The sequence below is a fragment of the Bidens hawaiensis genome, unplaced genomic scaffold (genome assembly GCF_021521415.1).
Source record: "Bidens hawaiensis isolate Kalapana, Puna unplaced genomic scaffold, B.hawaiensis_p1.1 tig00025626_1, whole genome shotgun sequence".
Classification (NCBI taxonomy): domain Eukaryota; kingdom Viridiplantae; phylum Streptophyta; class Magnoliopsida; order Asterales; family Asteraceae; genus Bidens; species Bidens hawaiensis.
Genome location: NW_027494104.1, coordinates 120,423 through 192,511, shown reverse-complemented (window position 1 = coordinate 192,511; position 72,089 = coordinate 120,423). Strand labels below are relative to the sequence as shown.

Genomic DNA, 72,089 nt, shown 5'->3' with positions numbered 1-72,089 from the left:
CCCCGAGTTGACTTCGACCCGTAGTGTCTGATTAGTCAATGTGCACACACCTATCTTTGGAGTCTTTTTCCCGTTCACTCTCATGCTTGAAATATTCTTTCTTACCTCTTTCTTGATATTTGACACAACATAAGCTTCAGAAGGCTTAACAATATTCACGTTTTTTTTTTATAAAGACATTAATACAACTTCAAATTATAGACAACTGCAAGTCCCGAATCTGGATCACTGCAGGTACTTGACACTATCTTCTCGGGAATCAGAACACTCACGGGCTCGTGTATGACTGGGTAATCACTTTTCTGCCTATCATTCGGAAAGATGTGTATGAAGACATGCACAACTCAGAATGATTCTCCACATTAAATCGAGAAGATTTAGTTTGTATCACTTCTACTTTTACGTACCATAGAAAGCTACTATAACATACAATGACTGTTCTTGAGTCTTTTAGGCCTAATAACTTCACCAGTTAAGCACACAAAAACAGTTTTCTATCACTTTCCAAGGTTGGATCAATTTTCTTTTAAACATTATATTGAAACTTCTTACGAAGTTTTAGACTTGAAAAATTATATCATCTCCCAAAAAAATTTTAAATTCTATCGCCCCGATCAAGTAAAAGTCTTCAGGTAAACGGCTATCCCGAAGATCCAATGGATCAGCTGGACCGACCACATACGAGTATGTGTCCTTCTAACTAAGTATGAACGACTATTTTTCAGCGAAAGAATAAAAAAGCCCATCATAAACCGCCCCGGTCACTTTCAGTCATCTGGTTAATGGTTATCCTCATAATCTACAAGTAGAAGTAAGAACCAAACATATCCGAAGATATGTCCTTCAAACTTAAGCAACCGACATAATTTTAAGCGATAGTGATGTTTTTTTTTTTTTAATAAACCAGGTTACTCGGGATGGATCATCCCATTAAGCTCAACAAGATTTTGAAAACGGGATCGGTCAAACGCTTTAGTAAAAAGATCGGCGAAATTATCCAACGAATCAACCTTTTCTAGCACAACTAATTTCATCTCAGCACAATCCCGTATAAAATGATGACAAATGTCAATATGTTAAGTTTTGCTGTGTTTGACGGGATTGTTAGTTACTGAGATTGCAGCAGTGTTATCAATGCAAATAGGAGTTTGAGTGAAATTCAGACCATAATCGCGCAATTGCTGTTGTATCCATAGAACCTGGGAGCAGCAGTTTGATGCTGCCATGTACTCTGCTTCGTAGGTTGAAATGGCTACTGAGGTCTGCTTCTTGCACTGCCACGACACCAATATTCCTCCCAGAAACTGACACCCACCGGTTGTTGACTTCCTGTTCTGATTGCAACCTCCATAGTCAGAATCAGTGTAAGCTACCAAATCCAGTTCTCCCCCTTTCGTGTACCACAATCCCAACTTAGGCTTGCCTTTGAGATACCGCAAGATTCTCTTCACTCTCTTCATGTGAGATTCCTTCGGGCTTGCCTGAAAACGAGCACAAAGACAAACTGAAAACATAATGTCAGGTCTAGATGCAGTTAGATACATTAAAGAACCTATGATTTCTCGATATTGGGTGGGATCAACGTCTTCATCACTGTCAAAATCAGCACCCAGTTTGTGGTTGACGCAAACTGGAGTGTCAAATGTGGTGCTATCGTCCATCTTGAAGTGTTTGAGCACATCATGGACATATTTCGTTTGATGAATAAACATCCCATCTTTCTTCTGATCTACCTGCAATCCCAAAAAGAAAGTTAATTCGCCAATGGCGCTCATTTCAAACCTCTTTTTCATGACTGTTTCAAATTCCTGACACATGGTGACTTTTGATGCAGCAAAAATGATATCGTCCACGTAGACTTGAACGAGTAGAAAATCTCCCCATTTTCTCTTGAAAAACAGTGTGCTATCGATCTTTCCTCTTTCGAACCCATTCTCAAGCAAGTAATCGGACAAGGTTGTGTACCAGGCACGAGGGGCCTGATGTAGCCCATATAAAGCTTTACTTAGTTTGTACACATGATCAGGAAAAACTGGATCAGGGAAACCCGGAGGTTGTTCAACATACACCACCTCATCGACTTTACCATTAAGAAAGGCACTTTTCACATCAAACTGGAACACTTTCATCTCTTTGTGTGCAGCAAATGCCAAAATAGTCGAATTGCCTCCAATCTTGCCACAGGAGCAAACACTTCGTTGTAATCGATTCCTTCTTGCTGATTAAACCCTTTTACTATCAGTCTTGCCTTGTTCTGTATGATTATCCCTTTCTCATCTCTCTTACATTTAAAAACCCACTTTGTACCGATAGCATTTACGTTCTGTGGTTTTTCAACTAATTTCAATACTTCCATCTTCTCAAACTGTGCTAATTCTTCTTGCATGGCTTCAACCCACGAGCTATCCTTTAGAGCTATTTGATAATTCTTTGGTTCAATCTGGCTGATAAAGCAGGTGTACAAGCATTCATTTATGATACCCGTGTCTTTAATTCTTGCGTAAACACATGTGTGTTCATCCAAACTTCTTCTTGTTTGAACACCGTCAGACAGATTACCTATCACGTTCTCCAAAGGGTGATTTTTGTGAATTCCAGTAGTCTGAACCGGACCGACTTCCAGATTGTTTTCTAAATTTGAAGAGAGTTCATCAATGTGTGATTGATGTTGAGTGTGAAATGGATTGTAGAATTCTTCTTCAGTAGAGGCAGCAGGAGTATCAACGGCACTTGACGGGGTTGGTTGACTTTCATCGTATTGCGGACATTGCACAATATTTTCCTCCTCGTCATACAGAATCTGTGAAGCAATTTTCTCATCAACTTCTGCAAAATCCAAGTAAGGCACATTAAAAGATTTGAATAGTTTATCATAGTCGAAAGCTTCAGCAGGTTCCATGCTAGGCCTTGGTGATTTGTAACTCGTAATGTCAGTGTTACAGACCACCTCAACCTTGCTGTTCGATAAATTAAAGACTCTTCTGTTGGGAGTCCCAACAACATATCCGACTAAAATACCTTCGTCGGCTTTCTCACCAAATTTCGAGTTTGTCTTTAATATCGAACATGGGGACCCGAAAGGTTCGAGACCATTCAAGTTTGGCTTTCTACCATGCATAAGTTCATAACAAGTTTTATTTAATCTTTTAACAGTTAAAACACGATTAAGGATATAACAAGCTGTGGCAACAGCCTCAGCCCAGAACACCACCGGAAGTTTAGCATCTGCCAGCATGGTTCTGGCTCCTTTGATTAGCGTTCTATTCTTCCTCTCAGCTACTCCATTTTGTTGCGGAGTATACGGGGCGCTGTACTGATGTTCTATCCCTTTCTGTAAGCAGAACATCTCCATCTGATAGTTCTTGAACTCTGTACCATTATCACTCCTGATGTACTTAACCTTTCTCCCAACAATATTTTCAACCTTGGTAATCAAGTTAATTACCAACTGAACTGTCTCATCTTTTGCCTTCAGAAAGTATACCCAAGAGTATCGAGAGTAATCATCGGTTACAACCAAGCAGTATGACGTTCCACCTAGACTCTTTACATTCACAGGACCAAAGAGATCCATGTGTAGTAGGTCTAGGGTACTGACAATTGAGTTAACCTTCTTGTAGTGATGAGGCTTTTTGTGTTGCTTTCCTATCTTGCACGACAAGCATTGATCTTCAAAGTTAAAATTCTTCAAGGGAACTCCAAGTACCAGCCCATTCTTGACAATGTAATTCATTTTGCGAAGATGTATATGTCCCATTCTTCGATGCCATAACTCTGACTCAAACTCAGTTGCCTTTGACAGAAGACATGACTCTTCTGTTGTCATCTCAGTTGATCTCATATCCATTACATACGTGTTCTTTTCTCTTGGAGCTTTCATCACTACCCAGGCCTCTGGTATCTTGAAACCAGGATAAAGAACGATTGCCTCATTTTTGTAAAATGCACCGTGTATTCTTTGTCACAAATCTGAGATACACTCAACAAGTTATGCTTCAATTCTTCCACAAAATTCACATTCTCTAACTTCATTCTTCCATTCGTCACAGTTCCAATACCACTGATTCTACCCCCACTTTCTCCAATGAAACTAACCCTTCCTCCTTGAACAGATTTCCAGTCACGTAACAATTTCTTGTTACCAGCCATGTGCCGGGAACAGCCACTGTCAACTACCCACATATTGTTTACAGCCCTGTTTGACTGCTCCTGCACAATTAAAGAAACAGATTAAAATCTGGGGACCCAAGACCTACTGGTCTTGGGTCGATTAAATCTGTTATCCGGCATCCAGTACTTTGGTTGCCCAAAGTCAGTTTGAGGATGATTTCTGTAAGTTCTGAAAGGAAACCTTCTAGAGGACTGGCTATGAGGTCATCCACATCTTAGTGAATTAACTGAATTATAATTATTGGATTGGTAGTTTACTGGGAAATAATGAGACTGATTTCTTTGAAATCTTGGATTAGTCCAATGACTGAATTGGGGCCTCATACCTCTAAATTTTCTCTGTTTTAGAGGACAATCAGCAACAAGGTGTCCTACTTTATTGCATCTGAAACAACTTCTGTTTTGAACTTTCGTCTTAACAGTTGTTGCAGATGTCGAGGTTGCGTTACTACCCGTTTGTCTAACATATGGTGGGACGAACGGATTTAGGGAAGAATTCTTTTCATTGCGCTTATATTCCTCCCCACGTTTTAGTAACACTACCTCTTCTTTTATCTCACCCAATTCGGATGACTTGTGCGAATTTGATGACACAGAGCTAGGGACAGAAATCTCAACAATAGAACTTGACTTACTCATTTCGCTCTTATTAACTTCAGTTTCTTTAGTCGAAATTTTGATTGGAACTGTCTGACTAATCTCAACATTAGCAGATTCCTGATTACTAGGATCATAAGTATAGTTATTGTTATACGGTGGTGGAACTTCAGAAAATCCAATTCCTCCTTTATTAACCGGGGAACGTTGAACACTTATGATGTGATTTTGGTTAATTATCGTTCGTTGTCTGATGTTGCTTGTGTGAGTTCTTAAAATGGTTGGAATGGTTGATTTAGCTTTTGCACAAGATCGTGATTTAAATGTATAAAAGTGATCATTACTAAGACTGAACACACACAAAATAGGCAAGTGTACCTAACGTATATGTAGAATATTATTGGTAAGAACCAAGTATCGATCCGTGGACACAAATGTTCTAATGATGAATCTTCGTTTTAAGTCAATTGGAGAGTTTTAATCATTTTTAGGTTGATTTTTAACTTTTAATAAAATAGAAATACTTATATATATAATATATAGATGACAAGAAGAGAAATTCTAATTGAGTGTTTCAAATATATGAAGGTTATCATCTAAGATCAAGAATCAACTCCATTTATTCTTGATGATTATAAAGTAAACATATGATAAACTTGTCGTAATAATATATGATAGAACATACCCTCATTATAAAGCAATGACTAACGATTATTGGTTCAATGACATAAGAGCTAAGCCTACATGTGATGAACACAACCAAAAAAGTGATGCAAAGTTTGATAGTCAAAATTATAAACTGTTTAAACAATCAATTCATAATGTAAAACAAGATTAAAAACAATCAATCAAGTTAATACTCATTCAAAACATAGAATCTGATCAAAGTTAGTTTACAAAAAACCCTAGCCTAAAATGAATACAATGGTTTAGCCTGACATCGGCATCACGAAGGATTCACTTATCTGATGAGAGGATGAAAGCATGCGATGAACGGACGAACCGGAGGCTTCGGGATGGTGGAAAATCGTCCTAGGGCTTGTACTTGGTTGAAGGAATGAATGATAGGTCGAATGGGGGCTGAAAACTCAATATAATAGAGTTAGGTTTTAATTTCCCGTCTGGAGGACTTTAGCGCGGCGCTAAAGTCCATGGGGTGAGACTTTAGCGCGTCTCTAAAGTCTGTTTTCCTGATGTGAGTCTTTAGAGTATCTCTAAACTCCCTTAGCGTCGCGCTAAGGGTGTCTGACAAAATTTTCTTCATTTTCTTCATTTATTTTGCATCGGAAAGCTTGCCAATCATATGAGTCTTCTACATCTTTGTTACAAGCCCGTAATTCATCCCGATAAGCGCCCTTAATGTCAAGTATCCTGAAACTCATAAACACGCTTGAAGTATCAAAGTTCATATAATATTTAAACTAAAAGTAAACAAATAAAATAATAATATACACGACTTTTGCCCGACCATCACATCCCCACACTTATCTTTTGCTTGCCCTTAAGCAAACTCTCATGCAACACATACATCTCAATCGATGATTCATAAATTACCACGATTAACACAAGTGAGGTATAAGGTCATAACCAATTTCCAAGAACTGACACTGTCAAGGTTGATAACCCACCAAATAATTTAATGTTACAATTTAAAACTATGGAACCGCCCAAACAAGTGTATTTTGTTTCCGGTTAAGGCACACATGGTCATACCCCTCATAATATAATATCTCTCCTCTCGGTTTAATATCTGGACCAACAAAAAATGTGCTAGTATCTCTCTGCCCTCAATACCAAGTATGAACACAATGTAATAAGCTTGGGAGCAAGTCATATCTCCACCCATTACCCACCGGTTGCATAGAGAAAAGAACTAAGGGTTTTGTTGTGGCTTAGGTTAGGGTGTGGAAGTGGATTTATTTAGTGACTTATGGTGGATGAAATCCAATTTATTGACACCAACAAACAAACGAACAAACAAACTCACTAACTATTATTTACAACCAATAACGACTTTAAACATGAACTCTTTTGAGTTTTTCTTTGATTTTTCTTTTTTTTTTCTCTTTTTTTTCATTTTTTTCTTTTTCTTTTTTTAAACAAAAACTAACATCAATATACACAAAAAAATGACCCGAGACATACGTACATAGTGTACTATGCTCGACAAACAACTTAAATACAACTCTTAACATACCAAGTTTCATCCACATGGTTAAACAAAAGGCCAAGGCAAACACGTCTTGTAATGTGGGTTTAAACAAACGAAATGGAAAAGGCACAAACTTGGCTCCTAAGGGATAATGTAGGGTTTAGAGTATTATTTTATTTTTAATATGTAAGGCCAATATAAAGTGGGTATTCTACAGTTCTATTTCTCAATACATGTGGTGGTATTAAGATCTCGAAATGCATGAGACAACCAAGTTCTAGATATCAAGGACATACTGGTTACTTTCTATAATGGCACTCAAATGACATGTGTATATACTATATATTATATGTGTATTATATATATAAGGCAAATCTTACACACGTACCTGAGGAATTAGGCTGCCGACATGAAACATGTGTACCTGTCCCCATGACTCGTTATCCAGACGAACCTGTCTCCTCAACTCACTCAACAATATTTGCAAACTCTCACACGTGTAGAAGCATGCTTCTCACAATATTAGAATATGCCTTTTAAACTGTTTGCAAAACTGTTGATTATAATTACCAAGCCGAGTTAAATAAATTTCATAATAAAATTTGTTAAACGAGTAAAAATGTTAAAAGACCTATCTCACTTTCGTAGGAATCAAGATTGCATTTAGCATATGCAACAAGCCCTTTAAACCCCCCGGTAGCCTGGGTGGACGAGTAAGGTCTCGTGAGGGTTTATAGTGAACTACACCCACAAAGTTCAAATACGACAAAAATATACACGTACCTGAATCAACCGTAGCAAAGTATGAACGCACCTTGGGTAGCTGCAACTGATGTCAAGATGATTCTTTACCAAAACGTTGCAAACTCCGACTTTTCCATGTGTGGCATCCCCACACTTGACTTTTGCTACAATGGCACACTTGAAATATAACAGTTAAACAAACTACAAAAAACTAAAATAAAATACAAATTGAAAAAAAATCCGGGTTGCCTCCCGGTTAGCGCTAAGTTTTTGTTAAGGTCTTCAGCCAGACCGTTACCTGGTATGACGTTTACGGTGGTCTAAGCGGACACTTCCCTACCGAATTCCCTGTAAAAGCTCGGTAGTTGATGCACCTCGGCTCTGCTTCTTCCTTTATGTTCAAGATGTCTGATAAACAATTACGGGTCGGTGTGAATGAAAATTTACCTTCAAAATTTTCAACATATGCTCGTTAACGAACACGCCTAGCCCACACACTGTTTCTAATCTTTGAAACATCAAATATTGATCGGGGCCGAACCAAGCATTTTCCCACCGAGTTTCCCGTGTAAGCTCGTTAAGTGACATGTCGGACCCACACCTTATTTCTCATGGTTAATACTCGTGTATACCTAATACAAGGCCATTTCATCAAATTTTACTCAAGGTCTTCTAGACTCGCCTTTCTTTTTCTTGAACTTTCACTATTTCCCCCAACTTCATTTATCAATGTGACTAGTATGGGAGAACAATTAGGATTCACATAGTTTACTTCAATAACCGATCTTTCAAAGGTTGTTATGTCTTCTACCGGGTCTAAACTTTCAACTTCATGATCTAAAAAATTTGAAATCTCTCCCTCTATATTATCATCTTTAATCACAACCATTGTTCTTTTTGACTCTTTAATGATTAAAAGAGTTGGTGTGGTATTAATTTCTACAACCTCTTCCTCCACTTCATGCTCTGAAATCCCCTGAAGCTCATCTATCACTTCATCATCCACAACGGCACCACTAACCAACTTTTCTTGTTCTCGTTCAATTTGAGCCACCTCTTCTAATAGTTGACTCACCAGTTTATCTTGAGTAGCATTAAACGTTTCTTGGAGTTCTAACCTCTTATTTAAAGCATGATTGTGAGATTTTTGATCTCTCTTCATCTCCTTCAGAAAATCCATAACGTCTTTCCAAGACACATCTTTGTTACCTGAGGAATCTTCTTGATCTTGCTGACAAATTCTTTGATGTGTACCACCATGATTATAATGTTGAGGGACTTCCTCGTTTATTGGTTGAGGATGTTCATGGTAGTAGTGGTCATCCTCCTCTTGATAACTTACAAAAGTTGGCGTATCGGACCCTTCACTATCATACTTCGAATCATCCTCAAACTGGTAACAATTAATTCTCTTTTGAGATTGAGAACTGCTTTGATACGAGTTTTCATGGTTACCAGTTGTTGACCCAAAATAACCCTTATAATCAGATTGAGGCGATGAATAATTTTGGTACCGCATGTTGCGACTCTGTTGGTTGAAGCTCCTTTGGTTATATGACTCGTAGAAGCCTTGAGAGTTTGGTGAAGGTGGGCCATGATATGAATGTGTACGGTACGGGTCATCGTCCTCCACGGCCTTATATCCTTTATGTGGGTCATAGACCCAACTCCACGTCATCTTGAGTTACCTACACACAAAAGACACACAAATACCAAGCGTAAAATCAATGAAGAAACAATTAAAAACAAAAATTAAAAACTAAGCTAAACTAGCACTTTGCGCGTTGATTCGCCGGCAACGGCGCCATTTTGATGTAGATGTCGTGCTCTAATCAAAAACAAGTATTTATGAAGCTTAAATACCTATAACTAGTACGGGTTAGTAAGGTCGTCTCCACAGGGAATCAGTGGAAAGTGCAAGTAAAGTTCATTACTATTAATTATTATTCTAAGCGGACAATCGTATCAAGCAGTTTATAAAGATGATTATAAGAAAACACGGTTACTTGGAAAAGTTTGTAAACAATAATGAGAAAACGATTCACTTCAGGTTTAGGTAATGTGATGACCGACTAATCACAGATTCAAAAGATTAATTGCGCAGTAATTACTAAACCTAACAGTTGGGTTGTGAGGACAAACGATACCCTAACCGAATTGTTGACACAACTGAACTCCGGTTTACCCAATTAACAGTTTAAAATATGAAAATCAGCTATAAGCAATGACTAACGATTATTGGTTCAATGACATAAGAGCTAAGCCTACATGTGATGAACACATCCAGAAAAGTGATGCAAAGTTTGATAATCAAAATCATAAACTGTTTAAACAATCAATTCATAATGTAAGACAAGATTAAAACCAATCAATCAAGTTCATACTCATTCAAAACATATAATCTTATCAAAGTTAGTTTACACAAAACCCTAGCCTAAAGTGAATACAGTGGTTTAGCCTGACATCGGCATCACGAAGGATTCGCTTATCTGATGAGAGGATGAAAGCATGCGATGAACGGACGAACCGGAGGCTTCGGGATGGTGGAAAATCATCCTAGGGCTTGTACTTGGTTGAAGGAATGAATGATAGGTCGAATGGGGGCTGAAAACTCAATATAATAGAGTTAGGTTTTAATTTCCCGTCTGAAGGACTTTAGCGCGGCGCTAAAGTCCATGGGGTGAGACTTTAGCGCGTCTCTAAAGTCTGCTTTCCTGATGTGAGTCTTTAGAGTATCTCTAAACTCCCTTAGCGCCGCGCTAAGGGTGTCTGACAGAATTTTCTTCATTTATTTTGCATCGGAAAGCTTGCCAATCATTATGAGTCTTCTACATCTTCGTTCCAAGCCCGTAATTCATCCTGATAAGCGTCCTTAACGTCAAGTATCCTTAAACACATAAACACGATTGAAGTACCAAAGTTCATATAATATTTAAAATAAAAGTAAACAAATAATATAATAATATACACGAATTTTGCCCGACCATCACTAACATGATAACCTAAGCAATCGTGTTAACAATGTTATTTCAGAATTATCAAAACTAGAGAAATAGATCATAGCTTATATCTCGTCATTTCTAAGTACAATGTAAGAATCCATGTTTCGATAAATTATCAAAGTATTCTTTCTTTCAAGAACATGAATCAATCATGAATGATTGTTAATCACCAAGTTTAAATTGTTAAATTAAGATAGTGAAACATTTCTCATCAAAGGATAATTGCAAAATAACCATGTACTTTATTAAACTAAATGACATGTTAAACATAATCATCAAGTAGAACAAAGCTTCTTCATAGATTTAAATGGTAAATGGAGTTTTAGCTTATAATGAGCATGGTTATGAACATTAAAATGTATGATGATAACAAACACATGATTAAACTAGAACAATCTAACCAAATGTGGAAGAATCTTCCTTCTTAATGATGATGGTGGATGATGATGGCGGTGGATGATAATGATGGATGATGATGATAACTTCCAAGCCTTCAAACTCTCCACAAGATCTTCAATATGAGTGTAATGTGGGTGTTTTTTAACAAAAACTCGTTTAGAGATTTTCTTCAAGCACACCTCATCAATGCAATAAGAGCTTCTATTTAAAGGCACTCTGGAGTGAGAGGCACCCCATGCTTCAAGAGGCACGCCCCCGTGTCCAAGTGCCCAGTTGATTTAAATGCTGTCAGATCGTACATGATGACTCACCACGGCCCCGTGCTTTTTTGTGACATGTGATCATTCTTTTTGTCTCTTTTGAAAGGTGACCATGGCCCCGTGGTTTTCAAAGCACGGTCGTGCTTCTTGTCTAGTATTTGTCTTTTCCTGCAGATTTTTGTCTTTTCCTGTGTTCCGAAGCATGGGGGCGTGGTTATGGAATCACGGGGGCGTGGTTGGGGTTTTTCTTGGGTTTTCTTTCGTTTTTCTTCGTCTTTTTTCTTGTTTCTTCGTTTAAGGCTTGGGTTTGCCTGAAATTGCATTTTAATGTGATAAGTAGCTTTGTTAGCTATATTATCTTATAGAAGTTGCAGTTTTTAGAGATTATTTTATGCTAAAAATATGTATAAGTTTATATACATCAAACATCCCCACACTTGAACTTTGCTTGTCCTCAAGAAAGCTATTTATAAATATTATCTAGAAATAGCAAGTCAGGACCATAGCTTAAATATTACCAAAAGAGTTTCAAGAGAATGGGAACAAAATAACCATCCTGAAATCATAGGAGTATATGTGGTGACATATAAAAAGGTGATTTGTTTTTATGAGCTTCTGTTTATGCAAAACGTCATGTTCTCACAATGTTCATTCACACTCGGTTTTATATCTGATCATACCTGTGATGTATGTATGTGAACACTCTTAGCCAAAATGTAACCTGTGATAAATAAGCTTGTAACAAATTCATATTTCCACCTTTGTGAAGGGTTGGATAGTTTGTAAGGCAATATGGGTTGGTTTTGTTTTAGTTGGGATTTGGTATTTGGTGGTGGTTCAAGGGTTTAGGTTGCTGAAGATGGGGATGGTAAATACAACTTCTGTTGACTGTCGGGAATCTTAAGATGTCTTCGATGGTTAGCTTCTTTTCTCCTGGTTGTGTGTTATTTTTCTTTTGGAGTTTTAGAACAAATCTAGTGACTCTGTTAAGGTCAGATCGTCAATACCAGTTTTGTCGAGGATGTGGATCATTTCTTCCTCAATCCTGCTCTGAATATAACTCACAACTCTAATGGATCGTTCGGCTTTGAGCCTAATGGCACCCACCCTCATTAGTTCGGTATATTCATGTTGAGACTGAGTTTGACTTTTTCTACATCTTCCTTCGTGAGACCAGTTTTCGCATCCTAAGCATCGTTCATATCTTTTTTCTCTTCTTTTCATTGCGCTTTTGGAACTCCACAATATGGCGGCCTTTGCTCGTCTTGGCACCACTTTTTCCTCACGTCATTGCTAAAGAGAAAGATTATCTCCCTAAGTTCTTGAGGCAACCTAGGTTTTGCAAAATGTATGCAGCAAAGGAAATTGAAATCGAAAGAATGCATTTCCAGTTCTTTAGGGTCTGCCGGTAAAAGACCAGTGTTGTGTTTTACCGGTGAGAGGGATAAAGTGGTAAGGTTTTTGAGTTTTGTATTTTGGAGAATGGTTTGATGGGATAGTGACAATATTACCTTCTTCCTTATACAACGCTTCGCGCGGTCTTGAAATGAATAATTGCGACAAGTTCTAAATCACACGAAATATATGACCCACTCAAAGCTTCCGAAAAAATATTTATAAGGCATGAGGTTTATCTCACAGTAACGGAGAAATTTGGGTATAAACGCCATATTTTGAATAAATTTATTCTCAATATTACAAAACTTCTTTTTACTTTTTCACTTTTTGGTTATAATAGATTTGTAATTGGTTATTTGCAACAAAATTTCTTGGATTTTCTTTTGGTTTTGTTATAAAAATAGTCATTATTTGCTACAAAAATTTTTGTTATTAGAGAATCTTATAATTAGTTGAGCAAGCAATTGGTCAAGTAATTCATCTCCCCACACTTGAATCTCACATTGTCCTCAATATGAAAAGATTCATAAAAAGATTAAGATTTGAATGAAGTATGTGGGTAAAATGGAAAGGAACTTCCCTAAGGGTTAACGAAATTTCGACAGAGCGTCCCCTATTTTTCGTCCGTTTTCCTGTTTTGTACATGGATAATAAAAAACTGTAAACAACAAACAACCAAGCATAATACTACTGAAAATTGGGTGTGGAATCATTCACATCCTACCCACATGGGCTAATTAAGTACCTAATAAAGTGTCTTGGCACCCATGGCCATAATAAGTATCCAAACAAACAAACAACCAAACGACCGAATGTAAATTGTTTAAAACAAAAACGATAATAATGTCATAAAAGTACTACCACCCTGACCCATGCCATACCAGACCTACCAGTGCCGCTGCTCATCAGTTACCCATGTCCAGGTCGAACGGTCTCCACTACCTATCCATTCGCTCACCCAAATTATCAATCTCTCGCCCCGTCTCTGCGTATTCTGCTGTTCGCTGTGTGTCGGAAGCAACAATTTGTCATGTTAACCTGTCAAAAGAGGCAGTAGTATGAGCCTAAAAATGGTTAATGAGCCCGTACAGGTCCTCAGAAGAGTACTGGCTATGGTATGACGAGCTGGGGCCGGCTCCTGATGATGATGAGCTGCCCTGCTGAGAGTAAGTGAGACGGCGGATCTGTCGGGGCGGAGATCCTGCTGTCCTCTCTGGTACAGGTACATCCTGGATCATCATATCATTCGAGTCCTAAGGATCCCAAATCTAGTTCAGGTTATCTTGAAACCTTCATATGTCCGGGTTTCTATTGATCTGTTGAACCATTTGCATACTGATACAGTAACCGAGGTCAAGAGCAATTGGGTCAGGGCTTCGGGTTCTTTCTGTGTCTGCATGGTAAGCCTTGTAAAGCTTATAAATCCACGGACCACCAAAGATCGGGGTATTTCGGCTCTTTGCATTTGCATTGGTTCTGAACAGGTGACATAATAGATAAGTGATGTTGCAAGGCGTATCATTCTTTATGCAATAAAGGGCCTATAAATCCCTCAAGTTCACAACCCCCTCACTCTGACCGCGTGCAGTAACCGTGTGGCTTAGCAGTCGGTGAATGTATCTCATCAGTGGGTCGCGTAGGGCGGTGCTCTTTGCGTTGTTGGCACAATAGGCTTCATCCCCGTAACTCAGTTGTTGCCATGCCTGTAGTCTGGTATCACCTACTTCTGCTTCATCATCAGTATCTTCATCTCCAAATGCGGTCATGGATTCGTAACAGATGGGTCTGTCGGTCTCATCATTTGTGTAAATACCCAGATCGATCCCGAGCTGGGTGACCGATGTCGTGTACCATTCTCCCCACATCTAAACTCAACGGCATTCTCATCCCACATAGACAGATTCCTTGTCTTGAAAGAGAACGAGGCTAAGAACTCGTTGGTCAGTTCGGTTACTGCTTTACCTTTTTGATTCAAAACGCGTGTCCATGGCTCTTTGACAAACTGTTTGTATCTTCTCCATTGGTTTACTTTCATAAGCTTTTCCTTGCAAGCAAAGAAATTTGGTTCTGGACGACAATTGTTAAGGTAAACCATTCTTTTTTGGGCCCGTTCATCTCTTTCGGTGTCTTCATGGAAGATCAAGTAAGCGTGTCCGTCCTCTTCGTACTCAGCCATCTGCAATTTATACTTAGATTAGTTTAATTTTAAAAACTATTGCTGAAAATCTAGAAGAGAAGATAAAACCACGGTGCTTGCTCCTTGAAGCACGACCCATGCTTAGAAAAAGAACGACCCCATGATACGGGTTTTGACAGTTTGACCAGTTTTGATTTTGACTTTTATTGACCTGTAATCGACCACGGGTCGTGTTTTTCAAAGCACATCATGTGTTTTTAACCCTAATTCTACAATATTCAAGACTCGACCTTGTGATTCCAACCGGTTCAAAACATCACCCAAGTTTTATTTGTCATATGGATTATCCAAGATCCAAACCCGAATGGTTTTTCTTAACAAAATTTAAGTGCAAATCTCTCTATCAAATCAAATCCTAGATTTAAACAAACAACCAGTCTAATTTCCGGGTTTAGACCCGATTTCATCAATTAGTGAGATTTGGGGTTTATTTTAGACATAGAATGATGAATTTGAACAATAGATTTGTTAAATTAACATACCTTTGGTTGGAAATCGAATATTTGAGGCATAGATTTGAGGAATTGGTAAAGGGGCGCCGGTTTTTTGCTTTGGACGAAGTGGTTTTATGGTTAAGTGGTTGGAAAATATTGTTTTATTAAAAAAAATATGTAACTGCATTGTAGTGTGGGTCACGGCCCATGCTTTTGGAAGCATGGTGCTGTGCTGCAGGTAGCAGTCAGATTTTTCTTTGTTTGTTGTTTATTTAACATGTTGGTTTCATTTTAATTGTTCTTTTTTTTTTTTTAAGATTATTGTTAAAATTAAACGCAAATTCCTAGGAATTCATTAACTTCTTAAACATTACAAGGAAAGTGAAAACAACATGAACCAAGAAGCACGAAACTAGCTTAAACGAGAACAAATCCTAACAAGACAGATAAAGTCCGAACTACTAATGACCAACATTCCCGAACAAGTCTTGAATGTGAGGTGGGGCTCTTTTGGCTTCCAAGGGTTCGGAAAGCTTTTTGTCGAGATTTGCGATCTCCCGGTTAAGATAGTTGAGTTTGAAATCCACGTCTTTGTTGTGGCTATCAACAATGTGGAAATTCTCGAACCGAAGTAGCTCAACTTTGTTGGTCAGCTCGATTAAACGAGCTTCAGTTTTGGATGTTACTCTCGACTTGATCTCTTACGATGCATTGGAGCTTGATGATTTCTTCCTCAAGTTGTGAGGAAGAATCACCATTCTTGCTCTTTCTCACTGGCCTCCATTCTGCCCTTTTGTTTTCCCCTTTCAGTAAATTTTGTTTGGTATGAATGGAATAGTGAGTTTTGCATGCATTATATAGAGACTGTAACGTCGAGCATGGCCCCGTGTTGCTAGGAGAATAAATGTTTCTGATTCAGAGAATTGTACGGAGTCATCGCGTATCATGCTGAAGATTCTAGAGTGATCACGGCCTCGTGCTTCAAGAAGCACGACCCCGACCCCATGATTTTTGTCACTGAATTGTTTGTTTTAATTTTCAGCAAAACGCGAGAATATGAATTCTTGGAATTGATGTTTAAGATGTTAATTGAACATTGGAACTTCCTAAGATCACTTTTTCATTAATTTAAAGGTCCTAAACACAAATTTGGGATAAGCCCAGTTTTCCTGACAACACAAATTTTACTCGGGTTAAGTCCATGGGTCCTAAAACATTGTGCTTATTACACTTGTTTACACATAAAAACATAAAAACTAGTGTCTCTACGTCCCACCGAAAGATTCTCCTCCATCGAATGGTCCAGGTGGAGGAAAGTACGTGAAACCAAGTACTTGAAACTGGAGTTGTTCGTTGATATCTCGAAGCTCCATTTTCATGTTCTCCACCGATTCGGTGAGTTGGACAAGACGCATTTATGCAAGGAGGTTCATCTCGGTAAGTTCCTTAACGAGCTCTTGAAGTTTCATGAGAAGCTCAGTTTTGGAAACGTTTCGGGTTTCGTTCCTCGGTTGACGAGGAAGGGGGAGTGCTTCGCTAATCTCAGTAGGCATGTTGTAATTTTAGGGAAGAGTGTTTGTGTTTGGGTTAGTGCAAGAAATGCATTGGCAAGAGGTGCCTTTTATAGCCAACCAGTTGTCAGGCACGACCCCGTGCTTGGAGAAGCACGGCCCCGTGTTTTTGGTCTGACAATTCTGTTACAAACCAGTCTGACTGAGATTCTTGTAGCGAAGATTCCGGCCCACAGTTTGTAGCACAAGACCATGCTTCTAGGAGCACGCCCCCGAGTTTTTTTTAGACACAAATTTTTTTTAAGTAAAACATATATACAGGGCCTAGTTTATCGAGGGTCTTGGCCAGACCCTTCTTTTTGCATGTTCATTGAGTTGGTTGGAGGATTATTACCTCCGAAACATATTCAAATGGCCCATCGATGTATGGTTTTAATCGATGTCCATTAACTTTGAACTTTTGGCCATCAGAATTTGAAATTTCGACTGTCCCAAAGTCAAAAACTGATTCAACTATGTATGGACCCTTCCAACGAGATTTCAATTTTCCTGGGAAAAGACGTAAACGTGTGTTATATAACGGTACTCGATCGCCAACATGAAACTTTTTGTTTCCTTATAAATGGGCGTCGTGTAGACATTTAGTATTCTCTTTGTAAGACCGGGAGTTTTCATAGGCCAATGCTCTTAGTTCTTCGAGCTCGTGAATTTGATCTTCTCGGTTTTTACCAGCGGATGTTAGATCAAAATTTACTGCTCTAAAAGCCCCGGAAGATTTGTGCTTTAGTTTTACGGGTAGATGACATGCTTTCCCATAAACAAGTTTGAAAGGTGTTGTTCCTATGGGGGTTTTGTAGGCTGTCATAAGGGCCCACAAAGCGTCATTTAGCTTTTCTGCCCAATATTTGGATTTATTCATATAGTTCTTTCTAGAATCCTTTTAATTCCTCAATTCGAGACCTCTACTTGCCCACTAGTCTGAGGGTGATATGGTGTTGCCAGTCGGTGGTGAACTCCATACCGTGCTAAGACTTTGTTCATCAGTGCGTTAGAAAAGTGAGTACCTCTGTCGCTAATTAGGGCTTTCGGAGTACTGAAACGTGAAAATAACCTTTTCAAAAATCGAACAACTACTCGAGCATCGTTAGTGGGAAGAGTTTGGGCTTCAACCCTTTTAGACACGTAGTCGACTACTACAAGGATGTACTTATTTTCGAATGAGTTAGGTAATGGGCCCATGAAATCTATTCCCCATATGTCAAAAACTTCACATATCTGGAAGCCTTTTTGAGCCATCTCATTTTTGGCTGAGATGTTTCCGCTCTTTGACAAGCATCGCATGCTTGGATCAAAAGCATGAGTGTCTTTATATATGGTGGGCCAGAAGAATCATGCATCAAACATTTTCCTGACCGTAGTGGCGGTACTGTGGTGTCCTCCAGTTGGTCCTTCATGACAGTGTTTAAGAATATCTAAGGCTTCTTTTTTCGATACACATCTACGCACGAATTGATCGGCACCTATCCTAAACAAATATGGATCTTCCCAAAAGTAGAATTTAAGGCCAGAGAAGAATTTCTTCCGATGTTGATGAGTTAGCCCTTTTCTTAAGATTCTACAGGCTAAATAGTTCATGAAGTCGGCAAACCAAGGACTTTCAACTTCCTCTTGCATGGCTGCTTGGATTTGCATGAGAACTTCATGTGGAAAATTATTGTTGATAATTTTCTTCATGATGTTCCTTTGAAGCTGGGCATCTAAGCATGAGAGATGGTATGCGGCTACATTCTCTGCTTATTTCTTGTTCTTAACTTCTATGTCGAATTCTTGGAGTAATAGAATCCATCTGATAAGTCTGGGTTTTGCATCTTGTTTGTGAAAAGGGTATCTTATGGCGGCATGTTCGGTGTAAACTATGGTTTTGGAAAGAACCGGGTAGGATCTAAATTTTTCAAAGGCAAAAACTACTGCTAATAACTCTTTTTCTGTTGTGGTGTAATTTTCTTGTGCATCATTAAGAGTTTTACTATCATAGTAAATTGGGTGAGAATGTTTTTCTTTGCGTTGTCCGAGTACGGCTCCAACTGCAAAGTCACTCGCATCGCACATGATTTCGAATGGTAGGGTCCAATCGGGTGTAGTCATGATTGGTGCGTTGACAAGTTTGTCTTTTAATTTGTTGAATGATTCAGCACATTCCTCAGAGAATACAAATGGTGCGTCCTTCTCCAGAAGTTTGGTCATAGGTCTAGCAATTTTGGAGAAGGTTTTTTTGAAATGGCGGTAGAATCCTGCGTGACCTAGAAAACTTCTAATGGCTTTGATTGAAGTTGGTGGTGGAAGTTTGGATATGGTTTTGATTTTTGCCCTATCAACTTCTAGTCCTGCTTGGGATATCTTATGACTGAGAACAATGCCTTCTTTGACCATAAAGTGGCACTTTTCCCAGTTGAGTACTAAGTTTACTTCCTCACACCTAGTCAACATTTTGTCTAGGTTTTTCAGAAAATGATCGAAGGAGTCTTCAAAGACTTAGAAGTCATCCATGAAGACTTCCATAGATTGTTCGATCATTTCATGAAAGATGGCTACCATGCAACGTTGGAAGGTGGCCGGAGCATTACATAGTCCAAAATGGCATTCTTCGATAGGCGAAGGTTCCATACAGACATGTAAAGGTGGTCTTCTCCTGATCTTCAGGAGCAATGGGAATTTGAAAGTATTCAGAAAATCCATCAAGAAAACAGTAGAACATTTTCCCAGATACACGTTCAAGCATTTGGTCGATAAAAGGAAGTGGAAAATGATATTTTCTTGTGGCGTCATTAAGCTTCCGGTAGTCAATGCAAACTCGCCAGCCTGTGATGGTCCTCATTGGTATTAGCTCGTCCTTCTCGTTCATTACAACCGTCATTCCTCCCTTATTGGGGTACTACTTAAACTGGACTAACCCAAGGTGAATATGAGATTGGGTAGAATAATCCGACATCAAGGAGTTTGATTACTTCCTTCTTCACCACATCTTGCATGTTGGGATTAAAACATCTTTGATGTTGGAACACGGGTTTGTATTCTTCTTCAATGAGGATTTTGTGAGTACAAAAGGAAGGACTGATGCCCTTGATATCCATGATCTTCCATGCGATGGGCTTCTTATGGTTTTTGAGAACCTTAAGAAGTTCGTCTTTCTCTTCTTTAGAAAGGTGAGATGAAATAATTACTGGGAGTTGAGAGTCTTTTCTAAAAAGGCGTATTTGAGATGGTGTGACGGGTGGTCCATTGGACAACCCTTAAGTGATTTAAGACCGTTAATAATCATGCATTTAATCGGTTTATCTTTTGGAATTAGATAACTACTGCTTTGCGGTTATTCGTAGGTTAAGAGGAGGTTCCGGAGCTATTATGGTGTATAACGAAGAAACCAAAGGAACCGATGAGTTAAGAAGATCAATGCAAGTGGAAAAATGGAGTTTTGTGGCTGAAGTCCACCATGGCCCACGGTCTAGACCGTGAGCCACGGTCCAAATGAACAAAAGGAACATAGGCCACCTTACCGTGGGCTCTGAGGTCACCGTGGAGGATACCGTGAACCACGGTGTAGACCGTGGGCCACGGTCCAACATAACATATTTCACACTGTGACCCACGGTGTAGACCGTGGGCTACGGTCCGGAAGTTGTAACTGCCGGTTTTCAACATATTATAATCGGTTTTTGTGGGTCTTTTCACCTATCTTCCATTCTAGACACCCTAAGGACGATTTTTGGAGTACAAGAACAATACTTTGGTGATTGTAATCATTCGTTTAGGTTTATGATTCGTACGATTATCTTAATTGATGTGATGATTAATCAAATGATGTGTGGCTAGTGCTCTTTGTGTTCTCTCTCGAATTGTAAGCGTTTCAATTGATTACTTGTTATTTGTTTATGTTATTTGTGGGATAGTCTTTTGATTATATGATTAAATTGCTATGGTGATTAGGAAAATTTCTCCAAGACCGTACATCGGGGACAATGTATCCCAAGTGTGGGGATGAGGAAAATTTCGTTTGTTTCGAAAATTTTTCGTTTAACATAAAAAAGTAAAATAAATTAAAAACATAAAAAAATCAGAAAAAAATAATAAAAAAAATGTGTGTTTAAATAAACCGAAAAGTGGTAAGATGGCGGGGTAAGGTTTTGGTCCCTTTTCATGGTCACAATTCCCTAAGCAACATGTTGCCTAGTTGTTGTTAAAAAGGAGGTTGTTTAGTATTCTAATAAAGGTTAGCATGCTTTCGGTGCAATAACTTGCATAACATGTCGTTTACACTTGCAAGTCGAGAAAATAAGGATTGTAAAGAAAGTTGAGATTTCTCCGATAGAACTTGTGAAATTAGTGCATTTCGAGATCTTAGCTTGACATGAATGCAAAAGTGATAAAGGCACTTAGGTTAAGCCTCGTCTGGATGAGTGCGAGTGTGGGTTTTGGGTGTTGGGCCTCATACATTACATATATGAGCGTGGATAATGAGAGGTGCGGGGGGTTGGTTCCCTTAGAAAACATTTTTAAGCCTATTATTATTTCACTTAATCAACCCCGGTGTCATATTGCGAAACGATCCGACTTAATAGGTTTTTATGTAATTGTTTTAGTATTTGTTAATAAGATGTATTAAGCATTATGTTTATCATGATTACAAAAAAAATGTATTAGAGTTGCAATGTTTAGTATGCAATGTTCAAGTATTATATAATAAAAAAATGATGTTAGTGATGTATATAGTTGTTTATTTCATTGTTTACTTAGTTTGTTTGTAATAAGTCAGATCGGATCGTTTGAGCTACTTTCAATATTCCCTTCCATACCCTTACACTTAGCCCCGTTTTAAGCTCTCTTGATTTGCATTTGTGTCAAAGCATTTATGTAGGTGGAGATTTGATGATTGCACAAGCGTATATGAGGAGAATTGGTTATATGTGTAAGTGTGTGTTATGTATGGGTAAAAATCGAAAGCATGTTAGGTTTGGATAGAACTCTATGGTTTAAATAGAACATCAAGTATACTAGTGAAACCGATATAAATGAAGGAATAGGGTATGACTTGGGACCTTAACTGAACCGGAATTGTTGGTAAGATTGGTGGCTACAAGTTGAAAGGAATAAAAAGTTTGTGTTGAGATGTTGCTTGGGGGCAAGCAACGGTTAAGTGTGGGAATGTGATGGGTGGTCCATTGGACAACCCTTAAGTGATTTAAGACCGTTAATAATCATGCATTTAATCGGTTTATCTCGTGGAATTAGATAACTACTTCTTTGCGGTTATTCGCAGGTCAAGAGGAGGTTTCGGAGCTATTATGGTGTATAACGAAGAAACCAAAGGAACCGACAAGTTAAGAAGATCAAAACAAGTGGAAAATGGAGTTTTGTGGCTGAAGTCCATCGTGGCCCACGGTCACGATCCAAATGAACAAAAGGAACAGAGGCCACCGTACTGTGGCCTCTGAGGTCACTGTGGAGGACACCGTGACCCATGGTGTAGACCGTGGGCCACGGTCCAACATAACATATATCACACCGTGACCCATGGTGTAGACCGTGGGCCACGGTCCAACATAACATATATCACACCGTGATCCACAGTGTAGACCGTGGGCCACGGTCCAACAGTTGTAACTACCAGTTTTCAACATATTATAATCAGTTTTGTGGGTCTTTTCACCTATCTTCCATTCTAGACACCCTAAGGACGATTTTTGGAGTACAAGAACAATACTTTGGTGATTGTAATCATTCGTTTGGGTTTACGATTCGTACGATTATCTTAATTGATGTGATGATTAATCAAACGATGTGTTGCTAGTACTCTTTGTGTTCTCTCCCGAATTGTAAGGGTTTCAATTGATTACTTGTTGTTAGTTTATGTTATTTGTGGGATAGTCTTTTGATTCTATGATTAGATTGCTATGGTGATTATGGGTTTGATTAGTAATTGTTAGTATAGTGTAAATTTGTGTTCTTGATTATCAGTTCTTGGTGCCATAGGCAATCGAGATTTATTAAAAGAGAATTAGGATTATCTATATAAAACTGATTATTGAGTGATAACCTTGCGTTTTTGTAATCCAAGTACTTAGTCCTCTTTTATCACAATCAAACGCATTTTCACGAACTATATTTTTGTAGTTCATCCCACAAGTAAACGTTAACTTTATCAATATTGAAAACCTGAAATCGGGAGAGAGTATTGTTTCTCATATTATTTTTAACTCGTTAATTTGTTTTAGTTCTTTTTGTTATTCAAATCAAACAACCAAATCAATGAATTTCGTTTTCTGCACTTAGATTAAGATAGATAAATTTCATAGCTACTTAGTAACACATGTTCCACAAACTCCCTGTGTTCGATACCCGCTTACCGCTATCTAATTAGTTATAATCGGTTTATTTTTGAGTGAGTCTTCGACCTCACGTCATGGTGTGGTAGTTCTTTTAATTCTAAGGCTGGTGGTTCTTCGATTAATGGTTTTGATTTTTCATTATACGCGGTGATCTCACATACTAATTCTGATGTTTCCTGATCGTTGTTGTCAGCATTGAGATTTTTGTTTTCTTAAAGGGGTTTTGGTGATGGTGTCAATTAACATTTGTGTCTCCAGTGTGTTAGTGATGGAGGATTCTCGCACATAGCAACTCATGATAGAATTGATGATATCGACACAGTATAATGTGTCATCGTGATGTTGCGGATGTTGCATAGATTACCCTATGTCAAAAGTGATTGCCTCGTCATTGACCCTGAGAGTGAGCTTGTCGGTGCAAACATCAATAATAGCATTTGCAGTGGCTAAGAAGGGTCTTCCTAAAATTAGAGGTACACTTTTGTCTTCCTATATGTCTAAAATTACAAAATCTAATGGGAAAACAAATTTGTCAATCTTGACAAGCATGTTTTCAACAATGCCCCGAGGATATTTAACGGATCGGTCATCTAACTGAATGCTCATGCGGGTGGGCTTTGGGTCTCCTATTCCTAGTTTTGCAAAAACCGCATAAGGCATTAAATTAATACTAGCTCCTAGGTCAGCTAGGGCATTGCTAACAGACAAATTTCCTATGAGACAAGGGATAGTAAAGCTCCCTGGATCGGTCGTCTTTGGTGGTAGCTTGTTTTGGAGGACAGTTAAACATTCTTCACTTAGGGTGACGTGCGAGAGCTCCTCCAGCTTCCTTTTGTTGGTTATCACTTCTTTGAGAAACTTTGCGTATTTCGACATTTGAGCAATGGCTTCGACGAAAGGGATGTTTATGTGGAGTTGCTTGAAGAGTTCTAAAAACTTCCCAAATTGAGCTTCCAATCTCTCATGTTTTAGCCGTCCATGGTATGGAATAGGTGGAACATAAGTTCAGACTGGTTCCTTAGGTTGTACGGTGCCGGTTGGGATCGGTCTTTCCTGCGTTTTGTCAGGAATTTCCTTCTCCATAACCGGTTTTGACATTGGTGAGGCAACAGTGGTCTTGACACTTCTTAGTGTAACAACGTTAGCTGTCGCATTCGGATTTGTGATTGTATTGCTTGGAAGAGTGCCAGGTGGTCTTTCAGACAATTGTCGGGCAATTTGTCCTATCTGAGTTTCTAAATTCTGCAATGATGTCTGTTGACTTTTAAGGTCGGCTTCATGCTTCAATAATACTCCGCTGATATCAACATATTTTGTGTCAGCCTTCTTTTCTACTTCGTTTGTTTTGGTCATGATTTGGATCAACATTTATTCAATTTTTGAGTAGCTCGGATTTTGATGGCTACTAGAACTTTGATCTTGAAATTGAGGTTTGGTTTGGAAAGATTGATTCATCAGCCTATTTTCGAATCCGGGTTTACCTCTGTCCTTCCAACTGAAATTCGGGTGGTTTCTCCATCCTAGATTGTAGTTGTTACTGAAAGCATTGTTTTGACGGGCGATGAAGTCAACTTCTTCCATGGCCATAGCGATTTGCTTGCAGTCACTTGTCTTGTGTGTTCCTCCGCATGTGTCACAGGTGATCTTGGTTTTTGATAGTTCAGCTTGAAGTTGTTCGAGTTTTTTAGAGAGTGCTTCATGCTGTGCGGTGACAAGAGTGTTAGAATCGACGTGATGCAATCCTGTATGTGTTGGTGTATATATTGCTGGTTTATAAGTGAAACTCTTCTTTGCTGCCTTTTCCATGATTTCAAATGCTTCGTTAGGTGCTTTGGACCCCAGGTCTCCACCGGCGATTTGGTCGATGACCTGTTTGTTTTGATTGGATTGTACGTCAAAGAAAGTTTGTACTCGTAACCATAAGCTCAGTCCATGATGTGGGAATCTTCTCAGAATACTTTTGTATCTTTCCCATGCTGCGTGTAACGACTCATCATCATCGGTCCGGAATCCGGTAATGCTGGCTCGGTATTTGGCAGTTTTATCAAGTGGAAAGTATATGAGGAGAAACTGTCCAACCATCTGGTCCCAAGTGGTGATGGAACCAGAAGAAAGGGACTCTATCCATTCTAGGGCTTGACCCCTTAGTGAGAAAGGAAAAATTTGAGTTTAATCTGATCTTCTGAATAGTTTTGAATTTTAAAGGTTCCGCAGATTCGTAAGAATCGAGATGTATGAGAAAGAGATCTTCGTCGAGTAGACCATGAAATTGAACTGGATTTTCCACCATATGAATGGCGCTTGATTTGATTTCAAAATTTTCGGTGATTTCGGGTGGAGCCACTCCATTGTCGTAGCCTTCGAGAGTTGGCTTGGCATACCGACTCATGTTTGGTTCATTGTTTTGTGCTTCCATTAAGTCTTTGGTTTGATTTTCTCCTAATGTGGTGTCGTCTACTGACTCGTCTTTTATTGTTTCGGCAATTTCTGCAGTCCGTTTACGTGCTCGTCGACGAAAAATTCATTCCGGTTCAGAAATTGGAGAAATAAGCTCAGGTCCGAATGTAGAGGACATTCATGGGATTAAATCAAATTTAAGATATTTAAAACTAAAAGTTAGTTGAAGTTAAACTACGAGTTAGGCTAAGCTATTCTAAAACTAAACTAAGGTATAAGTTAATTAATCTAAAATAAAGGTTAGGCTAGCCTTGAAAATATATAGTTTAATAGTTAGTAAAAATAAAATAAAATTTAAAAAATTGTACAATTATAAACAAAGATTAAATTATAACTTGGATCGTTCTTAGAAACGTACTGTGTCCCAGCAACGGCGCCAAAAACTTGATGTTGTCTGTGTGAGTGCTTAAAATGGTTGGAATGGTTGATTTAGCTTTTGCACAATACCGTGTTTTAAATTTATAAAAGTGATTTCTACTAAGACTGAACACACACAAAATAGGCAAGTGTACCTATCGTATATGTAGAATAGTATTGGTAAGAACCAAGTATCGATCCGTTGACACAAATGTTCTAATAATGAATCTTCGTTTTAAGTCAATCGGAGAGTGTTAATCATTTTGAGGTTGAATTTTAACTTTTTATAATAGAAGTACTTATATATATATAATATATAGGTGACAAGAAAAGAAATTTTAATTGAGTGTTTCAAATATATGAAGGTTACCATCTAAGATCAAGAATCCACTCCATTTATCCTTGATGATTATAAAGTAAACATGTGATAAAATTGCCGTAATAATATATGATAGAACAACCCCTCATTTCTAAGTGAGCATATCCTTTGACATAAAAGAAAGTAGCATGCGCATTTTAAAGTCGACCTTTTCCTAATGTCATGCTACCACGAGAATGTCAATTTGAGTTGGCAAGTAGTTTAGTAAAGTAGAAAGATTAGGATTAACTTCGATTTCTCAAATACCAATTCTAACAACTTTGGGTGGTTATAGTTTAGTCATACAACTTCCCCTTGGTTGATTTAAGTAAGTTATAATTACACATTCCGTTAACATATGTTTTCTTTGACTAGCATGATAACCTAAGCAATCGTGTTAACAATGTTATTTCAGAATTATCAAAACTAGAGAAATAGATCATAGCTTATATATCGTCATTTCTATGTACAATATAAGGATCCATGTTTCGATAAATTATCAAAGTATTCTTTCTTTCAAGAACATGAATCGATCATGAATGATTGTTAATCACCAACTTTGAATTGTTGAATTAAGATAGTGAAACATTTCTCATCAAAGGATAATTGCAAAATAACCATGTACTTTACTAAACTAAATCACATGTTAAAAATAATCATCAAGTAGAACAAAGTTTCTTCATAGATTTTAGATCGTGAATGGAGTTTTAGCTCATAATGAGAATGGTTATGACATTAAAATGGATGATGATAACAAACACATGATTAAACTAGAACAATCTAACCAAATGTGGAAGAATCTTCCTTCTTAATGATGATGGTGGATGATGATGATGATAACTTCCAAGCCTTCAAACTCTTCGCAAGATCTTCAATATGAGTGTAATGTGGGTGTTTTTATAAGAGAAACTCATTTAGAGATTTTCTTCAAGCACACCTCATCAATGCAACAAGAGTCTCTATTTATAGGCAGTCTGGAGTGAGAGGCACGCCCCCCGTGTCCAGGTGTCCAGTTGCATTAAATGATGTCAGATCGTACATGATGACTCACCACGGCCTCGTGCTTTTTTGTGACATGTAATAGTATTTTTTGTCTTTTCTGAAAGGTGACCATGGCCTGGTGGTTGTCAAAGCACGGCCCCGTGCTTCTTGTCTAGTATTTGATTTTTCTTGCAGATTTTTGTCTTTTCTTGTGTTCAGAAGCATGGGGGCGTGGTTATGGAAGCATGGGGGCGTGGCTGGGTTTTTTCTTTCGTTTTTCTTCGTTTTTTCTCTTGTTCTTCGTTTAAGGCTTGAGTTTACCTGTAATTGCATGTTAATGTGATAAGTAGCTTTCTGAGCTATATTATCTAATAGAAGTTGCAGTTTTTAGAGATTATTTGATGCTAAAAAGATGTATAATTTTATATACATCATTGTCTATATGTGGTAAAATGGGCGGGTAAGATAACGAGTCAAAGTTAGTTCACAATCTTTCAGTCGATGATGCAAAAAGATTGGAAAAAGAAGTAATACTGTACAAGCTGTTAAATTTTAACAAATTGACCATAGATTGTTTGTTAATCATATTGTTTTTCTCAGGTTGAAGGGTTGACAAAAAGTACACAAAGTATGAAGATTTATGTGAAGCTCTGGAAAAGTAAATCACTTCAAGCTCAAGTTGAAAACAAGTAGTTTGATTTACACCTAGAACATACAATATATCATCCTGGAGATTTTCATGTAATCAAAAGTGTGATTTTAGGGAAGTATTTATCTTTAATTTTTGTTACATTATTTGGTGATTTGTAGGCTTTGAGAGCATTATCTCAGTTCTTATTTGGCGTTCATTTTATGACTTATAGTGTGCACCGCATCAGCGCGCGGGTATAAAAACTCGTTCTTCTATAAGTTTGTGAGTAGGGTTGGGCAACGGTCCAGAACCGCGAGAACCGAACCATTATTGAAAATGGCTGAAAAACAGAGCCGGAACAAGAACCTATTATAGTAAACCGGTCCGGTTCCAAAACCACTAAAGTCTGTTCTTGCTAATTGGTTCCGTGCTAGAACCGTTTCGATCGTTTATTTATCAAATGGGTTGTGCAAATTTGCAAATCGGTAAACAAATTTATATAATTGTATGTCGTCTTTCACGAAAAAATTTTAATTTAGATTACAACATTAATATATCCAGGTTAAAAGTTAATTGTTGAAGTTAAATTAATCATTAGTGGTGAAAGATTAAATGAGGATCATATAATTATATATTACATTACCTTGAAAGGTTGAATCAAAACTTGTCTTGGCTGCTAAGTATTGAACGTAAAGAAGGAAGATTTTGAATTAAAGAATGATAGAATGTATGTTGGCTAATAAGTTACTCTATACAAAATGGGGATTTGTAATCTTGTTTAAAAAGTTTTTAATACTCTGGTTCCATTTTAGAACCATCGGTTGCACCAAACCGAACTGGGAACCGTTTAATGCAAATATTAAGAACCGAGGGCCGTAAGGTAACACACGTTAGAGGTTCTGAGGCACGCGTTCGGTTTCGGTTCTGGCGATTCCGAACCATTTCTTGTTCACCACTATTTGTGAGTGTATAACATTGATACAAAACAATAAAAGAAGTGGTTATTTTTATGATAGAGATATGGATGGGGAATCGGATGTGTAAGGTTATTTAAAAAATAAACAAAGTTCAGTGAAAAATATGTTTTAATTAAATTATATAGATGAAGATAGAGACCCGGATAAGAATTCTCTTATAATAATTTAAAACTTTTTATTATAAAAGGGGCAATTCAATAAAATAGTAACCAAGATTCAAAAGTGTTCCAATTCGGTTTCTCAACTTTAAAAGTGTTTTAATTAAGTCACTCAAGTTTTATATTTTATTAAATTAAATGTTTTAACATGTTTTTTTAATCTTATTCTTTTTTTGTTTCACATAGGAATTTTTTTATGCTGCGTTGAGTGGTGACTTGAATTTTATTTTTTATTAATAAATTTTAATATATTTAACATTTTTTTAAATTTTTTAAATTTAGCAACATATATTGCAAATTCCAACCCCCACATCTTATCATTCATTTCTTGTTTAACGCAAAAAAAAAAGAGCAAAGGGATAACAACCACAATAATATCAACATATATAAACTAAAATATATAATAATTAGGGTGGATGATACAAATCCTTTGCATATGGTATGCGTTATGTATCACTCGTCACATCATTTTTTCCTTTACCTTTTAACCCCATCACTTAACCTATATTATACTTCATTCTCCACTATTCTATTTTATTTAAAAACAAAAAGAAATAAAAAAAACACGATTGGAGAGTTTGGAGAGTGAGTCGCGTGAGGATGGTCATTGGGACCCATCACTAGCGGTCTGGGAGTGGGGAATGCGGTGTTCCCGTGACACCACTCAACACCACTAACTAATGAATAATTATGGATAGTGAGCCTAATTGTTATCTTTCTTTTTCTCTTCTCTTGTCTTCACCAATAATTGTTATTGTCTTTCTCTTATTCATATATTTACTTTCTATAAATCTTATTATAGAATCTTTATCGAGTGCACATGATCCACATAGTTGACACCGACTTGAACATCGAGACTGTTTATCGAAAATTTGTGACTAGTCATCGTACGCTTCAATCTTCCCTTTTTCTTTTAAACAACGAAAACCCGAACACCTGAGATCACCCTTATCCAAATAACAGGACACCTGCCCCACCAAAAAGAAAACCAACAGCTAAGAAACATTGTGACATTTAAAACTTTGTTTTGTTAAAGGGAGTAAAATGGAACATTGTAACATTTTCAAGAGGGAGGAATATATATTTAAAGTTTAAACTATTCTTCTTCATAGCCATCCATCCGTCCAAAGACGTAACACCAAAACCACCGCAAATCTACAAATTAAAGTCAAACGCTGCAATTCACCGTCGCCGTCGTCGATGGATTACCCGTCGTTCAACCACCACAGGTACGCCCATCCTCCTCACAATGACCGCCCTAATTTCTACCACCATCTTATCCCATCAGTCAATCACCCACCACCACCACCGCAACCGATTCCACCACCACCACCACCGTCTTACAATTACACCCCTGACTTTACCTATCTTGACGCCCCAAAACTCTCCTTTTTCAACCCTTCTCCATCTAGGGTTTTCAGTCGATTCGATTACCGGGCCGGGTCTAGATCCGATCTGGGTTGGCACCCGCATCGCAATTCGATCGGTTTGTATTCGCCCAATCCCCAATCCGAAAGTTATTATAAACCCAGGTTTATAGAAGATATTAATGGTATTGCTTCTCATGAGCAACAAGTTTTTAGTGCGAGAAAGTCGAATATTTACGTTGAGAAGTACGAGCCTCGCTACGTGCCCATGTCGGAAAACCAGAGAGTTTGGGAGGAGGATCCTAAATGGGTGATGAAGGGGAAGAAGAATGAGTTAGGGCACAATGACGAGACGTCGTATGCGTATGGAAGAGAACGAGAGCGAGAGCGAGATTATGAGCATGAGGCTAGTAAGTTTAATAGGATTAGGGAAGGTAGAGATGAGTATAAGCCGGTACAAAAGAAGAGTGTTTTACTTAGGATAGGGAAACCAAACAATAGTAATAGTAATAGGAATAGAAACCATGAACAACATTCTTCTAAAGCATACGTAGTTGAATCAAACAATAGCAATCATAGGGGTAAAGATAAAGATAGAGATAAAGATAGAGATCAGACAGAGAATAGCGCTGTAGATCTTGACGTGTCTTTTAAATCTAATGCTTTGATAGCCAAGCCTGTTGTGACGCCTTCGAGTCCAGTGTCTGATAATAACAGCACACCATCTAGGAATAGAAAGATTAAAAGGGTTACTGAGTTTGACTCACCGTTATCAAAATTCAGCGAGCGCTCAGCAAGATCTCGAAGCTCTTCACGCGGGTTTGACAACCCTTCTAGTTCTGAAAAGGTTCCAAAGCAGGTTGTGGATAAAGTCACTGTTTCTAAAGGTGATAACAGTTCTTTGTTGGGCCCAGTTCTAGATCAGGGTGATGGCAAAGCGGGATCTAAAGGACCTTTGTCGTTTAGGCTTAAGAAGAAAAGGAAGTTAATGAATCCTGGTTCTAGTTCATTTGATTTTCAGCTGGCGGTGAAAGAGAACAATGTCAAGGTTGAGAGTTCAAAGAATATCTCAAATGCTCGTCTTTCTAGTGTCATTTCATTCCCTACTCTAGAAGAAATAGCTACTGGTAAAGTGGATAAATTACCCAAGAAAGATGTGTTAGAACTTCAGGATCAGAATCTTGATTGTGTAAACAGTTTTGGTGATGATTGTACTGAAAACAAAAGCTTAACTGCAGAAAACGTGTCTATGATAAACGATGGTGTTGTGAGTGATCTTAACCCGCAGCCCTGTGGAAATCAAGTTTCAGTGAATCATGTGAATGATATTCAGAATATATCTGCAGATGTTAAGCTGTCACCGGATGTCACAGATATTTCTGTTACATCTGCAGATGATCAAACTGAGATTCAGAAATTGTCCACAGAATTTGTCAGTTTTGAAGTAGTCAATGTTTCTAACAGTTTGTGCAATGAATCTGTCAATGTGCAAGAAACCAGTACTATTGCTGACAAGAACTCCAATGTTTCCAGCAGTCTGTGCGATGAATCTGTCAAAATGCAAGAAACGAGTACTATTGTTGACACAAACCCTTTAGAATCTTGTTCAGATGAGATTATTATCATAGCTCCTGAGAAGAGTGAGGATCAAGGTTTTCTTAATGACGTGTCAAGAAAGGAAGATGAAAGCCGAGTGTTGGAGGGTACTAGCAATCAAACATCTCTCAGTGGGTTAAGTGAATCCTCTAAAGATGACTTCAAAGAATCTACACATACTGTTATCATTGCTGAAGATAATGCAACCCAAAGTAGTCCACGTAAGGAACATTTTTTTGATAAAGATACAGTTACTGAGATGGTAAATCTGATTTCTTCATCAGTTTGCACACCGAGTCCTGACCATAAAGAACCTGGTACAGTTTCAAAGGATGATTTACCACCCTCATTTGCTAATGATACAGTTACATTTGTTGTTACTGACTCAACTGCTAAATCAGGGGAACCTATTTCTGATACGCTAACCAGTATTTGTTCTCCCAAAAAGGTTTCCATTTCAGACTCACAAATGTTGGATACCATATCAACAGATAAAACATTATCTAATTTGAGTATACCTGAGAATGATAATATATTTGTAAAGTCTGTATCAGAAGATATTGCACAGTTGAATGCTCCCAAAACTGGTATGAAAATGAGTCATTATGAAGTAACCAATACAGTTCCTTCTGCAGCTCAGGGTAGCAGTGTTAAGACTTTAGGCTCCAATACAAATCTGCCATTGAAGAAACCGATTTCTGGGCCTGCAGTTTCTAGGGTTTTGGCAGCGCGCTCGTTGCCAGTCTTCACAAATGCAAGAATCAATAAAACTGCAAACAACATCACAAAGCCCCGCACATGGCATAGATCTCCTAGTAATCCTGCTTCTGTACCTGTTTCTCTTCCACCTAAGCAAATTGCAAGGGGTCAGAACTCGTATGTTAGAAGTGGTAACAGTCTTGTAAGAAAAGGTGCTCCCGTGACTGCTATTGCTTCAAGATCCTCTGTATATCAGTTGAATCCTTCAGGCCCGATTGAAGCAAGAAACAGTGCAGGATCTGGAAATAAAGTGAATAATACTTACTCGAGAGTAGCGGGGTCCAGTGCTCCTGTTGTGAGGCCCAAAACACCACCGCTATCAGGCAGCACCAAATTACCAGATTGTCCAACAGACTCGAGAGATTTATCATCTTCGCCACTGGAACCTCTGCCTACATCCTCTGTTGAACAAAGGGTATCTGAAGATCAAATTCGTACATTCAGTAATTCTGAAAGCCAGAAGATAGCAGATGAAGTAGTTACAGGAAAGAAAATACAATATGTGAAGAGGAAATCAAACCAGCTGGTTGCTGCTTCGTGTAGTGATCAACCCATTCAGGACTTAGATAAAACACAACCATCATTGTCGTCAGATAGCTATTACAAGAGGATAAAAAACCAGCTTATTAGAACATCAGTGGGAGATGACTCAGCAAACACAAATGTGGACAAAGCTTCAAAGATCAGTATTAAGCGACAGTCTGGTAAAGGTTTGTTTTTCAGAACTGAAATACTTGAATTCTATATATCCTATTATTTTTTCGATTTCTTTATACGTCAAAGGTTTATCTACACTAGAAGTTACTTGAATCAATGGCTTAAAGAAAATAAATGTATTTGCTTGATTCATATCTTGATGCAAGGTATATTTAAGAAGTATAAACATTTGAGATTCCCTTCAGTTTGGACGCTCAACTCTCAGTCATTGAGGCCCCAATTATTCCCATGGAAAAGATCAAGAAACTGGGCATATTTGATGAATGCATCTAGTAATAGCTCATCATCATCCATCAGGTATATTTGCACTTTTATCACATGTGATCATGTTTAATCTGAGTTGGAATTTTTGCGTGCCTGATTACTCAATGATATGGTTTTTTAGTCGCAAGTTGCTGCTTTCAAGAAAGAGAGAGACCATCTACACAAGGTCAAAGCACGGCTTTTCTCTTCGTATGTCCAAGTTATTAAGTGTTGGTGGTGCCAGTTTAAAATGGTCAAAATCCATTGAGAGGAACTCAAAAAGAACCAATGAGGTTTGTGTGGATGAATTGCTAAACGCACTTTACTAATTATAATAAATTACTAGTTATGGTTGTTACTGGGTAATTAATTGTGAACATAATGCATCTATTTTAGGAAGCTACACTTGAAGTTGCAGCAGCTGAGAAGAAAAAGAGAGAACAGCATGGCACTGCTTCTGCCACTGCCGAAATAAAGAGCAGGAATAATATGTCAAGTAAGTTTATGAATAATGTATATGTTATATTTATTATTGTAAGTTACACAGTCTGAGATTGCATTTATTTGCAGGAGACCGGATATTTCGTATTGGGTCGGTCAGATACAAAATGGACCCTTCAAGGAGGACACTTCAAAGGATTTCAGGTGGTCAAGTCCTGGTTATTTTCTTGTTGAATATCATGATCATTCTCTAACTACATATTTTCTACAAAGTACTATTTTTGGCAAAGTTAAAATAAACAATCCGAGACAGTTTTGTACTAGTATACTACTATAATTTGCAAAATGGCTACCATAGCACTTATGGTAAACGTTATTTTGGAAGAAAAGTACTTTATTAACCAATTTACGGGTAGTTTTTATACGAAACAGTACTTAACAATGAATACTATTCGATAGTTAACTAATGATTACTAAGCATCTAATAGTGTTTATGACAAATTACTCTTTTGAGTTATGACCCTTGTTGCTATGGTTAGAAATTGTTACAATTTTATTATATTAATGAAGATCTTGCGGTCTTTCCGTTACTGTGTGAATGGCAATTCTACGGCGGTTTGAGCAGCAAGTGGTGTTTAATCTGTGGTATCCTATGATTCAGTGGTGATGACATATATATGTCAAGTGGACACTGTATTCCTGAAAGGGAAGAGCTAAACCTTTGAGAGAACAACTTTTAAACATTATTTTATTATATTAATGAAGATCTTGTCTATTACCTGCTTTCTGTAGATGACATATTGTGTGTGTCAACACATAGGCAGTGCTGTATAAAAACACACTAAAGGATTACAAGCCTTAATCAATTAGCAAGAATGGATATTGCTCAATTAGTATGAGATTATAGCTTTGATTAGAAGTTTGTTTCTGTTCTTGGTTCTTGAGTTGTAGTGCAAGTTTTTAAGTTTTAAGCCATGCTTGACTGTTTACATGCATATACACACATACATGTTCATATTTGGTGCTACGTGCGTGGACATTATCTATTTAGAATTGAATGTCTTTTCAGGATGGTGAACAAATCATATATTCTGTAGGCAACGATATGTCACTTTATGAAGATGTGTATTATATGCTTTATTTAGAAAGTATAATTTCTGATTTTGGATTCGTATTTCTATTGTCTTTAGATGTCTATTTATAAACTGCCATTATTTTTCAGACATTCCTTATTTTTGATCTCGTTAGATGTTGTGATATATTGATATGATATGAATCCTAGGAACAAGGCAACATTAAATTATTGGACCTATTACTACTTAAGAGGACTGTAACAATACTAGATTATAATAGCAGTAAAAAGTTAATACCCCAGTAGAAGTCGTTAAAAAGTGGTCTCATGAACTTATGATATACAGATATTGTGTACAAAGACATGTTTTAATACGTAAGATGATAAGTATTGGCGCAATTTTCATATATATTGTTTAGAAAGATTTGTATATATACATAAGTTGCTGTACTTGCACCATCTAATGGATTATTTCTGATTGTTATGATCTGTAAATTCTCGTTATATTATGTTAGTTGGCGATGAATGTTGGTTGGCAATGAACTTTATTCCTGTTTAATCTTTAACTGCATAAATGTGTAACAGAGTATGGCAAAAGCCTATGATGAAATTGATGGTAAACCAAAAATTTTTGTTGCTCAACTTTTCCAAAACCCTAGAAAACCACTAATAGACTTGTGATTCGCAGACGAGGAGCCTTCAATTTCTGTGCAGTCAAAAGAAGAGGTCAAAAAGACTTATATCCCAAAGAGATTAAAGATCGGTCATGATGAGTATGTAGTACATTACATGTTGCATCTTCTCTAAGCCGATAATTATATCAATTATGTTACAACTTGCAAAGTTGCATCTGTAATTAACATAAAACATTCAAAGATATGTTTTTATTTGGCAGATATGTACGGATTGCAAACGGTAATCAGCTGGTTAGAAATCCAAAGAGGCGAACACGCGTGTTTGCTATTGAAAAAGTGAGATGGAGCTTGCACACAGCCCGAACACGGTTGGCTAAAAAGAAAAAGTTTTGTCAATTCTTTACGAGATTTGGCAAATGCAACAAAGATAATGGAAAGTGTCCATACATTCATGATTCATCTAAAATAGCAGTATGCACCAAGTTTTTAAACGGTTTATGCTCCGATCCAAATTGCAAGTTAACTCATAAGGTCTGTTTTTTTTTTGGTCTGTTTTTGACTCTTTATCTTTCTTTTTTATTTACACTTTAACTTTTGATATTATTTCATTTTCAGGTCATTCCCGAAAGGATGCAAGATTGCTCTTATTTTTTGCAGGGTGAGTTTTATACTTTTATACTTTCATATCTTGTTCTGTGACTTCTGTCACGCTCTTTATTTATCGACATGAAAATTCTAAACTTTTATTGTTGTAGGATTGTGCTCAAACAAACATTGTCCGTATAGACATGTAAATGTGAACTCAACTGCTTCTGTTTGTGAAGGTTTTCTCAAAGGTTATTGTGCAGATGGAAATGAGGTAGTTGATGGAGCTGATGTCATTGATATCTCTCATTTTACCTTTTCTTTTTCTTTAAAATTATTTTAGTTAGTTTAATTTATTTCATCTTTATTTATTTCGCTATTTATCTCTCAGTGTAGGATAAGTAGTAAATATAAAGCTGATTAATAGATATAAGATAATTGAACTGAAACTAGTGAATATTAGGAACATTATTAACTATAATATCTTGAGATGATGTATGTATCACAGGCACACAAGCCACTAAGATATAATTGTGTAAATTGGATCAAATCTCTAACTTGCAGTGTCAAAAGAAGCATTCGTATGCGTGTCCAGTATTTGAAGCAACGGGGTCGTGTCCACAAGGTACAAAGTGCAAGCTACACCATCCTAAAAGCCAGTTGAAAAGGAAACACCAAAGTTCAGCGGAACAACAAACGAAGAATTCAAGGGGTCGGTACTTTGGTTCTGTTAGGGGAGAGGAGGTGGTGCGTGTGTCCGAGAAGTCTTATTCAAAGAATGATGACGTGGACGAGGAGGGTATGCTGTGTCAAGAAGGGAAGTTTGCTGAATATATCAGTCTGGATTGTGGTAGTGAAGAAGGTGGTGATGAGGTGATAGGTGACACAAGAACAAGGTTGATGATAAGTGAGCCTTTGGGGTTAGGTGTAGGTGAGATTGATGAGCTAACAAAACCTATTGGGATAATGAATAGGGTTGCCAAGTGAGGAAGAAGGGTGTTTCTTGATTTTTTCATTTGTTTATTAACATAGAAGAAGAATTCAGGGAGAAGTAGAAAAGGGAAGAGGGGATTTTGGTCATGTAGAATAGATACTAGAGTTTGTTTGTTTGTTTGTATTGCTGTTGAAAAGAACAAATGTTTTTAATGAAAATTTGAAGGATTTGGTTAGCTTTTTGTTGGATTTTTATGCTGTGGTTTGTTGCAACTGAAATGGAGTTTTATAGGCTTAAAATAATAATAGCATGATATGCAAAATATTTGGTCTCCAGCGCTAGGTACCTAAGTAATGAAAAATGCAACATACAAACATCCTATAATTCATAAACTTTACATCAGCTGAACTATCTTGCAATCATGTTTTCCTGATAAATTACTATATTTTAAATTAAAAAATAATAATATTTTTTTAACGATTTTGAGAACAAAAGATGTGTTTTAGTGATTCAGAGCTTTTACCATGGACAAAAAAATCAGTTTCATTTTCATTAAAGATAAGTTAGAGTATTTTTATAGGAATTGAATTTTGAATGGGACACGAAATGGATCCATTAAAAAAATTCATAATGTGTATATGGTTGATAAACATGTGGAACTCTCCTCATATCCCCTATCTTTAAAGATTAACAAACAAGTTTAGTCGGGTGAGGTTTTGGTCTGAACGAGTCAATTAATAAAAAAGTTACTTTGTTGGGGTTGAAACAAGTTTCGGGGAAGGAGGGGTTTTGACCGGAACCCATAACCTGGTCCGACCCAAAAAGATTCACAAATGTTAGGGACCAAGGACCATTGTAGTTACAGAGGTACACAAACTGGTTTAAAACTTAAAACCGGGTTGGTCAACAAAAGTCAAAACCGGTTTATGACCGGTTTCGGTTGGGGTTTTGACCAGTTTTTACCCGATTTCGGCTCGGTTAAGCGTTTTTTACAAACCAATTCCAACCCAGTTTCTAATCATAGTTAGAAAACCTTAGTAAAGTATTAGAATAAAATTTGTAATTGATTAAGCTAATTAAGTTTAACAAAGTGTAAACCTTAGAGTTTTGTAAGCCTGTAGTTGAGTAGTTGACTTAAGTCTTTTAATCAACACTTGAGTTTGACAAACCAACCCTCTGTTTGAAAATTTTAAAACCCGCCTTTGTTTGTTTATCTTTCTTCTCCCCCAAATTCTCTACTCTAGGGCATACATAATTGACATACACTTGTTCAAATCAATCCAACACTCGTTCAATTGAAAACCTACTTGTTCAATTTTCACTTTTAGGGTTTCTTGTTGGTGCTGTCAATTGAATCATGGGTGATGATGATGATGATTATAAGGAAGTCATAACCGCTAATGGGTCCGTGTTGAATTGCACCGATATTCATATGGGTGGTCGGTTGTTGCTCCATGTTGAGGCAACTGCAACTACTTCTCAAGAAGACGGCTTACGAACCTATAAGAGGACTAAACGCACAAGAAAGATGACTAATACTAATTCAGATCATAATAATAAGGTATTAAATTCTATTGCTTTCATTCTCCTTTTCAATTTTCATTCATTTGTAGCTGTGTACAACTTTGTTAACCTAATTTAACATATTATTATATGTGATTGTGTTATCTCTTTTATGCTTGCTGTGTATAATATTCAACTGTTTTCTGAATCATTCAACTCTTTTTTTTTTCTGCAGATAAAGGCTGCTGTAGTTATTGCATTCGACCAATATAAGTTGAGTTTTGATGATGCAATTTCCAACGGGTCAGGTGATTTTTCTAGTAGGAAATGTAACAGTATTGCCTTAGAGAAGACATCTCAGTTACTTAATGGGCATGAAGGTTGCATCAAAAAGGCCCCCGTGACTCATCCAGAAAGTGCACCTACCCCTTTGATTAAGGTAAATTACTTTCTTAAATGTTTGCATCGTCCGTCTTACTCGATGAAATCTTGCTTTTTTCTAAATGTAAGTTGTTTTTCTTATCAGGAATCTCATAATATTGTTGAAAGAAGTGATAATCAAACAAATAATGCTTCTCAAGAACCTTCTCATGTTCCGTCTAGTGGAGTGTTAAAACGACCTGAAGGTTCTAAAAACTCCGAGTTGTGTGAACGTGCGTTATTCGATACTCTAAACTCAGACAAGTACAATGAGTTGCGTCGTCTACTTCTCAAGAATTTTGGTGTTGTAAACGTTAACAGAGTTTCAAATGTTGAATCTATAAGCTCAAAGTTGAAAAATGGAGCTTATGAAACTTCGCCATTGCTTTACCTTAAAGACATTCAACAGGTATTCCTTTTGTTCAGAGTTTGACTTTTCTTGTTAAGATATTAGATTTACTGGTTAGATGTAGCATAGTGGATGATATATCCATGGGGATTATTTTATAAACTTTTGCATGCATATAGAGGGGTTTCCACTTCATCTGACTATTTAGTGTGATAACAGCACAAAAATGTCCTATATGTGATGCCTAAACGGTTGTGTAATTAAAGAGTTTTTGCAGATTATATATGCATAAAATGAAGTGTCAAATGGTCTTATTGTCTCTTTTTAAATTAATGAGCTAAATGTTTGTTCTAACATTTTTGTGAAAAGTATAATACTAACCACTCCTATCCCATCCCCTAAGATAAATAGAACTAGTCGGATGAGCTACGTAATAAGTTTCATATTTGACATGCATTTATATAATGGCAATAAGGTTATCGGCTGCTGATAGAATCCAGAAAACAAAAGATTTATTTTATTGAAATAATAACATAGTTTGCACGATTTGGGAGGGGCTAATGTCCGTTTAACCAATTTGAGATGGCAAGTCTCCAAAGACAAGATAAACTTGATAATCAAAATACACAAGACAAAGATAAAGATACAACCATAGGCCTATTTATTCTAAATAATTGTTAGAAATTTCCCCATAATTTTAGCCCTTGATCTTGACTCCCCAAATCAAGCCTTTGACTAAAACTTCTTGACTTTGACCCTCCATTGAATACTTATCAATACTTCCAGCCGGAAGAAATGACGTGCCCTCAAGTCGAGAAGATGCAAAAGTTGATCCGTGTAGCCTTTCCACAGTGGTCACCATTCTAGGCGTACAACAGCGATAGGAGCGGTCTCAACATAGCGCCATGGTTGACGCCACTCGAGTCTCCTTGTGACACTCAAGGTTTAAAAAGGCGGAAACGAGCCTCGAGGCGTTTTCTGTTAGACTCTCGAGGCGTAAGCCTCGAAACATAATTAAAAAAAAATAAAAAAAAATATATAATCTATAAAATTCACACTTTTAATACTAAAAAATTAAAAATGTATATATAATCTAAATAAATAATGTTGGTTTTATAAGTTTTATGTAAAATTATTAGTTATTTATCGAATATAAAGATAAACGGGCTAAATGTTAAGGTACACACACTAATTTTACACTTTTTATGTAAAAGTATACAACTTTTAGAGACTAAATGTAAACTTGTGTTAGATAGAAGGTTAAATTTCAAAATACCGATACTTTATTAAACCTAAAAGGCTAAAACGCTTCTTCACGCAGCTTCTACTTATTCCTGCAGCCATCCTTCTTAATTTTCGGTAGGTTTCCGGCATGCTTCTGGCGCCGGAATTAGCCGTCGGAAGTCGAGAAGTGCCTTGTAGCTCTATTAATACCATATTCAACAAAAAAAAGTCCAAGAAATAAAAAAAATTGGCATACTTTACAACTTCTAGTGAGGCTTAAGCCTCACCGCCTCGCCTCGACGCCTCACCGCCTCGGACCGCCTCACAAAGGTCAAGGCTTAGGTTTCAGTATACCCTTATTGTTGTTGCTGAATGGGACAGATTCAGATCTGAATGAACCAAATAGCCCCTAAGCCTCTAACGCGTTTTTCTACCGAGACTGCCGAGGCGTAAGCCTCGAGGCGCGCCTCGGAACGCTTTTTTAAACCATGGTGACACTTTTGCAATGCAACAATGTTCTAGTACTACCGACTCTTTGCGCATGGGAAGTCTCAGTTAATCTTAGAGTGATTGTTGCGAGCTCTATTCCATGTTTGACAACTTTGAGGTGTGAATGTGGAGCGAATAGCAACGGTGGGGCAAGGGGTGTGCGCATTGGAATTTTTGTTTGATGTTTGACAGAACCTTCCAAAGGGGAAACACGATATGCAATGTTGTGTAGATGCAGAGGTGCAATGTTGTCCTGTTTTGGTGTTATTGTTGGTGTCAGGTTAGCTGCAGACGGTGGGGGAGGTTTGGTACTATTGGTTCCATTTGAACTCCTTCCCGAACCAGGTTTTACTTTTTTACTTCACCGGATGGGTGTTCCAAAATCCAAACCTCATAGTCATGAGTTCTGCAACATTCGACATTATGGCGTCGAGCTTGGCGTTAATGACAGCTAACTGAGTGACTATTTGTTTGTTCTGGGTTGACTGAACCATGTTTCTCGGCAATGATGATAGAACCCAGAAAACGAAATATTTATTTTATTGAAATAAAAACATAGTTGGCCCGATTCGAGAGGGGCTACTCTCTGATTTAACCAATTTGAGATGGTATGTCTCCAAATACAAGATAAACTTGATAATCAAAATACACAAGACAAAGATAAAGATATGACCATAGTCCTATTTATTCTAAATAATTGTTAGAAACTTTCCCATACAATTTTAGACCTTGACCTTGACTCCCCAAATCAAGCCTTTGACTATAACTTCTTGACTTTGACCCTCCATTGAATACTTATCAGATGAGCATTTGGTACCGAGTACCGGAATACCGGTACCCATACCATACCATGCCATACCATACCGGTACGATACTGAATTGGTATTGTATTGGTAGATTCGATACGGTATTCGGTACCCACTTTTCTTAAAATTCGGTATACGCACACACACTCCGAATTTCAAGAAAAGTGGGTACCCAGTACCGTACCGAATCTATCGGTACAAATACATACTGGCACGGTACCTGTACCGGTACTCGGTACCAAATGCAGTTTACTTTGTTAATGCAATAAGTAGATAGATGAATCTTACTTAACAACATAGCATTTCTCAAAAGAGGTAGGGGTTTTATCATAAATGGTCTCAGAGATTTCTTTCCTAGCCTTTGGTGTTGGTCTTTTTTCCTTTAAGCAGTGAACTTCCTAAAACATTAATCGGGTCTGGTGGGTTTGGGTTACAGGTCAAAATTTCTTGGCTAGATATAGGTTCAGCGAAAACTGATTTCGGGTAAAAACGGGTCATTTTAAAGAGGAATCAATTTGTTCGGGTCTAAAACAGGTCATTTTAAAAAGGTATCAATTTGGTTTGGGTCAAAACGGCTTGTTATAAAAAGGCAATGATTTGGTTCGTGTCACTGGCTGTTTGAAAAAAAAGCATCAATTTGGTTCAGGTCAATACTGATCCTGCCCAAAATGGAGTCATGTTGAAATGAGTGGTCTTAGAAAAAGGTACCCAAGTAGGTTTCCCACTATATTATTTTATGATGGCTCGTGGTGGTGGTGGTGGGGACAATTACGAGGCGATGTTGGAGGGGCGACTATGGTGGTGGAAATAGCGGCTGCGACATTGGTAAGTGGCCACGATGTCAATGGCGGCAACGGCAGTTGCAACGTCGTCAGCAGTGGGGAGTTGGCGTTGCCGATGTTCGTGAAGACAAATAACGGCATGTGTGGTGCTAACCTATTAGGACTCCTTTAACAATTTTTATAACTGCTACCCATTTTGACATTTGACCCATTGACTAATTTAAGTAGACTCAAATTGACCCGTTGACTGATTTGCGATGACTAAAAATGATCCCATATACAGTTTAGTTTTGCCCAAAGCAATCCATTCTTTGAAGAATGAATGACTCATGATTGCCACCTATAGTGGATTGTATTTCATTGACCATGTTCATAGATTTAAACACTTTGTTATCTTTGTTGATAATATTTCCATGAACTATTTGGGTCTATGCACAGCAATCTAGTGTTAACTTTTTTAAGCTTATTGAATATATCATATCAAAGTTCTAAATACATACATATCTATCGGCTATAAGAGTATCTTTTTATTATTCTCCTTCGTCATGTTTCATGATATATGCTTGTCACATTTATAATATCTGTGCGAAAACCGTCAATATTCGTTATTTGAACGTGAATAAGGTCTAGCATGTTTACTGATATCTTCAACTTGACCAATCTTGATAGGTATTTACAAAGCTTCAACAAGTTGGCAATGAAATGGTTACACTTGCAAAGAGTCTTTCTGATAAATCCAGGGCCCACTTTGAGCAGGTACAACATACCAACAAACATACAAATCTAAACACCAACTTATTCACAATTGCTATCTTAACGTGCATGAACTTGTGCAACAGTTTGTCTGGTGCAAAGGATGTGGAGGAAAAGCCGATGTCAAAAACAGTTTAGTCTGTGATTCATGTGAAGATATATACCATCTTTCATGTACCGAGCTTGTAGGCGCATCAATCCCTCCTAAATGCTGGTATTGTGCCACCTGCGTTTCAAACGAAATCGGTTCTCATGATAATTGCACGGTCTGTGTGAAGCTAAAATCCACTGCTTCTGTACACCAACCAGAAGATCTGCATAATGTACACCAATCCCAAGATCTACTTAATGTTGTAACCGAGGAGAGCCAAAGACGTCAATGCATTTGTAATATTTGCAAAAACGAGGTGAAGGTAGACGAAAAGTATAGAACATGTGGGCATTTAGAATGTCCTCACAAATTCTACCATGACAAATGTCTGACCAGCAAACAGTTGGGTGTTTATGGTTCGTGTTGGTACTGCCCGTCTTGTTTATGTAGATGTTGTCTTGTGGATAAAGATGATGATCAGATTGTGCTTTGTGATGGCTGTGATCAGGCGTATCATATTTACTGTACGTCCCCGCAACTTGATTCTATTCCGGAAGGAAATTGGTTTTGTGTAAAGTGTGACAGGGATTTAAAGAGAATAAGAAGTATGAAAATGGCGTATGAGAGTATGCATAAGAAGGTGAAAGTAGAAGATGAAACAGAGAAGGGTGAACTTGAAGGACTGGATATGCTTGTAAGTGCGGTTAAAACATTGAGTCATGAGAATACTGGTTGTAATATGAGATAAAACGTCAGGTTGAGATGAAGTATTTTGGTAGATTGTACACTACAACGTTAATGTTTTTGAATTGAGATTGTATTTAGGTTTGTACACCTTTCTTTTGACTGTTTTTTTTTTGGTGAAGTGAAGGCATAGACATTCATGAATACTTGTTATGCTACTCATAATAAAATGATAACTTGTTGGATATTTTGGGCATATGTTTGTGAAACTCTTCCTGTGATTTGTGAAAATGCATCCTCCATCGACCCCACCACACAACAGTTGAAACAAACGATGTCATCGACAACTTCACCGTCGTTGACTGACAACTTCACCGTCGTTACCACCATAGCTTCTGCCTTCTTCGATAAAGCTAGTGTCTCCACTGCTGCCATTGACACCGCCCAAGTGGTTGCAACCATTTCCACCACCACCTTGCAGCTACCACATACATGGCTCGCCTCCTTGGCTAGGGTCTAGTGGAACCCATTTGGATAGTTTTTTTTTTTCTCCTCTAAAAACGACTAATTTCAACCCGAACGAATTCCGTTTAAACTCGCTTTCACCGAACCAAATTTACACTTTTCTATAACAGCCAATTCTCATTCTGAATCAAACTCGTCTCGTTTCAAACCCCGATTGACCCAAACATTTTTTTGACAAGATACCCATCCAACCCCGCTGTTTAGGCAGAGGCTTAGGTGTCAGATTTATATAATAGTTACAACAATAAGTTACACACATGCCATAGTTTTAAAATTATAAAGTACATGTTTTATAAGTTACAGTACAATTGATGAAGGGAATATGTTAATGTACTAGAACAATGCAGCTCGCCCTACCAGCAGATAAGCTCATCAGGTCATATGGCCAAATGTTAAAAATACAGAAAACATCTCTGGATGAGACCTTTACAGTAGCAAGTCATAAGTTCAACACTCAACATGTGTTGACATCACACACGATCTAAAGCAAAGATCATCTGATCACATGGGTAAGCGAACCCTTTCCTTAAAAAGTGAACACTGGTTTCTTACAACAAGTATGTAAAGACCAGACCTGCAATAGAGAAAATATAGAAAAGGTATACCTAATTAAGCTAGAGCTACCGCCAACAGTTTTTGCTAGAAACCCACCCTATATAAGGATGCATTAGACATATATCCTAGGTAATTCATTCGAGCTTGGAAAGTTAGGCTGAAACTGTTGATTTTTGGGGCATTAAAATGTTATGAATTAGGCAATTAAGGCTTTAGGCCTAATTATTAGAAGTTTATGAAGGAAACTTTAGATTTAAGGGGTGTCTACTTGGGGTAATATATTAAAACCCTAAACAGGTTTGGAAGATGAACGAAGTTGTAATCGCTTGATAGCTTCTTCTTTCCACTGTGTTCCGAGTTTCATTTAACTAAGGAAAGAAAAGAAAAACGAGAGATGGAAAAAATATGTTGTGTTCCCAAGTTTCATTTAAGAAAGGAAAAAGAAGAAAAAGTTAAATGTTGTTGAGGTGCCTAACGAGGTGCTTTGATATGAACACATTTCTGTTCATTCATTTACGGCTGTGAACATTTGTTTAAGTTCATTCATCATCTACGATCATTTGTTTATGTTTACTCATTTATGTCCTTTCGTTTGTTACGTAATTGTTTTAAATTAACTTGTGGTACTAATTCTCCCATCATTTTTATATTTGTTTAATTTTTCATATTTGTACGTGTGTTCATTTATTCGAAACTCGCATCTAACTCATTTATAACTCGTCTACCGATGTTTAGACTTTAATATTATGGGTCAAGTTATTTTACAAAGGGTAACAAAAATGAGAAGTGTGAAAAGCCATAATAATTGACATGTGTCAAGTGGGGACCAAAAGAAAAAGGGTATAGAGGTAATTGTACACATTTTTTCTCTCTCCACATGCAAAGCACATGTTAATACCCCCAACATTTTAGAATGTTTATAACTTTTTCGTATGACATTTTTTTTAAAAAAATATCATCATAATAACAAGCGTTTTTTTATCTTTAATATGAGTATGATTTTTGTTATATAAAATTTAAAATAAAAATCACGTCATTGTGTCTTTTCGCACACCATTGTGTCTTTTCGCTTATCATTGTGTCTTTTTTTGTCATTATGTCTTTTTGCACACCATTGTGTCTTTTCGAACACCATTGTGTCTTTTTTCGCACACCATTGCGTCTTTTTTCGCACACCATTGCGTCTTTTTTCGTCATTGTGTCTTTTCGCACACCATTGTGTCTTTTCGATTATCATTGTCTTTTTTCGTCATTATGTCTTTTTGCATACCATTGTGTCTTTTCGCTTTTTTCGTCATTATGTCTTTTCGCACACCATTGTGTCTTTTCGCTTATCATCGTGTCTTTTTCGTCACTGTGTCTTTTCGCACACCATTGTGTCTTTTCGCACACCATGGTGTCTTTTCACTTATCATTGTGTCTTTTTTCGTCATTGTGTCATTTCGCACACAATTGTGTTTTTTCGCTTATCATTGTGTCTTTTTCGTCATTGTGTCTTTTTTCGCACACCATTGTGTCTTTTCGCACACCATTGTGTCTTTTCGCTTATCATTGTGTCTTTTTTCGTCATTGTGTCTTTTCGCACACCATTGTGTCTTTTCGCTTATCATTGTGTCTTTTTTCGTCATTGTGTCTTTTCGCACACTATTGTGTCTTTTTATCTAATACATAAAACACAATGCTTAATACATGTTACACAATAACTTGAAACGTAAAACACAATGGTGAATACGTATAACAAAATGACCTAAAACGTAAGACACAATGGTGAATACGTATAACACAATGACCTAAAACGTAAGACACAATGGTGAATACGTATAACACAATGACTTGAAACGTAAAACACAATGGAAACAACATATTACACAATGACACAATGAACAACAAAAAAACACAATTAAGAAAACCATTAATTTTTTTTAATTTTTATATAACAATATGATACTCATATTAAAGATAAAAAAACGCTTATTATTATGGTGATTTAAAAAAAATAATGTCGTATGAAAAAGTTATTGACATTTTAAAATGATGGGGGAATTGACATGTGTCTTGCATGTAGAGAGAGAAAGTCAACAAAGATGGGTTATTACCTCCATGCCCTTTTCATTAATTTTTATTTATTAAATTAATCTAAGCCATTCAAATCTAAGATCAATGGAGTGGATTCCTTCTCACCCTTCTCATTTTTGTTGTCCTTTGTATTTTAACTTTACCCTAATTTAGATGCCTTTGTTTAATTGCTTATACCTACGATGCCGTATATTGTTGAATTTGATGACAATTAAGGTTGGTGTTCATTTGTGTTACTTATGTTCCTTTAGAATATTAACTAATAGATTATACTAGTATATAGATTATATTTGTATAATTAATGAGATAATCTTATCTCAAAAGATGTTTATCTCTTCGTATACGTTTGTCTATTAAAGGGGCTGAGATTAATGAGATTAACCAAGCATTCAATAATATTTTCCATCACGGTATCATCCTTTAGATCCTAACCCTACAGCCGCCATCCTCTCCCGCTCATACCTCCCCTCCCCTTGCTGGCCTATTTGTTCCTGCACCGGTCTTCTCCTCCTCCTCTCGGTGACTAACGATGGCCACACAGATCCACCCAACCATCACCGTCACAAATATACGGACTTTTGTTCCGATAATCCTCGACAACGCTAGCGCTCAATACGTTACGTGGTCAGAGCTTTTTCGAATTCATTGTACCGCGTACCAAGTAGCACACCACCTTCAGCCACGGGTTGCATTATCTTCCTCCACATCAGCCCCGGCTTCATCCGACAAAGACAAGGGATCAGCGGTCCAGCAACAAACCGAAGAAGATTGGAACCGTATCGACGCCATTGTCTTACAATGGATATACGGTACCATATCCATTGATCTTATTCAAACCATCATGAAGAAAAATACTACTGCCTATGACGCCTGGACCGCGTTGGAAAATTTGTTCCAGGATAACAAAAGCGCTCGGGCTTTGCACCTTCAATTGAAACTCAACAATACGCGCCTGGAATCATTCAAAGACATGGCATCGTATTGTAAAGAAGTGAAGATTTTGGCTTATCAGCTTTCAAACGTGGAGGTTCCACTCTCACAGACTCAATTGGTGCTTCAAGTTCTTTGTGGCCTCATGGATCAATATCGCACCATAGCCACCGTCATCCGCTCCACCAACCCTCTACCGGACTTTAACGGTACCCGCTCACAGCTTTGTCAAGAAGAAATCGAGATTGCAGCTCGCGCGCTTCATGCCACACAAACTGCAGATACCGCCCTACAAACCTCGGCCAAACCCGATACAACAACAGACAAATCACCGAATTCCTGGTCCGATTACTCTACTGATCGGACTTACTCTACTGATCGGGGTCGGGGACGGAACCGTGGGCGCGATCGTGGTCGGGGACACAACAATTACGGACGGGGCAGAGGGGGAACAACATATCAACAATACACTCCATGGGGTCCTTTGCTCGCGTTTCAACCGGGTGCTTCGCAACAAGCTTGGCAACAGTGGCCGGTTATGCCACCATGTCCGTCCCCGACGGCTGCTAAAACACCGACGCAGCCGGCTCCAGGCATCTTAGGACCAAGACCCGCACAAGCATACCCGATGGGGTACGTTCCTACCGACATTGACCAGGCTTTTCAAGGAATGTCACTCTATCCGCCCGAGCAGCCATGGTATATGGATACTGGTGCAACTAACCACATGACCAACCATCCAGGTAATTTCTCCTCCCTTTTTAATACCGGCATCTCACGTAATATAATTGTTGGTGACGGTAATATCATCCAGTGACTGGACAAGGCAACCAAACACTTAAACCACCCCTACCCACCCTTAAAATTAAATAACGTGCTTCTAGCACTGAACATTATCAAAAACTTACTTTCCATCCGCCGCCTAACTACCGAAAACCAAATTTCAACCAAATTTGACCCTTTTGGTTTTCTTGTGAAGGATCTCAAGACCAAGTCACATATCCTCCGCAGCAATAGCACCGGGGACCTATATCCGCTCACGCCCGAGACCCTATCCAAGATTCGCTCACCATCCACTTTTGCTGCTTTATCCCAAGACGTGTGGCATCAACGCCTAGGCCACCCGCCTCCCGATTTATTAAAGTTTTTAAATAAGTCATATTTTATCAATTGTAATAGAATTCATTCTCAAGTTTGTGAACCATGTGTTTTTGGCAAAAGTATTAGACTACCGTTTATTGATTCTTAACTTCACTTGTATGCCTTTTGATCTATTACATAGTGACTTATGGACATCGCCTATTGTTAGCATGGGTGGTCACCGATATTATATCCTATTTATCGATGAACACCTGAATTTTTTATGGACATACCCTATTTCACATAAATCTCAAGTGTTTTCAGTTTTTAAACAATTTTACACTTTCATCGAAACTCAGTTTGAACGAAAAATCAAACAGTTTCAATGTGACAACGGAAGGGAATATTCAAATAACTACTTCCAAACATTCTGTCACCAAACCGGAATGCAATTTCGCTTCTCGTGTCCCCACACATCCTCCCAAAATGGAAAAGCGGAACGCACCATTCGCTCCATTAACAACATCGTTCGCACTCTCCTAGCCCAAGCCAACCTACCCAACACTTTCTGGCACCATGCTTTGGAAGTGGCAACTTACCTCCTCAACATTTTACCCAACAAAACCCTTAAATTTAAAACCCCGACACACCTTCTTTACAATCGTTCACCTACATATGACCACTTACGTGTGTTCGGTTGTTTGTGCTATCTTTTACTCCCATACACAACAATTCACAAATTGGAACATCGTTCCATGCCGTGTGTTTTCCTTGGCTATCCAAATCAACACCGTGGATATAAATGTCTTGACCTTAAAAATCACAAAATTATCATTTGTCGGCACGTTCGGTTTGACGAATCCTCATTCCCTTTCAAAATCATAAACAAACCGAACTTACAAGATTACCGTTTCTTGAAAGAAGGTCTTCACCCTTATTTTTGGCCTAACATCTCTAATCCCACACAACCCACACATAAGACGGCCCAAAACTCACCATTACCTACGACCCTAACACGACCCACTACACCTTCTACCCACAATCCCAGCTCACTACCCGTTGTCTATTCCCGCCGGCCCAAAGACCAACCCCCCATCCCACGACCTGTCTTTCCTCCCACTCCAAATGCCCCACCTATGGCCCACCAAATCCCACCTATTAGCTCTTCGGCCAATCCACCAACTCACATAAATACATCCGATCCGGCCCACACTACTCAAAATACAAATACACGTACTATCCGTACCCGCTCAATGGACGGAATCACCAAACCCAAACAAGCCTTTAATCTAAACTCGGCATCAATCGCTCCTATACCCCGTAACCCATCGGTTGCCTTGTCCACACCAGAATAGCGCCAAGCAATGAAAATTGAGTTTGATGCCCTTATTAAAAATGGGACGTGGGAATTGATCCCCCGTCAACCGGGAATGAATGTTATACGAAGTATGTGGCTTTTTCGCCATAAATTTAGATCTGACGGTACTCTGGAATGGTATAAAGCAAGGTTGGTTTGTGATGGTCGAAACCAACAGCTGGGAGTTGATTGTGGGGAAACGTTCAGTCCAGTGGTTAAACCGATAACAATACGCACCGTGTTATCTTTGGCTTTAACACAATCTTGGCCGGTTCATCAGTTAGATGTGACAAATGCCTTTTTTACACGGTCATCTGAATGAAACTGTATACATGTATCAACCTATGAGGTTCAGACATCGGGATTATCCAGACCACATATACCGACTTAGAAAATAGTTATACGGACTAAAACAAGCACCTAGGGCATGGTACCAACGGTTCACGAATTTTGTTACCACTTTGGGATTTCGTCAAAGTCGTTGTGACAACTCTTTATTCGTCTTCAAACACGACAGCAACATGGCATATTTATTAATTTATGTTGACGATATTATCCTCACCACATCATCTGATACACTTCGTCAGAACCTCACGGGCAAGCTTGCTTCGGAGTTTGCCATGAAGGACCTCGGCCCCCTTAGTTTCTTCTTGGGGATATCGGTAAAAAGAAACGGTAACCGAATGTTTCTATCTCAAAGTAATTATGTCAACGACATTCTTACAAGAGCAGGCATGTCTTCTTGTAAATCCGTTCCTACGCCCGTCGAGACTAAATCTAAACTAAGCTCCGAAGCTGGTACACCGTTTACAGATCCAACGTTATACAGAAGTCTTGCTGGGGCTCTACAGTACTTAACATTTACCCGCTCCGACATCTCGTATGCGGTTCAGCAGGTCTACATGCATATGCACGCACCTCATCTCTCCCACTGGAATGCTCTGCTCTGCATTCTCCGTTACTTACGAGGCACTCAACATCTCGGCCTCAACCTCGGCAACTCGGGTAATCAGCAGCTTCGGGCATACACGGACGCCGATTGAGCGGGCTGTCCGGATACCCGTAGATCTACATCCGGGTTTTGTGTCTACTTTGGCGACAATCTGCTCTCGTGGTCGTCAAAACGTCAGACAACTGTGTCACGTTCCAGTGATGAGGCCGAGTACCGGGGCGTCGCCAACGTTTTTGCTGAAATTTGTTGTTTACGAAATCTGTTGCTTGAACTTCAACGACCGTTATCTTCAACTTCGTTGGTCTATTGCGATAACATCAGTGCAATTTACTTATCTGGTAACCCCGTACAACATCAAAGAACAAAACACATTGAGCTCGACATTCACTTTGTGCGGGTACAAGTGCAACGAGGGAAGGTTCGGATTCTACATGTCCCTACGCGATATCAGATCGCGAACATTTTCACCAAAGGGCTACCGAAAATTTTATTTGAAGATTTCAGATCCAGTCTCAGCATCCGAGAGCCTCCCGCTTCGACTGCAGGGGCGTAATAGATTATAATTGTATATATATTATATTTGTATAATTAATGAGATAATCTTATCTCAAAAGATGTTTATCTCTTTGTATACGATTGCCTATTAAAGGGGCTGAGATTAATGAGATTAACCAAGCATTCAATAATATTTTCCATCATTAACTAACACACATAAATCACAAACACCTTCTTTTGGAAAAACAAACAAACAAACAAGAAAAGAAAATCCATTCATGTAAGTGTTCATACTTGAAATTTGTTTGGATAAAGTGATAGACGGGTACCCGCCCCTGTTCATTCAGTTAATTCGTTTACAGGTCGAATTATTAGCGGAAAGATTATCAATGATTCAGTATACTGTTTAATTTCGTGTCAAAATTTAGAAGTTTTAAGTCCTAGACATCCACCTCCAAATTGTTCAATGGACATGAGCTAAAAATATATATCCAATAAGTTACCATTGCATAGGATTAATACATTCATGGCGGTGACGAATCCAGAAATTTTATCCGATGAATTAAAAAAACAACATTGAACGGGTCAAGTTAATTAAAAATGGGACGGACAAACTAAAATGGGTTGGGTAAAAAAATATATTAAATTAACTATGTATAGAAATGTAAGCAACAAATTTCGTTAAATATAATAAACAAAATACACATTACAATTGACCTCTACATAATTTCATCTTTTGAAAACGGTCAATTACAGCCTCGTTAATAACACTTGCAAGTGTTTCCTTTTCAAAACTACAAGTTACAAAGCGTTTAGTCTATCGTATTTTCGCACAGTATCCATGTACATACCTGAGATGTGAAATGGCAGGCTTCTGTTGGTATCCCACTCCCGTATAAGTTGCAAATCCCAAATTTTTAATTGATGAAATGGTCAGACAACTAAGCAATCTTCGCTTAATTGTTATTTCTCAAAACAAAATTAAATTCGAGCTTGAAAAATTGGGCTCAAAGAGTTGATTTTTGGGGCACTAAAAAGTTATTAGTGGGGCAATTAGGTCTTTAGGCCAAATATATTAAAAGTTTATGAAGGAAACTATAGATGTAAGGGGTGCCTACACCCTCCTGACTCAATACTTAATACTGAATTCATCCCTTACTCATGGATATTATGTATTCAATTTACATCTAATTGTGAAGATAACATCTTCCAAACCTGTTTAGGGTCTAAAACTCGAAACTTTTTGAGTTAACATTTTTCAACAAAAACCCTTTTGACTGTTGTTATGTACGTACCGACAACTTAAAATTTAAGAAGTATCGGCCTGTAAACGAACCGAACGTTCGGCGAATTGTTCGTGAATTGTTCGGCGGGAAGTTCATTTATGTTCGTTTATTTAATAAACGAACGAACTTGAACAAAAAGTTTGTGTTCGTTTAATTAAACGAACGAACATGAACACATGTTCCGTTCATTCATTTATGTTCATGAACGTTCGTCTATGTTCGTTTATGTTTGTTTATTTATGTGTTAATAAAAAATAATTAAATATTATTTGGATGAATTATATACTTAAAGTAAACTGGTGAGTAGTGGTTTTCTTTTTCTTTTTTTCCCTTGGTTAACAACCAAGCAAAACTCTCTACATTTATTCACTACCCCTACTCCTACATGCTTGACGAACTTAAGGAGGGATTTTCTTTATCTCAACCAAAAATGCAAATCATGATCAATGAACTTCTTAATGTCGTGGAACCCGGATGGAAAGAGGCTTCAGCAAGAATGGAGAGTAGAGTGTTGTGCAATGAAGTGAAGTGTGCCGTCACCAGAAATTTCATAAGAGAAGAAAGATCGTAGCTTAGCTGTATAGTTATATTTGTTAATTTGTGTCCATTTAAGTGTTTCATTTATGTTTGTTTATGTTTGTATGTGTTCATATATGTTCATTTATCATTTAGAAACGAACACATATATTCATTTTTTTAAATAAACGGACATGAACATAAATATTTGTTCGATTAAGTGTTCGTGTTCCTTTAAAGTTAAATGAACGAACACGGACATGCCCTTGTTCGTGTTCTTTCAATTCGTTTACATGCTTTCATTATTCACATTGATGAATACATCGGTCTTAATCTCTAGGCTCTGCCGATTTTATTTGTGTTCGTGAACCATTCATGAACACATTAATTTCCTTAATGAACGAACACGAACAAAAAATCGCGTTCGGTAAGTTTTCGTGAACACATTATTTCCTTAACGAACGAACACGAGCAATGCCTTGTTCGTGTTCGTTCGGTTCGTTTACCGCCCTAGAAGTAGGCATGGCATAGTGATAACTAATGTGCTAATAATTAAAATGTCCCAACACTTGTCGTTTCCTTGGAACCGGAATGAATGGTTCTTATTTATTTTATTTTTATCCAAGAGATGCACAACACAATTCTATTTTCTTTTTTTTTGTACGACTAATATTCACTTTAAGTTAAACCTTAATTGCTTTGCTTTGATGTTCAAATTCAAGGCAAGTCACAAGAAAATCAAAATGATTTCTCAGAAAGTATTGAGAAAATTTTGATACAACTTAAAGCAAATCCCTTGTGGCATTAAAACCGAAACGAAGAAGTAGAGAGGAAATGAAGTAGTAGTTTAAATGCTCTTACTTCTTTCAATAAGGAAACTTTGACAATAATAAATGGAAGCTACCATGGTTGTGATCAAGGTAGGGTACAACTAACAACGTGTGGGCACACGCGTTTTGCCGTAAGCTCACGATGGACAATGGAAAATGCATCCCGATCATGAAATTATATCGAAATAATGTGTAATTAGCATTACCGGCGAATATGGAAAGAACTGGAAAGATAACATGAACATCTTTGGAAAATTACGTGTAGCTTGTTCTTGATCTCTTCTGTTAATAGAAATAAACACCAAAACATTATATATACGCGTATGCATTAAATTATTTTACTTGGAAACAGATATATTTGAGAATGACATTATGACAGAATCTAAAAGAAACATTCCTTCATCGGGGCAATGTGTTGTCATGGGCTATGAAGGCAGTGATGAAGTTTCTTACTTGTTTACGGTTATGCAACACACTAAAGTTAATTATTTTTAATCAATTAATCAATACAAATTTTTAGTTCTTTTGAATTCTTTCGATAGATAACACACACATAGTTTTGCTATCTATTTTTTAAAAAGAAGTTAACGTCTATATGCGAGAACAAGAACTATTGGAATATCATTCAAAATTTTATACAAAACATACGATATGTTTAAAGGAATAAAAGTTGTGAGTTACAATTGAAAATGAAATACGAAGAATGGGTAGAAGAACAGAATGCTAAGGTCCGTGTTTGACGGAGTTTCCTCGATACATATTTCGGGTTTTCTCTTAGTACATATTTGTCTCCCGTGATACGACAATTGTAGATTCATTGTGCTAGCCGAAGTAGACCATCGAGCTAGAATTGCATCTTCAAATATATAACAATACATTTAGGGAAAGTATGTGTTTTTGAGTGTTCTTTAAAGTACACAAAGTCTCTCAAGAAGTTCTAATTTCTCTAGCATATCTCTACTAAGGCAACACCTTAATTAAATGATTGAAAATCAAGTAAGAACTACTCACCACGTTAAATTGTATTAAACTTATCAAAAGCAACTAAACTCATTTATGTTTCGATTTCGCTTATAGTATGTTACGTCTTTAAAATCTTTGTTAAACAAGTGTCTATTAATTCTTCATGATGTTGTGAAAATACGAACTAAGGTGACCGAACAATTAATTGCAACTTGTGCACAACAAAGTGGGAACTGCTTCTCACGCGGGCAGCGGGAACCTTGAACAATCCCGACTACCACCAACTTGCCGTGGCATGAGTGTGCATTGTGCAAAGTCCGCCATCAAGTGCCTACCACTCAGGATAGACACATGTGTGTGAGTTTAAGGTCTCCGCTGGTTGCTTTGTGTAAGGAAGTAATATCTAAAATGCATAGTCTGTGAGAAGTTAGACTCTGCTGCTTACCAATCACATAATGCTGTAATCGACGAAAGTCGATCAAATCAAACTCAAAATCAATACATTTGTAGTATTTGCAAACCGAGGTGAAGACAGACGACAGGTTCAGAACATGTGGGAATTTTATATGTGCTCACAAATTCTACCATGACAAATGTTTAACAAGCAAACAGTAGGGTGTTTATGGCTCGTGTAATATGAGTCGAAATTGCAAGGTAGAAAATGAAGTCTTTTTGGTAGGTTTGATTACACTGTTTTTTCGGTGAAGTGAGGCCGAAACTAACATAAATACTTGTTATGCAACCTGTGACTGAATATAATAACTTGTTGGTTACTTTAGGCACTTGTTTGTATAACTCTTTGGATATACGTTTGTATAATAATTGCAACAACTAATAGTAGTACTAGTAATAAAAGTTGCACGCATGCAATCGTTTTTAAGCTATAAAGTACATGTTTTATTATTTTACTGCTTACAACTACAACAAACCGGTAAGATGATCGAACAATAAAAATAAACTGCATAAATCGAAAAACGTACTAATCAAAATACATAGTTATTAAATATAATCAACCCATAGATCAACACAAACGATACACTATATTATACACATTTGGTGACACCCAAAAAATTAAGCTAATCATTTTGACCGCAACCAGAACAACAGAACAAAATTTTAATCACGGCCTTCAACACGTTACCACGTCGCGGACCGTCTCTGTTGGCTTCCTTCATTTTTTATCCCACTTTCTTGGGTTAATTTGGCTATAAGGTAGGTTTGCCTATATATAGTAAGTGTTGAATAAGGTATTTGCTAGTAAGTATAGAAATCTATTATGGGATATATATATATATATATATATATATATATATATATAGTAGTGTTGAGGTTGTCTTAGTAAGTATTGAAATATAATTTTCAAACATTTTCCTTCTAATCTCTATGAAATTCAAGCAGGTCAGTATTGATTTGATGATTTCCGTCATCACTTATCATTTGCTAGGATTTCATAGAAATTACTTCAATGCTTCTTGAATTTGAATGGATTTTCAATTTAATTTCGTTTTTGATGTAAGTTGCCTTGAATTTCAAATTTTCAATACAAACTAGCTTTGTATCCGCTGTGTTGGACGGTGCATTAGCGTGCATTCGGTTGTTACAAGTTAAGTTCGTTATGATACCAATACTAAATTATAAAGAAATAATCCATCAATGCAGAAAACAGTAACAACACTTGTATATATTTAAATAAAAACTTAACGTATTAAAAATAAAATAAAACAGAGTACTAACAACAATTTTCAATAAATAAAATAACATATTTTCTAAAATATATATATGATACGGTAACAAAACACAAAAATAAATTACTAAAAGAACCTGTATAACTTATGAAACAAAAATAACATATTTAAAATGATTTTTGTTAGGTCAGTAAAACCTAGACGTCACGGCGGCTAGTCGACATGAATTCGATCAGTTTCGGTTATCTACATTATAGTACCGGAATTAAAATAAAAAGAATTACATATTAAAATTAAAAGAAGCATTAAAATAATCACAAAATGAAAAAAAAAGTACCGTTGAAATAAACAGAGGACAAAATTATAAAAATTATCCTTTATGCATTTTCCCTTTGGCATTAAAATATTTAAATAAAAGAGTTAACATATTAAAAAAAATAAATACGGTACTAACAACAATTTTTAATAAATAAATTAACATATTTTAAAAAAATATATACATGACACCGGAATAAAACTCAAAATAAATTACTAAAAAAACTCTCATGAAACAAAAAATATACCCGGACATTACGGCGTCTAGTCAACATGAATTCGGTCGGTTTTGGTTATCTACGTTATAGTACCAGAACTAAAATAAAAAAAATTACATATTTAAATTACAAAGAAGCATTAAAATAATCACAAAATGAAAAAAAAGTACCATTATAATAAAAAGAGGACAAAATTACAAAAATTGTCCTTTATGCATTTGTCCTTTGACCTCGTTAAGTTTTTTTCTTTAAATCAGGTTATGTGACTTGCATGCAAATTTGTCAATTAACATATTAAACTAAAGGAAAATTGGATTTTAATAATCCCAACTTAATGCAGTTGGCCGATAATAATCCACATTTTAAAAATAGCTGTCACTGGTCCCAACTTTCACACTATTTGTTTTCATTGGACCTTTGTTAAAAAAATGTTAACGACATTAAGTTTTTTCCAAATTTTAAATTGATGTTTTAGGGCTTTTGATCGGAATGAGAATACGAATCAATTGATGTAAAACTTTACTCAAAACAACGCTTCAAACAACTTGATTTTTGTTAATCAAATGTTTGAACACCGGAGTTGAAGCATCCTTTAGTCGATTGGTGTAACAATTCGGGTTTTCCATATTCTATTTTTTAACCATGACCCGACCCACTTATAGATTCAGGCTATTCTATCAATAAAAATATCGCATTTATCGAGTTAATTAATTGTTATAATATTATTGTTTAATTATTTATTTATTATAAATTTATAAATTTCAAAATATGGCAAATCTAACCCCAAACTAAACTTTTGTCCAAATATGTTTCCACCCTCAAACTATATGGACTAAAGTGCAAATTCTATTATTATAACCCATCAGATTCGTTTACCTAGATCCAAACCCTGATCCGATATCCGATTAACATACCCGTTCATACTAAATCGCGGCTTGGACCACAATTCTCGTAACCTTTATAGAAATTGAATCAAATCGCATGTTTTATATTCCTAATAAGGCCTACCGACAATCTTATTTTGGTTAATCGATCAAATAATATTCGTTATTCTTAATATACTCGGCAAACAGTAAATCAATCTTGTTATACATATATACGATCATATTAATTCGATTAAACTTGCAATTATAATCAACAAACCCTTGCCGTCATAACCTCTACAACTAATAGTTGGATTATCATCACTGTTTGCCTATGCGTTCATCATTCCTTTTAGGTGGCTACTATTCGTCCAAATTGACCAATCAGTTAACACGTTAAGAGGTAATTGAGCTATGTTTTATGTTTGCCAGTGATCAATCTACAAAAACTCTAACATTAATCTATTTAACATTTACGAATTGATCCGATTATGAACTCTAGGGTTTGTGTGAAATGGGAGATTATTACTGTTAGTTTATAATTAAACGGTTTGATGTTATAACTAGGTTAGCCACCAGCCCAGTTGGCTAGTGCACCCATGGTTAGACTTTGGAGTGGCTGGGTACGGGTTCGAACCCCAACCGCCCCTTTTTGGCATATTTTTGGTAATTTTTGTTTATTTAATTATTTAAATTCATAATAATCATAATAAAGATAAATAAAATATATTTTATAAAAACCGACAATGTTACAAGTGTTTTTCCACATCTTTATTATAAACCCTATATGTGTGTGTGTGTGTGTGTATATATAGGGGAAAGTTCATGTACATTTTGATCTTAACATGAGTACGTAGGAAATAATGCTAATTTTTTAAAAAATGCGAACGTAAGAAACAATATCAACTACAATACCAATCTACATAAACAATGACTTATAATAACAAAGAAAAGAATCTAAAAACTACAACAAAATAATCAAAATCAAGAACAAAATAATAATAGCATATACCAGCAAATACTTATAATAGCAAAAGAAAACATCTAATAATAACAACAAAATATAAATAAGCAAATACTTATAACACCTCATAATCGAAAATTAGCAAATACGAACAAAAAATAGCAGCAAACACCTATAAAAATAAACCTAATCATAACAACAAATTGGTTCTCACCGTTTTCATGTTAAGAATAAAATGTATTTGATCCTGTTTCTATATATATATATGTATAAATATAAATATTTAAGATGTTTATATATAAAATTTGTTATATATATTTTTAATGATTTAACTTACTATTTATACATAAATATCATCAATATGTATTTTATAGATATATAAATGATTTAAATTAACCTTTCTATATTAATATATTTTAAAATGTATTTTTACATAATAAGTTAACTGAAATATGTTACATGTTTAAGATCTATAAAAATAATAAATCCAAGTAATATATATGTTTATCAAAATAATAATAGTCGATCATCTAATTCCCAACTTTATTTCCATCTATCAATTATCTATATTTATTGTTTTCACACTTATTCTTTATTAGGCTTTATCGTCAAAGCTTGATCTACCGTCCTCATTCTTATTATATTATCATCCCTGTTTGCTCACCTGATAAAGTGAGTATCTCACTCCCCTCTTTTACTCATTTTTATTGTTTTGGGGACATATGCGTTAGTAGATATATTATTACTATATAATACTCAACTGTAACAGTTAAATCATGTTTGGGTACCGATTTATGCCTAACGTGTTATATGCTTATATGCTCTATTTGATACGTATTCGGAGAGGTCCATCATAATCGCAGAATAGTACGATCCAATGTTGTAAAACTCGCTAGGCGGTCCCTAAGCGGCCGACCTCATTGTAGGGAGTACTTGGGGAGTAATCGGCTTGTACTTGGACATGATAAATATAACATAAAATAATTATTGGATATAATATATAAGTTAAGATAAGCATAATTCACGTCAAAATAAGCATAATTCATATGAAAAAAAAAACATAATTCAATAAAGTCATGTTTTGTTGTTTTTTAATATTTTACTAAAAAATAAAAAATTTGAAAAAAATTAAAAAAATATATAAAATTGTGGCCGAATTGACCTTGGAGGCCGAGTAATCCCGAGTACTCCGACTTTTGACCGAGTTGGACCTTTGCTAGTAATGGTGGCTGAGTTGGAAAAGGCAGAAAGGTTGATGTCCGAGGACCTTGGACTCGCTGACTCCAAGGCCTTGGAATCCGACTTTTACAACACTAGTATGATCATATGATCGTGGTAGTAGCCAACGCCCGACACATGACAATAGTTTTACCGACAACATATTTTCTTGCTCATTTTGGTTAAAATGCTTATCTAACTTGATACAGTTTACACTTTTATTTACTTATTATATATTCACTTATCTGGTGTTTTACTGAATCAACCTCGTGTTGACAAATTATTTGTATATTTCACGCATATGCAGATCACCATATGACTTGATTATCAGGATTATTGAAGAAACTTAGTGTTTGCATGCTAGAGAAGAGAATCAATATTTAAATTTGAGTTGAACTTTTTATTTGTTTTTTTTGTTGTCTATTTTACTTATTTGGAATTTTGTTGGAATATTTTAATTGAATTGATAGATATTAGAGGTGGCAATTGTGACCCATGGGTTGAATGAGTTGTATCAAAATGTATATTGTAGGTTCCCAGCCGGATCTACACAGGAGTATCTCGTAACACGAGGGTGCGGAATCCCCACGTAATACGATACGAGCGTAAGATATATAATACGTTGAGACGATACACAAACACACGTTACAATACTAATAAACACGTTGTATTGCAACTCTTCAACACGTGATCTCAAATATCACTTACACGTACTGCCCAAAAACCTCTTTCTAAACAAGCCGAAGTTAGGCATATATAGGCCTCGACAACTTCGCCTAACAGACTAGGCGAAGTTGTCTTAACTTCGCTTGTCTACAAGTTCGCCTACATCCCAGGCAATCTTGTGTGACATAATATCTAAAACCAAAACAAACAATCTAACACGATTACAGACACATACAAAACACTAAATACTGAACTACTGACATTATGCACCAACAGACTCCCCCTTGGCAGTAGCTTCATATTTCTATCTTCATTCACGTGTCTTGTAATCCCAAAAATCTTGTGTCACCCGTCTTCAAGCATGAACGCCCTGTCTGACACAAACAGAGACCACCCTCTGGTACTTCTTGGCTTCATCTTTCCATGCAGGAATATAGAATATCTTCTTATCATTTAGCACCTGCAAGTCAGCTTGAGACAAATTTACCAAGTGCAAGGGATCATACACTCTCAGAATCTTTTGTTCGTCTTCATCTTCCATAACCGCTTCAGCTGTTTGACTATCAACGTACCACCACTTGAGATTCTTTAAGACATCCTTAGGCATTATCTTCATCGGCACTTCTTTTAAACACCGAACCGGTTTATATTTTATTACCATCCAAGGTTTACCATCAGCTCGCATTCCTCTTTCCTTATCTTCAACCAGATTCCCTTTTTGCGGCTTTAACAATTCAAACTTCTTCTCTTTCACACTTTCTTTCCACACAATCTTCCCAATTATTCTGGCCATATTATCATCACTTCTATTAATTAACCCTAATTTTGCCAGGTCCTTCACCTCACACTCAGGCAAGGTATTGAGAGATCTCAACATCCTCTTAAAGTACTGAATCCCATCAAAGCGTTTAATCACAAATAACCCCAACTGCTCATCATACAGCCAGCAAATAATACCCTTCTTCGACTCAGCATACCCTTTGATATTGTAACTTTTCTTGAACATGGTTGGAACCGCTGGCTTCTTTGTCTTTACAAACCACTGAGCGTATCCTTCTTTCCATCTCGGCTGCTCTTCCCACTCAGACTCATCTGTCACATCCATATCTTGACTCACAATTACTTTGTCAACGCTTGGAATATCATGTTCTACACTGTCATCCACAATCTCACCCTCTTCAATCTCACTATCGATCACAATCTGTTCACCTATCTTTTCAATCTCTTCAACAGGTAACACATCGTCATCACCCACATCATCATCACCCAACGTTTCCTCATCATCCACAACCACAACATCTTCACCACCTGATCCACCTGCTGTACCAGTTGACTCCCCCTGAGATGTGGAAGTCCCAAGAGTTTGTTCAGTTCTTGGCAACTCACCACCTGCACCTTTCGATGCATTGGGATCATCGTCTCTATCATGACTTTTCTTTGTTCTCAACTCATCGCCCTTGCAGCTCGTCTCCCCCTGAGATGCTAAGAACTGCTTTAGAGCATCAAAAAGTTTACCGTGTTCAACAAGGAGGGACGATTGGATTTGATTTTCTGCTACAAGGCACTGGATAGCTTGTGTCTGGATTAGATTTATTCTCGACTATTCAGCAACCACCCTTTCAAGAGCCGCTATCCTTTCAGAATCAGACAAGGTAGCATCAAAATCGAACCACATGTGAGAAACGTCTTAAGAATAAGGTGGAGGTATTCCCAGACTGACTGGAGTATCAGAAGCATGCTGAACAGTAACCACGGGTGGTAATGTAACAGATAACCCCGCAGTAGCTACCAACGTCGACTCAACAAATCTTGCAACAACCTCCGATGGAGTAAGAGTAGGAGGTGGCAAGGAAACTCTCTCCGGAGCCGAAAACTGAAACGTGGTTGGTGGAATACCAAATGATGATGATGTCACCACGGGAACACTGGAGGTGATTGGTACTGTTACAGTCATCGAAGCCGGAACCATGGCTATACCAGATAACGAGGGTGGAGAGAAACGAACCACCCTTGAGCTTTCACCAGCCCTCGAACACTCACCAGTTCTGGCCCTCTTTGATCGACGTATCAACTGGTCTAACTCCTCCTCGAAGTCAGATTCATTGTCATCTGAGTCTTTCTTTCTCTTACCATGTATTCTTTCTTGTGTGACCAGAATCTGTCGTGCTTCAGCGATATCGTCAGCGGAGGAGTCAGAGTCGGTTCTCTCAGAATCTGCTACAGACGTAGCTACCATCGAAACATTCACACCATATGCCTTAGCTTCTGGTGCTTGAATCTCTGCAGCTGGATCAAGCTGCTCCATATCAAAGAATCCTTGGCCACCAAAAGCAGCTTCAAGATCTACCTGTTCCTCTGGAGCTGCAACAGGATCAGCAGGCAAAGCTTGCTGTACCACAGGTGGTGGTTGAGGAACATCAGCCTGTTGCGGTGCCGGGTCCCAAAATTCATCTCCACGAGGAGCAATATAAGCAGGGTTCACCAAATAACCAAACAATGGAGTGTGTCGCGGACGAAGCTCTGGTTTGCTACGTGCGCTTGACGACCTACATTGCGCAAAGATCCTCTTACTTACACTCTCAACATAACGGATGGGACGTCGTTGAGGTAGTGTAGGTGCTACATGATTCAAAATCATCTGTAAGAATCTGGGGTACATTAAAAATCTTTCACGAGCGACCGCGCGTCTTTGACGATCGATTTCATAAAACACCATCTGACTGAAGCTGTAGGGCTTGTTGTAAGTCAGGGCTGTCATAGCAGACTGCATCGTTGCCCCCATACCGTCAGTACCAGCTTTACGACCCGACATGCACACAATCATCACGTGCATCAGAAAACGCCACTGATCTAGCAAGAATCCCTTTCACCTTTGAGTGTCACCCAAAGGACCCGAATAGCCCATACGTAAAAATGCACCATCTCTGAATGGAGCTGAAAAATCTGTAGGATCATCTCTAGTTTCAGTCCCGAACTGCAAGGCGACTCTGATCTGATCTGCTGAGAACTGCACCTCCTGATTGTTCACTGTGGAGCGCATAACCGGAGGCTCAACTCTACAGTCATATTCTACCGTTCGCCAGAAATCTTCTATATTCGGTAGAGAAATGGGGAGAGTTGTAGTGATGGCGTGAAAAATTCGTGAGCGAACGAGGAAGGAGATGATCTCGCGATAGTCGTCGACACCACTAGCATCCGGATCCAAAGTAATGTACATGCTGTGACCCGGAAAGAACTGTCGGTTGTTGTCACCACCTTCGTCACCACCAGCACCACCAGCTCCTGCCACATCAGCCATATTTCACAACAAACGGTCTAAGTTAGAACATCGACGTAGCAGATCATAACTTCGCCTGTTACCATGAGTGAAGTTATCATAACATATAATGTACAGGCGAAGTTAGCCATATGGCGAAGTTGAGTACAACTTCGCTCTAACTCTCAACTTCGCCTGATAACAAATCAGAATAATAGAAACAGCAGGCGAAGTTATGCATAAGGCGAAGTTGAGTATAACTTCGCCTAACCCTAACTTCGCTTGAGAACAACCAGACTAATTAATTAATTAAACATGAGCAGGCGAAGTTATGCCTAAGGCGAAGTTGAGAACAACTTCGCCTAAACCTAACTTCGCCTGAATCTGAAATGACGTATACAGAGGACCGATCATGGTTTGTTTGGTGAATTTGTGATTGAAAGCAAGAAAAGATGTTACTATGGAGATCACGACGATCAACTGAGTTACGAACACATTAGAAACAGATTGGTTTAACGATTGTTTAAAAGTTAGCATAAACAATGTCACACATCGAATCACCACGGCCCCTGATTATCACCATTAGTATGAATTACATGTTATACCGAGCCTACACACCTTTAACACGGATTGGAAACAGATAATAACGAGGTTCGATTCGAGTTTTAAGTTCGCCGCGGGTAAGAAGATTGAGTATAAGTTCGCTGAGTTTTTGAAAATATGTAAAGTGTTTGACCAAGTTGACCCTTATATAGGTTTGAAAATACACAGGTGAAGTTAAGGTTAACTTCGCTTAACTTCGCTTACCCTTAACTTCGCTTGTTAACTTTACCAGTAAGTTCGCCTAACTTAATTTACAAACCAGGACCTTATAAATTTGATCAAAATGCAACTGTCTTTTAAAATCCTCCGTTAAAGATTTAAACTTTATGATCAAAGAGCCAAGTACCCAAGTTTTAAACCATAAAACAAACTATGCAATGAAAATTTCAGTAATTAAGACAAATAAACGGGATCAAATTTCAGTCTTGACGAGAACCGACATGTTTTAGAAAAGATCCGAACAGGAATCATACTAATTAAGTGACTGTCACTTAGATCCATGTTCAGCGGTATTATGACTTAAAGAAACAGGTTGTAAGCAGGTATAAAACTTAGTATGGTTTTCATCACTTCTGTGATACGGTTTAGGTTCAATTAAGCTCAAAATTTAGATGGACATCACATGAGAGATTGTGATGCCTCCTATCTATTCTCAAAGCGTATTTGGCTTTCCCCAAGTCACCCCGAGTTGACCTCGACCAGTAGTGTCTGATTAAATAGTAAGTACACATCGATCTTTAGATTCTTCTTCTCGTTCTCTTTCTTGCCTCTTGATTGATATTTGTAACAACATAAGCTTCAGAAGGCTTAACAACTTTTTTTTTATATTTTATTTTATTTTATTTTTTTATTTTTTTATTTTTTTAATAAAGATATTAATACAGCTTCAAATAGTAGACGATTGCAAGTCCCGAATCTGAATCACTGCAGGTACTTGACACACTATCCTCTCGAAAATCAGAACACTCACGGGCTCGTGTATGACTGGGTAATCACTTTTCTGCCTATCATTCGGAAAGATGTATATGGAGACATGCACAACTCAGAGTGATTCTCCACATTAAATCGAGGAGATTTAGTTTGTATCACTTCTACTTTTACGCACCATATAAAGCTTCCATAACTTACAATGGCTGTTCTAGAGTCTTTTAGGCCTAATAACTTCACCAGTTAAGCACACAGAAATAGTTTTTCTATCACTTTCCAACGTTGGATCAATTTTCTTTTAAACATTGTATAGAAACTTCTTACGAAGTTATAGACTTGAAAAATTATATTATCTCCCCTTTAAAAATTTTAAATTCTATCGCCCTGATCAAGTCAAAGTCTTCAGGTAAACGGCTATCCTGAAGATCCAATGGATCAGCTGGACCGACCACATACGAGTATGTGTTCTTCTAACTAAGTATGAACGACTATTTTTCAGCGAAAGAATAAAAATCCATCATAAACCGCCCCGGTCACTTTCAGTCATCTGGTTAATGGCTATCCTCATAATCTACTAGTAGAAGTAAGGACCAAACATATCCGAGGATGTGTCCTTCAAACTGAAGCAACCGACTTAATTCTAAGCGGTAGTGATTTTTTTTCTTTTTTAATAAAAACGAAAAACAAGGTTACTCTGGATTGATCATCCCATTTAGCTCAACCAGATTTTGAAAACGGGATCGGTCAAACGCTTTAGTAAAAAGGTCGGCGAAATTATCCAACGAATCAACCTTTTCTAGCACAATTAATTTCTTCTCAGCACAATCCCGTATAAAATGATGACGAATGTCAATATGTTTAGTTTTGCTGTGTTTGACGGGATTGTTAGTTACTGAGATTGCAGCATTGTTATCAATGCAAATAGGAGTTTGAGTGAAATTCAGACCGTAATCGCGCAATTGCTGTTGTATCCGAAGAACCTGGGAGCAGCAGTTCGATGCTGCCATGTACTCTGCTTCACAGGTGGAAATGGCTACTGAGGTCTGCTTTTTGCACTGCCACGACACCAATCTTCCTCCCAGAAACTGACATCCACCGGTTGTTGACTTCCTGTTCTGATTGCAACCACCATAGTCAGAATCTGTGTAAGCTACCAAATCCAGTTCTCCCCCTTTCGTGTACCACAATCCCAACTTAGGCTTGCCTTTGAGATACCGCAATATTCGCTTCACTCCCTTCATGTGAGATTCCTTCGGGCTTGCCTGAAAACGAGCACAAAGACAAACTGCAAACATAATATCGGGTCTAGATGCAGTTAAATACATTAAATAACCTATGATTACTCGATATTGGGTGGGATCTACGTCTTCATCACTGTCAGAATCAGCACCCAGTTTGTGGTTGATGCAAACTGGAGTATCAAATGGAGTGCTATTGTCCATCTTGAAGCGTTTGAGCACATCATGGACATATTTTGTTTGATGAATAAACATCCCATCTTTCTTCTGATCTACCTGCAATCCCAAAAAGAAAGTTAATTCGCCCATGGCGCTCATTTCAAACCTCTTTTTCATGACTGCTTCAAATTCCTGACACATGGCGACTCTTGATGCAGCAAAAATGATGTCGTCCACATAGACTTGAACGAGTAGAAGATCACCCCCTTTTCTCTTGACAAACAGTGTGCTATCGATCTTTCCTCTTTCGAACCCACTCTCAAGCAAGTAATCAGACAGAGTTGCGTACCAAGCACGAGGAGCCTGATGTAGCCCATATAGAGCTTTACTCAGTTTGTACACATGATCAGGAAAATCTGGGTCAGGGAAACCCGGAGGCTGTTCAACGTACACCACCTCATCGACTTTACCATTAAGAAAGGCACTTTGCACATCTAAATGGAACACCTTCATTTCTTTGTGTGAATTATATGCCAGGAATAGTCGAATTGCCTCCAATCTTGCCACTGGTGCAAACACTTCGTTGTAGTCGATTCCTTCTTGCTGATTAAACCCTTTTACTACCAGCCTTGCCTTGTTCCTTATGATTATCCCTTTCTCATCTCTCTTACATTTAAAAACCCACTTTGTACCAATAGCATTTACATTCTTTGGTTTATCAACTAATTTCAATACTTCCATCTTTTCGAACTGTGCTAACTCTTCTTGCATGGCTTTGACCCACGAACTATCCTTTAGAGCCATTTGATAATTCTTCGGTTCAACCTGGCTGATGAAGCAGGTGTACAAGCATTCGTTTATAATACCCGTATCTTTAATGCTTGCGTAAAAACATGTGTGTTCATCCAAGCTTCTTCTTGTTTGAACACCGTCAGACAGATTACCTATCACATTCCCCAAAGTGTGATTTTTGTGAATTGCAGTAGTCTGAATCGGACCGACTTCCAGGTTGTTTTCTAAATTTGAAGAGAGTTCATCAGTGGGTGATTGATGTTGAGAGTGAAATGGGTTGTAGAATTCTTCTTCAGTAGAGGCAGCAGGAGTATCAACGACACTTGACGAGGAAGGTTGACCTTCGTCGTATCGCGGACGTTGCACAATATTCTCCTCCTCGTCATACAGAATCTGTGAAGCAATTTTCTCATCAACTTCTGCAAAACCCAGGTAAGGCATATTAAAAGATTTGAATAGTTTATCATAGTCGAAAGCTTCATCAGGTCCCGTGCTAGGCTTTGGTGATTTGTAACTCGTAATGTCAGTGTTACATACCACCTCAACCTTGCTGTTCGATAAATTAAAGACTCTTCTGTTGGGTGTCCCAACAACATATCCGACTAAAATACCTTCGTCGGCTTTTTCACCAAATTTTGAGTTTGTCTTTAATATCGTACATGGGGACCCGAAAGGTTCAAGACCATTCAGGTTTGGCTTTCTACCATGCATGAGTTCATAACAAGTTTTATTTAATTTTTTAACAGTTAAAACACGATTAAGGATATACGGGGCGCATGGTTCTGGCTCCTTCAATTAGCGTTCTATTTTTCCTCTCAGCTACCCCATTTTGTTGCGGAGTATACGGGGCGCTGTACTGATGGTCTATCCCTTTCTGTAAGCAGAACATCTCCATTTGGTAGTTCTTGAACTTTGTACCATTATCACTCCTGATGTACTTAACCTTTCTCCCAACAATATTTCCATCCTTGGTAATCAAGTTAATTACCAACTGAACCGTCTCATCTTTTGCCTTCAGAAAGTATACCCACGAGTATCGAGAGTAATCATCGGTTACAACCAAGCAGTATGACGTTCCACCTAGACTCTTTACATTCACTGGACCAAAGAGATCCATGTGAAGTAGGTCTAGGGTACTGACGATTGAGTTAACCTTCTTGGAGTGATGAGGTTTCTTGTGTTGCTTTCCCTTCTTGCACGACAAGCATTGATCTTCAAGTTTAAAATTCTTCAAGGGAACACCAAGCACCAGCCCATTCTTGAAAATGTAGTTCATTTTGCAAAGATGTATATGTCCCATTCTTCGATGCAATAACTCTGACTCAGACTCAGTTGCCTTTGACAGAAGACATGATTCTTTTGTTGTCATTTCAGTTGACCTCATATCCATTACATACGTGTTCTTTTCTCTTGGAGCTTTCATAACCACCCATGCCTCTGGTATCTTGAAACCAGGATAAAGGACGATTGCCTCGTTTTTAGTAAAGTGCACCGTGTATCTTTCTCACAAATCTGAGATACACTCAACAGGTTATGCTTCAATTCTTCAACAAAATTCACCTTCTCTAACTTCATTTTTCCATTTGTCACAGTTCCAATACCAGTGATTCTACCTCCACTCTCTCCAGCGAAACTAACCCTTCCTCCTTGAACAGATTTCCAGTCATGTAACAAATTCTTGTTACCAGTCATGTGCCGGGAACAGCCACTGTCAACTACCCACAGATTGTTTACAGCTCTGTTCGACTGTTCCTGCACAATTAAAGAAAAAGATTAAAATCTGGGGACCCAAGACCTAATGGTCTTGGGTCGGTTAAATCTGTTTACCGGCATCCAGTACTTTGGTTGCCCAAAGTCAGTTTAAGGATGATTTCTGTAAGTTCTGAAAGGAAACCTTCTTGAGGATTGACTATGAGGCCATCCAAACCTTAGTGAATTAACTAAATTATAATTGTTGGTTTGGTAGTTAACTGGGGAAGAATGAGACCGATTTCTTTGAAATCTTGGATTAGTCCAATGTCTGAAATTTTGTGATTTCGCATTCTTACTAGTATAATAATTACTCTTCGTTTTATTCTGCGTTTTCGGAGGCCTCATACCTCTAAGGTTTCTCTGGTTTAGAGAACAATCAGCAATAAGGTGTCCTACTTGATTGCATCTGAAACAACTTCTTTTATCAACTTATGTCGAGGTTGCAGATGTCGAGGTTGCATTACTACCCGTTTGTCGAACATATGGTTGGACAAACGGATTTAGGGAAGGTTTCTTTTCATCGGATTTAGGCTTATATTCCTCCCCACATTTTAGTAACACCACCTCTTCTTTTATCTCACCCGATTCGGATGACTGTCCAAATTTGATGAGACAGAGCTAGGGACAGAAATCTCAACCTTAGAAGTTGACTTACTCGTTTCGCTCTTTTTGATTTCAGGTTCTTCAGTCAAAATTTTGACTGGAACTGTCTGATTAATCTCAACATTAGCAGATTGCTGATTACTAGGATTATAGGTATAATTATTGTTATACGGTGATGGAACTTCAGAAAATCCAATTCCCCCTTTGTTAACTGGGGAATGTTGAACACTTATGATGTGATCTAGCATAGCTGATGAATTTCTAAACTGTTCAATTTTTTTGTTTAGTTCCACCACTTTTACCTGGTAATCAGCTATCTGTTTATCTTTTTCAGCAATTTGTTTGGTTGTTTCTTCTAACACTTCATAACTAAGATCAATTACTTGTATTTTATCAGCTAGATTGGCTTTTAGACTTCTGATATCTTTTTCACTAGCTTTTATTTTTACCGAGTAACTGTTTTCTCTAGTTTTAGTATAGTGATGATCTTCTTTTAACGTTTTAAATTGTGCGTCCAAACTAACAAACTGATCAGTTACTGTTTTCAATTGTTCAGACAGATTTTCACATTGCATACAATGAAGTTCAGAACTTACCTCAGAGAGCTGATCGTTCACTTCTGCCATATATGCTTGATTTTCTCTCGTCT

General features: G+C 37.5%; 2 protein-coding genes across 4 annotated transcripts; both read left to right on the top strand.

The window, feature by feature from the left end:
- Positions 1-30,340: 30,340 nt before the first annotated feature.
- Positions 30,341-37,589, top strand: LOC143571931 (uncharacterized). Of its 3 annotated transcripts, XM_077057229.1 has the most exons (11): positions 30,341-32,070; positions 32,125-33,598; positions 33,752-33,902; positions 33,991-34,141; positions 34,245-34,344; positions 34,419-34,493; positions 36,050-36,134; positions 36,257-36,527; positions 36,612-36,654; positions 36,752-36,855; positions 37,146-37,589. In XM_077057229.1, the coding sequence occupies exons 1-11, from the start codon at positions 30,367-30,369 to the stop codon at positions 37,566-37,568; spliced, it is 4,581 nt and encodes a 1,526-aa protein (XP_076913344.1). In that variant the 5' UTR covers positions 30,341-30,366; the 3' UTR covers positions 37,569-37,589. The 3 variants fall into 3 exon arrangements, with proteins under 3 accessions (XP_076913344.1, XP_076913343.1, XP_076913342.1); XM_077057228.1 differs by having other exon boundaries at positions 30,341-33,598; positions 33,791-33,902; XM_077057227.1 differs by having other exon boundaries at positions 30,341-33,598.
- Positions 37,590-38,915: 1,326 nt separating this feature from the next.
- LOC143571927 (PHD finger protein EHD3-like) lies at positions 38,916-57,424 on the top strand. The gene is made up of 6 exons (XM_077057225.1): positions 38,916-39,076; positions 39,254-39,457; positions 39,545-39,847; positions 43,758-43,844; positions 43,928-44,688; positions 56,836-57,424. The coding sequence occupies exons 1-5, from the start codon at positions 38,948-38,950 to the stop codon at positions 44,678-44,680; spliced, it is 1,476 nt and encodes a 491-aa protein (XP_076913340.1). The 5' UTR covers positions 38,916-38,947; the 3' UTR covers positions 44,681-44,688; positions 56,836-57,424.
- Positions 57,425-72,089: the final 14,665 nt, after the last annotated feature.

Bases quoted from the DNA above. Each gene is read 5' to 3' on its own strand.
- LOC143571927 (XM_077057225.1), top strand. From the start codon at position 38,948: ATGGGTGGTCGGTTGTTGCTCCATGTTGAGGCAACTGCAACTACTTCT. The intron at 39,848-43,757 runs GTATTCCTTTTG...CAATCTTGATAG, and splicing joins ACCTTAAAGACATTCAACAG to GTATTTACAAAGCTTCAACA. The intron at 43,845-43,927 runs GTACAACATACC...CTTGTGCAACAG, and splicing joins CCAGGGCCCACTTTGAGCAG to TTTGTCTGGTGCAAAGGATG.
- LOC143571931 (XM_077057227.1), top strand. From the start codon at position 30,367: ATGGATTACCCGTCGTTCAACCACCACAGGTACGCCCATCCTCCTCAC. The intron at 33,903-33,990 runs GTATATTTGCAC...ATGGTTTTTTAG, and splicing joins AGCTCATCATCATCCATCAG to TCGCAAGTTGCTGCTTTCAA. The intron at 34,494-36,049 runs GTGGTCAAGTCC...TGTGATTCGCAG, and splicing joins GACACTTCAAAGGATTTCAG to ACGAGGAGCCTTCAATTTCT.